Here is a 72,089-nt window from a genome sequence, read left to right as displayed (position 1 = left end):
GTTTGCTGGAAATGTGAAGATTCAGCTGCTGGTGACACTTATTATTGTTCAAGTGTCCAGTGGTACTGTGGAATGGTGGGAAATCTATTAAGAATACCTGATGGCATCCTTTTACAATGCCATTTTCATAGGACTTTAATTTACATTTTATAAATTATGCAATATTTTATAAAGTGAGTGAAATCTTTTAGTATTCTAAAGTGCAACACTGTATTTTTGCCAGCTTAGAGTTTTGAACATATAATTTCTCATTCCCTGATTCAGTAATAAGCTTTCCAAAAGGTGAGACCTGTGGAAATGTTGAAATGAGTTATTCCATCTCCTTGTCAATTTTTTAAAAAGTAATTTCCACATTAAGTACTGTTCACATACAAACCATAATGGGGATGTCTGATATGCCTGCAGTAAATGCCTAAAGTAAGTTAACATTAATCAGGAATGTTTGTTTTAATCCTTATAGAGATATTAAAGGTAAACATTCTAATGGCAATTGAAATGGACTCTATTTGTAAAAAGTGTGTACTTTAAGACTGGGAAGGGGTAGGGGTCTCCTGTAAATACCTCATTAAAGCACACTGAGACTCAGTAGGTGGTACTTCCAAACGAGACCAACAGAGATCTTTTGGGATTTGTACAGGTCTGAAACAGGCCAGTTTGACACAAAGAGTGGAATTTAACTACTTGCACGGCAGCTGACCACTTCCAAGAAGCACTGACGTCATTGTTTTGAAGTATTGAAGCCACTGTGTTGGATCAAATTAGCACAGTTAAGATTCTTTACATAACTGGCACTTCAAAATACCAGGTGCCAAGTGGACAGTGTACCCTGATTTAGCTAGAACAGTCTTCTTCCACACATGTAGACCAGGGATTTACAGCCTTGTTTCTATGATATTTCAGTGCATTTCCATGGATCTCCAGAGAAGCCTGGATGGTTTCAATTCATAATACATTTTGATTCATTTAAAATGTACCATCGCCTTTTTAAAAATTGATATGGAATATGAAATGATAAAGTAGTGCATTTTTAAAAACTTTGCTCTTCATTGCACAGATGCCTTCTTAGATACAGGCATACCTCATTTTCTTGCACTTTGCTTTATTGCACTTTGCAGATATTGTACCTTTTAAAAATGAAGGTTTGTGGCAATCCTGCATCGAGCAAGTCTATTGGCACCTCTTTTCACAAAAGCATTTATTCACTTCATGTCTCTGTGTCACATTTTAGTAATTCTCACTATATTTCGAACTTTTTTCATTATTATTACATTTGTTATGGTGATCCATGATCAGTGATCTTTGATGTTACTATTTTAATTGTTTTGTGGTGTCAGGAATCAAATCATTATAAGACAGTGAACTTAATCAACAGATGCGTGTGTGTCCTGGGTATTCCACTGACTGGCGTAACTCCATCTGTCTCTCTCTCTCCTCAGGCCACCCTATTCCCTAAGACACAACAATACTGAAATTAGGTCACTTAATAAACTTACAACAGCCTCTAAGTGTTCAAGTGAAAGAAAGAGTTGCATTGTCTTTCACTGTTAATAAAAAGCTAGAAATGATTAAGCTTCATGAGGAAGGCATGTCGAAAGTTGAGATAGGTTGAAATGTAGGCCTCGAGCCAAACAGTCCAGTTGCAAATGCAAAGGAAAAGTTCTTGAAGGAAATTAAAAGTGCTACTTCAGTGAACACACAGATGATAAGAAAGTGAAACAGCCTTATTGCTGATATGGAGAAAGTTATCAGTGGTCTGGATAGATCAAACTAGCTACAACATTCCCTTAAGCCAAAGCCAGAGCAGGGCCCTAACTCTCTTCAATTCTAGGAAGGCTGAGAGAGGTGAGGAGGCTGCAGAAGAAAAGTTGGAAGCTAGCAGAGGTTGGTTCATGAGGTTTAAGGAAGAAGCCGTCTCCATAACATAAAAGTATAAGGTGAAGCAGCAGGTGCTGATAGAGAAGCTGCAGCAAGTTATCCAGAAGATCTAGCTCAGATAATTCATGAAGGTGGCTATACTAAACAACAGATTTTCAATATAGACCAAACAGCCATCTATTGGAAGAAGCTGGTATCACAGCTAGAGAAGTCAATGCCTGGCTTCAAACCTTCAAGGGACAGGCTGACTTACTTGTTAGGGGCTAAGGCAGCTGATGACTTGAAGTTGAAGCCAGTGCTCCTTGACCATTCTGACAATCCTACGGCCCTTAAGAATTATGCTAAATCTATTCTGTGTATTTTCTATAAATGGAACAAAAAACTCCAGAGGAGAACACATCTGTTTACAATATGGTTTACTGAATATTTTACGCCTACTGTTGACACCTACTGCTCAGAAAACAAGATTCCTTTCAAAATATTACTGTTTATTGACAATGAACCTGATCATCCAAGAGCTCTGATGGAGATGTAAAATGAGATTAACATTTTCATGTCTGCCAATGTAACATCCATTCTACAGCCCATGGATGGGAGTATTTTCAACTTTCAAGTCTTACTATTTAAGAAATATATTTCCTAAGTCTGTACATGCCATAGACAGTGATCCCTCTGATGATCTGATCAAATTCAACTGTAAACTTTCTGGAGAGGATTCACCATTCTAGATGCCATTAAAAACATTAATGATTTGTAGAAAGAGGTCAAAATAGCAATATTAACAGAAGTTTGGAAGAAGTTGATGCCAGCCCTCATGGATGACTTTGAGGGTTCAAGACTTGAGTGGAGGAAATAACTGTATAAGTTGTGGACAAAGAAAGAGAACTAGAATCAGCAGTGGAGCCTGAAGATGGGACTGAATTGCTGCTATTTCATGATAAAACTTTAATGGATGAGGAGTTGCTTCTTACGGATGAGCAAAAAGTAGTTTCTTGAGATGGAATCTACTCCTGAGGCAGATGTTGTGATGATTGTTGAAATGACAACAAAGGATTTAGAAGAGGACATAAATGTAGTTGATAAGGAGCAGTGCCGTCTGTATTGACAGTGGGTTATTAATTACACATAGAAATTATATTTCATTTACATTGCATTTTATGTGGATTGAGAAGAGAAAGAGAGATGTAATATCTGTATTGGGCAAGATGAAATTTTGGCCAATAGGAACTTCTTTCCCAATTTAATAGTTGAAAGAGACTGCATGAATGAGGTGAGAAGAGATTTTAATTTTAGAATAATTCTGTTTAAAAGAATCTATCAAAAGTCATTATTAAAAATAAGAGAGCATTTTAATTTTTTTTTAGATTTTATTTATTTATTTGAGAGAGAGAGAGAGAGAGAAACAGCATGAGAGGGGAGAGGGTCCGAGGGAGAAGCAGGCTCTCCGTCAAGCAGGGAGCCCGATGTGGGACTCAGTCCCAGGACTCTGGGATCATAACCTGAGCCGAAGGCAGTCGCCCAACCAACTGAGCCACCCAGGTGCCCCAAGAGAGCATTTTTAAATCTGTGGCATGGGTTAGTCATGACAAGGAGTGTCATGATAAAAGACAGCTAATGCAACAGGAGATGGGGAAAAAAAGAATGTATAAAGGTAATGAGTTAGAGAAAAAAAAAAAACCCAAAAAACAGGTTTTTTTTCAAGGCATCTGGGCAAAGGGCTTGTAGGATTTTGGTGGAGCTTACAATTCAGTGAGTCATTGAAGTATTATGGTTGGACAACAGCCATCAGGCCAAAAAGCCATGGAACGAAAAGGTACCCTTCAACTTGGTTTTCTCCTTCACCTCAAATATGTTGAAGAGGCCAGTAAACCTAAGGCCTGATTTCCCTCTTGATGTAATAGTCTTTGCACAGCATTCGAAGAGAGAGGCTCTTAGAATTTAAGGAATGGCAGCAAAACAAACAACATGGAGATAATTTAAAAGGTGGTAGGAGGTGAGGAGCAGCAAAGCCAATCTGATATTAGCTCACCTTCTAATTCATGTTCTTCTCCCCTTTTCAATTTATCAGGTATTCGGCTTTGTCCCACACTTTTTCTATAGCTTCAAAAAGCAGCTTACCAAAATGAATACATACATACATACAACAACAAAAACCCAGACTCTTTGCTAAGGCTCCTCATCCTCCCTCCTCTGCCATCAGAATGTTGTCTGAATACCATCCTAAAGGAAAAGTCACATTTAATGAGAAAGTAGGAAGAAGACAGAGATGAAGCAGGAATCACAGTGGCACAAAACTAGAAAGGGACCTTTCTTTGCTTAATAAATATTTATTGCAAGTATCTGCCAAATTACCTTTTAAAGATTTTTATATGCATCTTGTGTCTTTCATCTTTTTTGTGTCATAGTTTATGTAAGCCATGAGAAGTGCATGTGTCAGGTAAATGTTGATTTACATGTAAATTGTATTTGCTAACCTTGCTTTAAGTGAAAAAAAAAAGATCTAGAAATTTATTATTTTCCTCATTAATTTCTACTTCAAAAAAATCAAATATTCAAAATCAATTTTAAACAGAAAAGAGTACGTTGGGCTTTTGTTTGGTACTTTTGGCCCTCTCTGTGCCTTCCAGAAATCTGTGCTGATTGAAGTCAACAAGATGGGTTTTCACCATCTACTATCTGTTTACAATGGGGTCCTGAAAAGATAAGCACCTAGTCCAAATTCGTGTGTTAGAAATACACGTATCTTAGGAGGGGTCCCTGTAGATAATCCCAAGAGAGCAACAATCCAAGGGGTAGACTGGGACAGGAAGAAGCCAAAGAAAGGAAGTACAGGAGGGAGAAAGGGTCTTAATAACAAAATCAATGATCTTAAAACCCCATGTTTAAATAAGTAGTTTATTTCCAGTTTTTCTTCCACTGGGGCATTTTTAAGTGTCTATGCTTGTATAAGGTGTACATAACCTAAACCAGAGTTGAGAACATTTGCCAAGATCATGTAAGTTGCCTAACCAACAAAATGTAGCATTCATTTAAGATTTTCAACAGGAGGAGAAAACACCATTAATCAGAAATAGGTGCAGACTTGGATTTTCCAGAAAATTCTGGGTTGTGGTTTCTAACCCTTGCTCCCTCTTCAATACTCCTTATCCCACTCCATGTTCTTTCAGAAGCTTTCCTTAGTACTTGGGCAAGAACCAGGCAATTTAGTTGATAACCCATTGTTTTGAAAAGAGAAGGCATCCTTTCTGGCCAGAAAGCAAAATGAAGGGGTCTCTAAGGACACTGTCCAGTAAGAGGTACTGAAATATCCAGAGCTCTGGAACAAAGGAATAATTACCAGAGGACCTTCAACACTATGATACTATGGGACAACTATACATAATTACAACAACACTTAAGGGTTAGCTAGAAAGTAACAATAGTATTTTGGAGTTGTGAGGAACTGTGGAGTTGCCTGTTCTCATTTTACACATCAGCCTCACACCTGCCAACAGGTGCTGAGAGATACCGAAATCTCATTTTCTGATGGATGTATCATAAATCTAATAAAACACCAGCTTCTAGTTCCTCCCTTGTACAGACCCCAATGAGTTCTGAGAGTTGCACAGTGCTTTTAAATGAGCGGAGAGGAGTAGAGAGGCCAAATTGCAAACAGGAGGTTATTTCTTAAGGAGTATTTTGGGGAAAATGCCTATAGAGATTCCAGAAATTAGAGACATGGATCTCCAAGCCTTAAGCAAACTATGGTTATTTGGTTTCTAATTTTCTTTTTTTATTTTTTAAAGATTTTATTTATTTGAGAGAGAGAGATAGCGAGAGAGAGAAGGAACAGGGAGGAGAGGGAGAAGCAGGCTTCCCACAAACAGGGAGCCCAACGTGGGGCTCGATCCCAGAACCCTGGGATTATGACCTGAGCTGAAGACAGACGCTTAAACAACCGAGCCACCCAGGCACCCCTGATTTCTAATTTTAGATAAATATTCCATTTCATAAATAATTTTGTATGTGACATTTTGTATTCTTAAGAGATCTCCCCGGTTATAAACTTCAGGACCCACAAAATCTGGATTACTCCTTCATGTATTTAAAAGTTAATTCTCCCTTATGAGTTTAAACTGATTTAAGATGGTTCACTTTTGATGACTGCTTAAAATATTTTAGATTTATTTATCTCTGTGAAAGAACTATATGTGTGAAGATGTAGAAATACATGGTTACACGGATTAAAAAAAAAAGGTTCAAAGCTTATAATGTGATGTTTCCTTACTACCACCTGGTGGCAGTATCCCGAAAATGTAAAATGTAAAGTGTAAAGTTTTATTTGCTTTGGGTGTCAAAGCAATGCTTATGAAGGGGAGCGGTATATATAAAACACACATACATATATAGATAGCACATATAATAACAATAAATCATGTTTTACTTGTTTATATTGTGACAATCCTCTATCATAACAATCATGAAGTTGATAAATTAGAATCCTGTTGTTTGGTGTTGCTTTTCAGGTAATAGATCTGGCCTTTTTATTTAGTATCTGGATGCCTGTAACAGAGATTAAAATAAGTTCTAGGTAGTGAGAAACAGTATACTTGATGTCCATGAATTCTCCATAACTTGAGGGAGGGGGCAGGGAAGATCTGTGTTCTTTAGGTTGTGCACACTCTTCAGTGCTTCATGCTTTTATTTTAATTTTTTAAAATATTTATTTATGTATTTGAGAGAGAGAGGAAAGAGCACATGTACATGCATGGGCGGGAGGGGCAGAGGGAGAGAGACTCTCAAGCAGACACCCCGCTGAGCACAGAACCTGGTGTGGGGCTCCATCTCATGACCCTGAGATCATGACCTGAGCTGAAACCAAGAGTTGGAGGCTTAACTGACTGAGCCACCCAGGTGCCCCAGTGCTTCATACTTTTAAAGAAAATGTGAAAAATACCACATTTTTTTTTTTTAATTTGAGCGAGGGAACACGAGCAGGGTGGGGGGGCAAAGGGAGAGAGAATCTCAAGCAGACCCCACGCTGAGCATAGAGCCCACTGTGGGGCTTGATCTCACAACAATGAAATCATGACCTGAGCCAAAAACCAAGAGTCGGATGCTCAACTGACTGAGCCACCCAGGCACCCCCTAAAATACTGTATATTCTTATTGATTGCATCATTGCTGAGATTATAATATATTCCTTATACATTGAAAAATCTAGAATTATATTAAAACTTGGATATATTAAAAATCATGCTAATCTTACTCATTATAACAAATTAGGTATTATAATTTGGGAGGAAAAAAACATTGCAGGCCTTTGTCAGTGTGCTGGCAATTTCTGTGTCCTGTTTTGTGGCGGGCTGGACACCTCTGTGGGGCTTTTACATTGATCCACCGGATTTTCTTAAGCAAAAAAGAAACTCACAGATTCTCTATGTACTAAACAGACCGTTGGCAAAAGCTAAACAGCTGTTGGCTGTATGATACATATTTGGCTAAAAACAAACCCATCTGTATTTAATGCATTATTGCCAAAGTGTAGTAACATGCTGTTTCCAGTCTGAAAACACTGGTACCCTCGTGTGAGACGATCAAATTGAAAATCTCACAACATGGCTCTTGCACTTCTTGGCTATGCAAGTGGAAAACCCAGGAGTTTGCCAGAGGAGAGCAGAATTTGTTTCCAGAGGCTTAGTCTAGAAGGCAAGGAGAATGGCGCTGAACAGGCACAGACCAGAAAATTCTTTCCCTTGATAACCTTTAACTATTTTATCTCACTTTTCAAAAGAATCCCTTAGGGTATATTGCCTCTTGGACGATGTATTGTATAATCTTTATTTTTATTGATTAAGAAAGTAGTATCTTCCCAACAGTAAAAAAAAAAAAAAAAAAATTTTAGAAAATGCAAAGAAGAAAAAAAAACCCACACAGTATACCTGGATGTGCCACTGCTGAATAAAGTTATTTATTTAATGACTTAGGTGCTTAGCAGTACTCAGTCAACCTATTCACTAGGATCTTTGCCTTGGATAACAAGTGAAAAAAACAGACTAAGAGAGGCTGGACCACTTGCTAAGGTTATTTCGCTCTTAAGTGCTCAAGCGAGGATTTGAATCTAGGTTTGCTTTATTTAGAGCTGACAGCTGGGGCTTTCACTATGACAGCATACCACCTCTCATTATGAAAATATTACCATTCAAAAAAAAAAAAATGTCCCCAGAGGCCACTGGAATATAGACAACTGTTTTTATGATAATTGAAGATCTGGAAATTTTAAAAATTAGATTATGTAATAACTACAACTGGAAGCAACAACTTCCTTTGGTCACAAGTGAAATACTCACAAATTAATGTACTAAAATGTATCTGTAAACAATTCGGTTTGGGATTTCCTAGGATCTATCATTTAAAGGAAAAAAAATGTGTTAGCTAAAGTATGTTTAAAAGTTAATTAGTGTAATGAAATTTTCCTCTAAATACTAGCACTCATTTTATTTGAGAAAACACCGAACAATTTGGGGGGAATTCTTGTAGTTTTTTTTTTTTTTTTTATGATCTGAATAATGCATAGCTTTTTCTCATAATAGGCAAATGTTCAAATCAACCTCAAAGAAATCTTCACCTGGAAAGCTCTAACTAAATGAGCATTTTTCTCTGCCTACTGCCAGCACCAGCTTCCATAGTAAACAGTCAACAGCTGGAGTGGTAACAAGGAACTCTCTGTGCAGTTAATGAGAGCCCCATGTTTCACAGCTCAGAGACTATAAAATACCTTTCTTTAAAAAAAAAAAAAAGGTATTTGCAAAAATCTCACTTCTTTGTTTGAGTGTAGACCCAGGAAACTTTTGCTTTTAAAGGAATAAACTCTTTACACTAATAATCAAGTTCATAGAACTGTAAAATATAAATGAAGATAGTTTACAAAGTGATTGGTTTTGTGATATACAATGTCACAATCCCATCAAAACAACCAAGATGTGTCTGGAGTATGATTAAATCTAACAGTGACTATTTTTAAAATAATATTTTCCCCATGTCTTAAGTGAAAGAAAGAAGGGATGGAAACATTATCTATGGAAGCGTTCAAATAAATGCTATAAAAATGCAAGATACAGAGAATATATTAGTCCCGATACATAAGAACATCCTTGAATATATATTTTTAAACATGTTGACAAAATGCCACTTTCCCTGGAAGACACTCTAAATAATTTAAATTAACTCTGAAAAAATGTTTGCCAAGTCTTTTGTTTAATTCAAGTTTCTCTCCTGCTTCCAACTGGCATTTGGTTTTGTTCAAAAATGTTTATAAGAAATACTGTAGACCCCTCTCAGACCTACTAGTAAGTAAAATTTGAGGACAACTGGAAAAATTGGGCCCAGACACAAGTCATATTAGAGCAGAATGGGAGTACCCAGGGGAAAGAGCAGAAACAGAGAGAGGCATAAAAGAGGAACCTGAATGAGAGAAAAAGTGAACAGCGAGGAGTTGAGGGAGAAAAGGAAGACCAAACATTTAAAAGAGACACAAAGAGAGGAGGAGAGAACAGAAGAGCACTGGTCATGCTCCAAAGATGGGAAATGAGCAAGGAGAGAATAAGGTGCAATTCTAGATGCTATATATCTCAAGCTTACTTAGTCCTTAAGACAATTATATAGAAGAGGGATCATTGACCTCCAAGGTGTAGCTTTGTGGAAAGAAGATGGACACTGAGTCACACTGAGCACCTATAAATTGCATGACTTTGGCAATTAATCTCAGAGAAGTCACTTCAAAGGTAAACCAGGAAGTTTTGAGCCTTAAGCTACGTGAGCTGGCATATGTAGCAATATCTATTATGCTTTATGTCTTTTGGATTAATAGATATTTGGTTAGTGATAATTTAGGCTTCACTTTACAGATTAAACACTGGCTTTCAAAGAGGTTCAAGGGCTCCAACTTAGAAATCACTCACCGTGTATGTTTTTTTAAATGTGTATAAAACAGCACAATCCTAGCCTAGTGTAGGTTCTCACTGAATAGCTGCTGTTACCCTTATCCCACACTTTGCTCCAGGCTTGACTGTCTCTTCTCACCATTCTGAAGTCACCTTGGCAATGTCTGATGAGGACTATGGAAGTGTCGCTGTGAATATCTACTCTTTGTTGGAACATAAAGAATTTAGTTTGCAAATACCAAGGTGGCCCATCAATAGCCCATACTAGATTTCAAAGCATTTGCAGAACAGCTTAGTTTGGACTAGCCCCATTTCAAGGGCTCAGTAGCCACATGTGTCAGTGGAGATATAAAAGAATTTAAGGAGAGCAATAATAAAAGAAACCACTGTCCACACTACACTTATTTTTCCCCCAAGTAAGCTAACCAGAGAAGCAAACCCTCCAAACTTAAAAAAAACCTCTCCTTCATCAAATATTTACTCTAGCCTGGGGCATTTTGAGGCTTGGCTTTACTGAGAAATCCAAAGTCACAAAATATGAACTTCCTTACTTTCTTCCTCTTTTCCTCAAAATGTCTCGGCAGCCATTTCCTCCTCATAACTTCTCAGGAGCCAAGTTTTGGGGTTTTGTTTGTTTGCTTGTTTGTTCATTTTTACCAATTCTCTCTTTCCTCACTTCTGTCTCCGAGGCCAAAGTGTTTTCCTTCACTCGCCTTCTGCCTGCTTTTCTCATTCCCTCATTCCATCAAACATCATCTTGTACAACTTCAGACTCACCTTCTACAACGTGAAGTACACCTGGCTTCCTTGGGCTCCCTTTTTTAAACAAGCAGGAACTCAGACAATCCCAAAGCTGTTTTAGATTCACAGAAAAATTAAATGGAAGAAGGTACAGAGATTTCCTATATACTCCCTGCCTCTCAAATGCACAGCTATCAACACCATCAACATCCCACACCAAATTGGTACATTTGTTCCAACTGATGAACCTACACTGACATGTCATTATCACCTCAAGTCTACAGTTTAAATTAGGGTTCCCTCCTGATGTGTCACACTGGGTTTGGCAAATGTATAATGCATGTAACCACCATTGTAGTATGACATAGAATAGTTTCACTTCCCTTAAAACCCTCTATGTTCTACCTATTCATGTCTCCCACCTCTTTTAGCCCCTGGAAACCACTAATGTCTTTAATGTCTTCACAGCTTTGCTTTTTCTAGAATGTGATATAGTTGGAAAATCACAGTATGTAGCCTTTTCAGACTGGCTTCTTTCACTTACACATGTGCATCTGCATGTCTTTCTATGGCTTGATAGTTCGTTTCTTTTTAGTGCTAAATAATACTCCATCATCTGGATGTACCAAGTTTATTTATCCATCACACACTGAAGGGCATCTTGATTGCTTCCAGAGTGTTGGCAACTATGAATAATGCTGCTATAAATATCCATGTGCAGGTCTTTGTGTAGATATAAGTGTTCAACTCAATTGAATAAATACCAAGGGACATAATTGTTAGGTTGTATGGTAAGAGTATGTTTACTGTAAGAGTTTTACAAAAAATTACCAAACTGTATTCCAAAGTGGCTATACCATTTTGCATTCCACCAGCAATGAATCAGAGTTCCTGTTGCTCCATATCCTCACCAGTATTTTGTGTTGTCAGTGTTTTGGATTTGTGCCATTCTAATAGGTATGTAGTGGTATCTCATTTTTGCTTTAATCTGCAATTCCCTAATGACATATGATATTGAGCATCTTCTCATATCATTTGACTTATTTGTCATCTGTATATCTTCTTTGGTGAAGTGTCTGTTCAGATATTTTGCCCATTTTTTACTCAGGTTGTTTGTTTTCCTATTGTTGAGTTCTAAGAGTTCTCTGTTTACTTTGGAAAACAGCCTTTTATCAAATGCGTCTTTTGCAGATATATTTTCCCAGTCTGTGGCCTTACTATTTCTTAATTCTTTGATAACTGCCCCACCCCTATTTATTCTCCTAAAACTGCTTTTCCCAAGGTCAGCAGCAACAATCTCACATACAGACTGGCGATGGTTGTACAATGCTCTGAAAGTACTCAAAAACCACTGAATCATGCAGTTTAAATGGGTGAATTTTATGATCTGTGCTATTGATTTATATCTCAAAAAAGCTGATACATATATACACACACACACATAATACATCTATGCATATATACATACACAGAGCCGTAGAGAAAGGGGAGATGAGAGAGAGATAAAAAACATGAAAACAAATGGATTTTCTCATGCATCTGTCCTTGAGCTGGCTGCTGTATTCTGTGAGTCCTTCATCCCTTGTTTGAAACACTCTCTTCTGCAGGCTGTTTTTGTACTCTTACTCTAGTCCTCCTGTCTCTCAGATGGCTCCCACCCTGTCTCTGTACCTGGCTCTTCCCTCTTATCCCCACCAAATGTGGAGCCTTCTATAAATATCTGTATGTGTTTCCTCTTCTGTGTATTCTCTAAGTTACCCATTTCCTCTTTCCACTTCAGTCATTTATTCTCTTTTGATGACATCTATCTACATACATCCTATCATAATCCTACTCCTAAAACTGAGACTTGACATTGCTGGTTGTCTTTGCCTGGATGTCCTTATTCACAGTTAAATTTGACCTCTACATAGAGGCAATTGTTTCATACTACTTGTCTCTAAGTCTCTCCTGGGAGAAGATGTCTGTGGAACTAAGATTTGGGAGGGTGGAGCCGGACTGCTGGAATTTCAGCCTTAGAAAAGAGAAGAAGCAGGGGCACCGGGGTGGCTCTGTCAGTTAAGCATCTGCCTTCGGCTCAGGTCATGATCCCAGGATCCTGGGATGGAGCCCCATATCGGGCTCCCTGATCAGCGAGGAGCCTGCTTCTCCCTCTCCCTCTGCTGCTCTCCCTGCTCATTCTCACTCTCTCTCAAATAAGTAAATAAAATCTTTAAAAAAAAAAAAGAAAGAAAGAAAAGAGAAGAGAAGAAGCAGACCTTTGAGAGAATAATGCCGAATTAAATGCCATATTCACCCACATTATTAAGGCTTTCAAGCTATCTGCTTTTCTCTGTCTTTCTCGGCAGAGCCAGCCCTCTCTACTTCCTAACCTGCTATTCACTCCTTAGCTCACTGAAATCTGGCTTTTGTTTCTACCACTTCTTGAAACCATTTTGGCAAAAATCATCAAGACAACTTCAGCGAAAATCCCATGGACAGTTTAGTCCTTGCCTTACCAGAAAAAGCTTTCAACTTTACATTCCTTTCAGAAATACAGTTCTTTTCTTTCCATGAAACAGGCATGTTGGGTTCCTGTCCTAGCCTACTTTTAAAAAAATCTTATCTTACTTTTTTTCATTGTTTCCTCCTCTACCTTCCCTAGCGTTTTTCTATGATCTTCCCTCAGATCTTTCCTTTAATCTACATGCTTTCTAATGGTGCAGCCTATCTCTTATTCCCGTTTACACATTGATGAATATTTTTTCTATCTTGAGCATATATCTGCTCTTGGGCTCAGATCCCTGAACTCCTCTCTGGCTGGACATACTCAAGTTGCTCTTCAACCGGCAACTCAAACTCAAGTGTCTAAAACTGAGCTCTTTACCACCCATCCCCAACCAATTTGTTCCTACTCTTGTCCAAACAATATTTGTGGAATGCATAGAAGAGGGAAATAAAAGGGGGGATGGGAAAATAAAAAGACAAGAAGCAGAGAAACTGTGAGTTTAGAGAGCACAATATTAACACCCATTAAACTGTTCTGCAGTATTTATTCATGGTCAGAAAGAACTACGGTTTAAGATAATGCTTTAAGTCATATTTCAGGAAAACTATGTCCCCCCACTTTGGCATTTGCCCTTCCTTTTTGGATGTCCTTTCAATCGGGGCATACTTTAAAGAGTATCATTCTAACTTGTTTGCCTAATCGACCCTAATTGCTTGTACTACTGCACAATCTAGTCCTCAGCAATAAGGAAGACAGCTTCAGGTTTATACGTTGTTGCTGATAGAAACACCACAAAGATTCAAGGCCAACCTTACTAGCAACTTTTTTTTTAACCAAATACATACAAAGCACTAACAACGTATGTGGCATTTTCTAAGCGCTCCTCATACACATGGATTTTTACAACCTACAAGGGTACAAGGTAGATTCTATTATCTCCATCCCCTTGTCATAGATGGAGTAACTGAAGCACAGGGAAAAACATGCCAAAAGTCACATAGGGAAGAAAGTGCCTGAGACCAAATTTAAACTCAAGCAGTCTGGCCCCAGAACCTAGGCCCTTAACCACTAGGTCACACTGTTTCTCTGATGGGTGAATAAGTGATTACACAGTTAGTATGATTTCATGGGGACTAGGAAGGCTCAATTTCTTTGAATGGGCACTCTTATCATATCATTTTGCTGATGCCTAAAATTCCAGGTCAGAGCTTAATCCCTTTAGTGAAACACAATGATCTCTATTCAAATGCAAATATAACCTTATCTGTCCTTTATACTTTAGTACAAATTGATTTAGCAAGACTTTTTGTGACAGCAGATTTTGATGGGGAGGGTGTCCAGAGGAGACACTGAGACTGAGATTATAAAGTAGAAGCATTCAGGGGAGAGAACGGGTGGGGGGAAGGGAGATTGCAGTTGTGATTGGCATCTCAGGCTTGCCTGAACTGGCTACATAGATTTGGGGGAAGTTTCACTTTGTGTGGGAGGAGGAGGGATGGAGACATTTCATTTTTCTTTGATGTACTAGAGGTTTCAATATTTCTACATAAGTAAGAATGTTAAAAAAAAACAAAAACAAAAACTAAATTTGCCAGAGATCAGAGAAGGTACGAAGATTTTAACCTACAGGGTAAACACCCTAGGAGGTTGTGGAGTCATTACAAAGCAAACCTTGAATCTGTATGTTCACCAAGCTTCACCTTTTGAAAACAAAAAAATTATTTATTTGAGAGATAGAGAGATTACCAGTGGGGTTGGGGGGGGGGGTTGTGCTGAGAGAGAAGCAGACTCCCCGCTGAGCAGGGCTTGATCTCCTGACCAGGAGATCATGACCTGAGCCCAAACCAAGAGCCAGACACTCAAATGACTGAGCCACCCAGGCATCCCCCAAGCATCATCTTTAAAGTGAGAAAATAGTAAGTCCCACTCCCTAGTTCTCAAAATGTGTAGATGACAAATTATAAATTTATTTGGAAATAAATCCATTTTTTTTTTCATTATGGATTTTTTCCAGCAATTTGGAGTGGGGATGGGTGAAGAGGCTGCACATCATATTTGAGTTATGAACCAACTGGTATAAAGAAGAAATCTGGAGTCAAATTAAACAAGTTTGGTATTCTTCTGTGTGTCTTACTTCAGTAAATGCTGAAACTAAACTCAGGATAACATCTTTTCATCAGTATCATATTTGGAGTAAACAGATAAGAAGTGGCATCGGGTCTGGATCAGTACCCTGAGCAGTGTACGTGCAGCCAGACGGACAGGTGTGTGCTACATGGAACAACACAACCTCTTCTTGCATTCTTTTACTTTTGTCTCTCAATTCAGCAATTAAAATACTTGTGATGCCTAACAAATCAAGCTATAATTTTCTGACAATTATCATATCTAGATAGAGTAACAAGATCAGCGAAGACACGTTCATTGAAATACCTATTGGGCCACAGACATCGGCTGTGTTTGGGATCAAATCAGGCTATTAAACCACCGGCCAGAGCGTATGTGATTTGCATGAGTAATTAGAAATGATTAATAGAATGCCTTGCTTAATTAAACTTATCTCATAAGGGCACCTCTTGAAAACTCATAAGCTTGACAATTCATAATCACCCTCGATATGTTGGGTATAATATTTTGGGGCTGTAATGAAGGGTTTTTTGACTATTTAACACAGATATGATTTAATGGCACAAGCCACACTATCTTAGGAATTCCAGAATTCTATAGAAGAGAGTGGAAAACACAAAATGATGATGTTTCAGGAACACTATAACTAAGAAAGGAATGCAGGTTGTTTCAGTGAGCCCAGCTGCTAGGATGTCTAGCTCTTGAATATTGGAAATCCAAGACTTAAGAACAATATTACTGTTTCAGTCAGTTCTGGTTGCTACAATATAATAGACTGGTCAGCTTAAACAACAAATGCTTATTTCTCACCAGTCTAAAGGCTAAGGGTGAGACTGAGGTGCTGGCAGATTTCACTCTGGTGAGAAATGCTTCCTGATTTGTACGTGGCTTCCTTTTAGGTGTATCCTTACATGGTGGAGAGGGGGAAATCTAGCATCACTTCCTTATTTAGTTTTATTTCAATAGTGGAGATGAAGAATAAGACAAAAAACTTAAGGATCTGCTGGATACCAGTAATAGAGTGAATGTTGCCATAAATACAAAAGAGAATAAAGCTTATGTTTGAATTTAAAGCGTGTATCATAGAATGAGAAAAATGTTTTTAAGAAACACATACTTATTTCAACTAACTTAGCTATGATCTTTGTCAGAGAAGACGAGGTTAGAGCAAAAATTCAAGAGGTAGAAGAGGCACTGACAGACACAGCTTGAAGACTTACAAATGTTCTAGTTTCCAAAAGGCACAATGTCGTACCTATCTTTTTCATATTCACTGGTAGGAGTCTTTCTTACCTTTTAGAGCAACCTTTTCTTAATTCTAATGTTTTCTCTCTTTTTTTTTTAAGATTTTATTTATTTGACAGAGAGAGACACAGCAAGAGAGAGGGAACACAAGAGGGGGAGTGGGAAAGGGAGAAGCAGGCTTCCTGCTGAGCAGGGAGCCCGATGCAGGGCTCGATTCCAGGACCCTGGGATCCTGACCTGAGCTGAAGGCAGACGCTTAACGACTGAGCCACACAGGTGCCCCTAATTCTAATGTTTTCTGAAGCTGACCTCTCTTTGTTCCCTTCTTTCTGTTAGTTGTCTTCTTCTACTGTTTTTAATTATCTTCCCTACTTCTTATCTGATAATTGCCTCAGTATGACCCAATAACCAGACATTTTTGATGGTCCCAATAATTACTAAAATACAAAATATATATTTAATCTTCAGTGTGGAACACATCAGTTTTAAGTTAAAAATAATTTTTTTCAAAGTACTTCCCCAAGACTATTTTTAAATAAATGCTTTTTAGTAGATTGATGGACAGGCCAAGGAGAATGGACTTAAGGAATTGGATGGATGAGCATTGAGAACCATTATCGTCTTCTCCAACAGGCAATGATGAGATTACCCATGAAATTGTTTGCTTATATGTTTAGCAAAATGGTTGATTGCATACCCTGCTCTAAATATATTATTCCATGCTTGTATCAGGATCTGAGTGCTAGAAAACTTCCTTTCGGTAAACAATGAATCGTACCAGCATGTGGCAATTTTGAGTTGAAAAGTAACTTCAAGACAGCCATCTGTGCTGGTAAGTGAGGGAACTCAGCTTCTTAGCAAAGGCAAATGCATTTGTCATATGCAATACAGCAGCTTTTACTTCTGTATCAGAAAAGCACACTACTTCAGAAATTATTTTTGAATAAAAAATAGAATAAAATAGCAAAAAAAAAAAGTCATTTGGATAACAGCAAGGTATTTATTCAGATCTAAGGTTTATATTGTTAATCCAAACAACAAATGTGCTCAGAGTTGTCATTCAAAGGGTCATGAAGTGTGTTTTGAAGAGGAGACACCTACATGGGGTTTAATTAATCCATTTTTCTCATGAATGGTGCCAGTTTTCAGCTTGAAGCCTTCCCTTTCTCCTCTACCCAAGCAAATCTGACTTTAACAATGCACTTGAACTCTATATAATATAAAAAGCAAGTATATCTTAAACCTCTTTATGTGAAGGTGTGTTTAGACAAAGCCCCTAATCTCAAGAAGTGTCTAAAGTCTATTTGAGAAGATAGAGCACAAAAATCAGAGCAAGGAGGCAGAATGTGGTAATTACTGTAAGCAAAGATATTTAGTCTAAAAATTGTAGTATTTTTGTGTATTTTGCTACAGGGCATATTTTCTGGCATTACTTATAGGTATCAATCTCCATCCACATATATACAAGAAATATTCATTTCTTGTTTTTTTTTTTTTTAAGATTTTATTTATTTATTTGACAGAGAGAGACACAGCGAGAGAGGGAACACAAGCAGGGGGAGTGGGAGAGGGAAAAGCAGGCCTCCCGCGGAGCAGGGAGCCCGATGCGGGGCTCGATCCCAGGACCCCGGGATCATGACCTGAGCTGAAGGCAGACGCTTAACGACTGAGCCACCCTGGTGCCCCGAAATATTCATTTCTAAGCCTAACAGTTTTGCTACAGATCACTAAGGAGCTCCAAAAACTACCCGAAGCCTCTGAACTTTTTTTTTTTTTTTTTTGGTTAAACTCTCTTAAGGACTAGATCTTTCTCAGTTTTGTATCTCTTGTAGCACCATTGTATTAACAGGAGCTCAATAAACACTTGCCCAGGGGAGTTGAGATACAATGAATCTAGTTGAATGAACTGGTATTTAAATTAGCCAATTCTCTTCTCAGCATGGGCAAGCCATTGATTCTACATATGCAAATGGAAGGTGGGGGGGGTGGATGGATCATTGGGCTCAAATGTTGAGGATCTCATTAAGGAAGGGTAGAGGATTTATGTGTAGGGGAAAGGATATAGATCATTGTTCCAAAGACCCTTGATGAGTGGTTTATGACGAGCCAAGGGAGAGATAATCTAGATCCATAGCAGATAGTACAGTGAAAAGAGCATTGATCTATTATGATCTTGAGCCTGCCATTAATTAGTGGTAAGAACTTAGATAATTTCCTCAACCTTTGTGAAATCCAACATCCTCATCCATAAAAGAAAACTGAGTGGCGTTTCAACTAGGTAATTTCTATCACCTCTTAAAGTTCTAAGAATCTGTGATAGCATCATCCAAAATATGTTCTGGAAGTAAATGTTCTGTGAGAATGTGTTTATCAAAAAAGAAGTTCGCTAAACACTGGGATAAAAAAGGATTTTGTTTTTTAAAAATCATAGGACTTTTAATGATTTAGCATACTAATGTGCATTTTGTGACTCTACCATAGGATCCCATCAAGCTTATTTGACTATGAAATTCTTTATTTTTATGTAAAGCCTATTAACAACTAAAGGCATGGTCACATTCCACAGAATAGAGTTTGGAAAATTCACCTTTATGATTTTGAAAATTCTCTGATAGCCCTTAGACAGAACTTGTCACAGCAATTATTATTCCAGCTAATTCCATACATCCTTACTAAGTACCTCCCATGTGAAAATTCTTTCAAACATAACCTTGCTCAACTGTCACAACGAAAGGTCTAAGATAGACCTTATTATCTCATATTACAGGTGAAGTAATAAGAGTTCTGAGGGATTACATGACTTGACCAATGTGACAAAATTAAGGAGTAAAGCTAAAATTATAAATTAGTATTCTGACTCTACAGTGCTGTCTACTTTGCCTCCCAGCCTTTTACTACCACCCAAATCACACTTTTACCTTGAGGTGGGTTTCTCTGGATGCAGTAGCATTTCACAGGGGACAATGTCCCTGGGCCTCTCAGAAGAAAACAAGAACTACCATTCATGAACAATATGGTGGGGGGAGGTGGCAGAGCCCTGTAATATTTAACGGTTCAAACACTCAAGGGGGAGTTTTGGGGAAAACTTTTCCTGGAATTACTCCCGGTGAGTCCATACACATCATATTATAAGAAAGGAGGAAAAAATAAGGACATATATTCCCTCTTGAGAAGTTTATTCTTTGAGCAGGAACTTTAATGATATTTATTTGTGTAAAATTTGTGAAACTGATATATTTTTCAATCACTTCCTTGCCATGAACTTACAGTCCTAAAGAGGGCTGAATTGTTTATGACTCTTCTTCAAGAAGAATCTCATTCTTATTTCATAAAGAGGAAAATGATGAGTTATCAAATTAGTGGCTAGAGAATCCTTAACAATCTAGTAATTGCCCAGGATTCAAAGACAGACATCTCAATTCTGTTGTTTCTTAACCTATGGCATGCTACTCTACAACCTGAGTGTTCTATTTCCCTGGCTTTTGAGTGGACAGTAACATGGATCTCAGCAAGCATAGGTTTTCTAATGGATCAAAAATAATCAGAAATAAAGAGTACAGAAAAAGGATAAATAATCAGCCATAGGTGGGTAAGGAACTTTTTGATAAACTTACAGAAGAATTACCCTCAACCAAACATATATTGAATTTACTATTTCATAGTTATAGATACATTCAATCAAGAGACAAGAAAATTCCAAAACTGAGCTTTCCCAAACTGAGGTTTTACTCCCAAATAAATCATTTTAGAGAAGTCACTGAAGTAACAGCTTATTTAGTGTCTTTTCAAAATAAGAAATTAATACATCTTCAAATTTTATAACCAAACGATAGGACCGAGGCCTACATTTTGACAGCAATTAATTTCATCACAGCCTTCATTGACTACACTATATTTTCCACTGAATCAGTGCATTCTGTCTCCCAAAAAGTCACATAACAAGAAGTGATTAGAATAGGAAAGGAAGAAATGACTAGTGGAAGAGTCAGGCAATATTCTATGCCTTACTTTTGCCATTTGCAACCCAGGGCAATCTAGGGCTCATTATTCTTATTTGTTAATGAGTTGCAACCTATATAAACAAAATCCTCTAATATGTTGCAATTAAGTGGTATCTATTTCAGGTAAGGAAGTTCTTAAAGAAGTTTCTGGTTTTTCCTTGTTTCTGAGTTTTCTAGAATTGGCCCTTGATAAAAGAGCTATGAACTTGAAAACAACCAAACCCAGCAAAGAGATCAAATGACCCTATGTGACCATTGACTACAAAGCCCCGTGAGACACAAAGGGGTGGTTCTGACCTCTGCCAGACTTACCCAGAGAGAACATCTTGCAGTTGATAGACTCAAATCCAAAGTCCAGAGTCCTACTATGGACTCTTTCACAGAGGTCATTTGGCTTTGGCAACTAACTTAACCCTTCTAAGCTGACTCTTCATCTGGGGCCATAGCTCTGGCCTTGCCTGCTTCACAGGGTTGTAAAGAAGATCAAATACAACAATATATGAGAGTATTGGAAAGTGTAAAATGCTATAGAAATGGACACATACAGCACCTAGTCTATAGGATAGCTGACCCCATTCTATGTCTGTACAAGTCACCTTCTCTATGGCGACATCTGAGATTCTTTTATTTAAAGAAAGGCCGAATAGAACAAAACCTATGCCAGGAACATGGGCATGCCTGGGAAAGATGATTGCAGCTATTGGTACAAGATACCTGCATCACTTCCTCAGCAGATTTACTAGACTCTATTGTGAAGCAAAATGCATTCTCTATCCCAGAGCTGTCGTCTTCCAGCTTTAGTGCATGGCTGAGACCCACACAGCGTCCCCCATGGTAAAGGCATGGAAGAAACTGACATGACAAGTAGGAGAGGCTAAAGGGCAGGTTTGTCCCTGGGAGTGTGGTGTGATGCCATTAAAAAAAGGATAAACTCCTGTCACAAATCTTCCGGTGCCAGGGCAGCCGGCCATTATGGAACTAAACAGGATTTATATGGGAATAAGAACTTAGTCATTATGCATCGTATCTTAATAACCTGTGCTGCCTCAGGTCCCTTTCAACAGGAGGCTAGAGCCAAATAGTATCTAAGTATCTAAGAAACATTAAAAAGACATTTCAGGTATCATTAAAATATTTCAAGTGCTGACAACAGAAAATCCAAAGTTCACTGCAAAATCCTTTCCTGGGTAAGAAGTCCCATCCAATTTCCCAGAGTCTCCCAAAGAGCTTCTCAAAATAATCAAACTAGCAAACATGTCCCTGTTGCTTCTAACCTCCAGCTCCAGCTGATCACTTTTACTGATCCATCCCTGCTCATCCTAATACTCTAGCTCCTTTTCCAGAGCTCTACAAGCTCTAACTTTTATACCAATCTATCATTTTCTAGCTCTTTTTAATTCTGATGCTAAACCCACTCCCCAGACATAAAAAAAAAAACAACCAAACAAACAAAAAACAAACACCACAAACAAACTTCAGACACCAGTAGGTTGTTCCCCAGCAACACAGTTTCTTTCTGGGGCGCCTGAGTGGCTCAGTTGGTTAAGCGTCTGCCTTTAGCTCTGGTCATGATCTCAGAGTCCTGGGATTGAGTTCCATGCCCTGCTCCTTGCTCAGCAGGAAGTCTGCTTCTCCCTCTGTGGGCTGCTCCCCCTGCTTGTGCTCTCTCTCTCTCTCACTCTGTCAAATAAGTAATAAAATCTTTTAAAAAAAGTTTCTGTTTTAGAAAGTGGTCTGGAGGGGAGGAGAGAAGAAACTCTAAATAAATTTATATCCTTCAATTTCCAGCTACACCTGGGCATGTGGGAAAAGTCTGATCATAGAAAAAAGGCATCTGTTGAAATATAAGCACATTGATACTCATGCGGAGTTGAAATACACTGAACATCAGTGAGTTTCCAGGACAATGTGTTTATTTGAGAAATGCGGAGTACTGGAGAGGTACTGTGGAAGTTCCCAGAGTTGGACAATGGTACTATGATTCTGCTTCCCACACCATTCTTTCTTCCTCTGTGTGTCAGTAATAAGAAACTAACTAAAACAAGCACGTGTATGCAGGTACCCATATGGGCACAAGTTATGAGGCATTATCCATTGTTAGATTTTAATTAAAAATACACAATTAATACAATTTTGATTCCATGATTAAAAAATATTTTCCCTCCAGGTGATTTTAGATAACATTTTATAGTGCCATGCTTTTACTTTTATGTTTTCCTCTGCAACTGAAGTTCCGACTTCTCATTAACTGGGTCAGTAAGCAATCACTAATGAAAATAAACAAAAAACCCTCATTAAAAATAATCTTTCAGCATGAAGTTTGAGAACCCAAGTCTTCCTTCATGTCAGCAGCACATAACTGTCTCTGGGATGTACTTTTCCTGTCCTCTGACTAAAAGTGACATCAACTTGGTTCCTGGGTCATGGCCTCTACTCTGGCTCACTCCAGTTTGTCAGCAGCACAATGCCTAGATGCTCTACTTCAGTGATTTCTGGGAAGCAGGAGAGAAAACAGCCAGGCTCTTATGCAAACTGGAGTGAGACATGGAATTATTATTTAGTAGCATTTTTCCCCTTCCCATTTTACCCTATCTCTCCACCTGCCAAGAGCCTGTTCAGAGTTTTTATAGGATAAGATCATTGAGAACTAGTTTTCCTCCAAGATATGTTATCACTCACAGTCACAAGAAGGATGTTCTGTTCCCAAGACCAGAGAAAGAAGGTTTTAAATAATTTATCTTGCAAGAGTCTGAGAATGATATGTTGGTTTGCTGAGACCAATAGGGCTAAGAAGATGCAACTGGGAATCAGGAGGGGGAAAAAAAAGATCTTGTTTTTTCAGGGATCCATGGCAGGCTTAACCTGGTGTTGTATCTGGCATATAGAAAAGTGTCCAATAACTGCTTGAGGAGTTGAGTATGGCTACCTGGAGGTCCTAAAGGAGGGAAGAAATAAAGGGCAGGAATCTATGCCACAGGCTAAGAAGGAAGCCAGCTGTTGGGCTGATGGGAAGTGAAGACTGCAGAACCAGTTAGGAACAAGCTCAGAAACCACTTTCCTTCCCTTTAACCACATTACTGCCAAGGCACGCCTGGTTCACCACTTTGAGAAACTCGGGAATCCAGAAAGAACAACAATGAATTTGAGGTTACCACTTTGATCCTGTGGATAAACTGGTGCTTGGGAATCTCTGTGGTCAGGGAATTGGGAGCCCCCATGCAGCCTATCTGTCATGATCCCTCAGCCGGCCAGCTGGGTAAGCCACACTCCAGCCCCTGCGGCCTTCACTTCTTATCTGTGAGATGAGTGAGTGGACTACATGGATTCCTGAGACCCTTATGCCTTAAAAATCCTCTTCTCCAACTGCCATGGGAAGTCTGTGAAAGAGCAGGGGGGCCACAGATTGCATGAAACTATTTCATGGGCTTCATGTCACTTAATCCTTGTATCGTCCCTACAAATTACATATTATTCCCCCCACCACCTTTTTTAAATAGGAAATCCAAGGTGTATAATGGTTATAGAACATGTCCAAGGTCACGCCACTAGTAAATGGCAAAGCTGGGAATCTAACTCCGAGCATACTTATCGTTGCAAATTTGATAGACAGATTAACAGGAAGCAGCCTCGGTCTCATTCTGAAAACAACAATAAAAGGATGATCACTTTAGATTGCATCCTGGTGCTTAAAATAGAACTGTGACATGAATTGTCATGAAATGATTATTTTTTCCCTTGTGCCAAGTATAAATAAGTGGGAACTGCCATTGAAACCTGAGAAAAATCTCTGTAGGGTTTTGAAATCATCATTGGATATATAATATAAGGGTACTAAAATTCCATTAACCCCTGCTCTTGCTTCAATCAACAAAACTTTACTGAGACATCAGGTGTGGACTGAATGCTGAATGGAGAACTCTAGTCAGCTTATCTTAAAATCCTGGTAGCATGTAGAGGGAATAACACATGGAGTTCATGTTCATGAAAATAAAAATAGGGAAGAAAGGATTTTAACTTGCCTAAACTAAAACTGAGGGTTATAAACATACATACCTACATATATATCTGGATTTACATGTATGTACATATATCAGAATTTACATATGTGTACACAAACATATTTTAGAATTCATATATATCCACATCCATCTATTTTTAAGATCCAAAAAAATGACTGGATGTTGGATAAAAAATTATATCAGGATCAGTAAACAATCACTTTTTTATGGGCTAAACCTGAGGAAATTGATCCCAGGTTGTCCAAGAAGATGGAGAGGGAATTTCTGTATTGGATCATATAATTTCTAGTTATTACACACACACAGAGTTCAAATTTTAATTAAATTTTTTTTTGTTAGGGCCTACCTGATTTCATTATGTACTAATAGCTTTTTTAACTGTATACTTTAAACCATATACACATACAGATCTTTATGTATACACACATACACTTAGGTGTGTCTATCAATCCCTCTCTTCATCCCTCTACCAAGTGGATTTCCCACTGTAAATGGGCAACTATAAACTAGACAGACTGACATAAGTCCTTCATGTTTTGTAATCATGGAAATATCATCTAGACCTTGGACTTCCAACATGTGAGTAATGTATCTGTCAGACACAGAATTAATCAAAATCATGAATGCGCATGCGTTGCATGCCTGGTGCTATGATGGGCACTCACAGGAAACAGACATGGCTACGCTGCATTCTGAAGCCTTCACCTCAGACTAGGGCAGCATCAGCTCTGTTAGGTGAAATGTCTGAGGAAATGCTGACAAACTGTATACTCTCTGTAGGGACTTTGGGGTCTTGCTCAACAGTAAAACTCAATGACTGTTCCTTTTTTGGGCAAACAACAAGAATATTCTGTCTACTCAATCTTTCTCTTCCTTTTGAGAATAAAAACCACCACTTTCTTGAAGCTGGGCTTCCCCAATGAGGAAAATATGACTCTACATGAAGTTAGGGAATGAAAAGATAGGTATTTTATAGACACAAGATGGTATAGGTTGTCATATTGCTTTGAGAAGTTATACCCAGTTACTCAGCCTTCCTAAAAATCTTATAGAGACTCAGGCTGTGCCAGGGTCAATCACTGTCAGGGGACTTGTTTTGTGTCCTTGGGTGCTATAGTCATTTTTGTTCAGCTTTTTTCTTTCATCTTTTTTTTTTCTTAGTACATTATATGCCTTGATTGTGACAATATTTCCTATTATAACTGAGCATTGAGGTTTTTTTCCTAAGGTGCTGATGAATGTATCCTCATTTGAATAAGTATTTTATAACTGGATAGATAAGCAAGAGTTCTATGCAGAGCATTGTTTTTAGTATTGTCATTCCCCATGTCCCCCCAACACATATCCACCAAGGAGTGGGGGAAGTTTTTTTTTCTTTTTTCCATTTAAGTCTCAGCCATCTGTCTATTGTCATAATATCCCTTTACTAATGGATAGACACATATATAGATGGGTAGATGTCAGAAAATAAGTAAGATTGAGGAAGAGGAGGATCTAGAATTTCTTACCACATTGGCTGTGAGATGGTTAAATAACAACACCCCCCAGATTGCTGAAAAGGGTATCTGTAATGTTGTTACTTTCATCTTAGATGTCATCAAAGCAGTGGCTCTCTTCACCAAAGAGAGTAGAATAAGATCTTTCCTTTTGCTATTATTAACACAAGTCAAGGAAGGAGCCGCAGGACCAGCCAAATAGAAAAATAAACTCATTCTTGGTGTTAATATAAAGCACAGGGCACAGTCTTGCTCTGCAGGGTACAGCCCAGAGTTCAAATCTTGGTTCTACTACTTTTTATTTCCCTGGGAAAACTACTTATCCCTTCCAACTTCATTTTGCTTTATTTCAAAAAAAAATGGGATTAAAAAAATCACTTCTCAGAATTATGAAGGTTGACTAAGAAAATTATGTAAAATACAACAAGGCAGCTGATAGTAAGTGCTCAATGAATGTGAATTCCCTTTTCCCCTACTCTGATCACATTTGGGAGTGACAAAAACCTGTAATTTTGGTAGACTTTGGTGAATGCAAAGACAAGGGCCATCTACAAATAATAAAGATCCCAAATGTCACTCATAATAAAACATGAGTTAGAACTCGGTGGGACACATAGAAAGATGGGTAGAAGTAAGATAGTACAAAGTGATGACAAGTGGTAATCTGGTTAAAGATTATCACCAGGATCTTTGGCAGGAGGAAAAAGAGATTGGTATTTCTCCAGAAAAGGAGTTTGTGAGGTCATATTGTATAAGGGTTAGGAGCATAGACTAGGGAACCTGAGGGCCTGCTTCTGAATACAAGTTCTACCATTTATTAGCTATATTATCTCAAATAAGTTGTTTTACTTCTTTGTTCCCCACTTCAAAATGGAAATAATAGGAATGGAAATTCAAGGTGTGGTTTTTAGGGTCACCTGCATTAATATATGCAAAATGCTTAGATGAGCGCTTGAGACATGGCAAACACCATTCGACAGTGTTACCCTGTCTGTGTGCATGCTCAAGATGTTATAATACAATGCAAATAGTTGCCACTTCAGAGTAGGGACCAGTCATTTCTGAATAAATCAATTTGTCTTTCTCATAAAGCCCATGGCTCTTGCAGATAATTCTATACAGGGGCCAAGGCTGGGGCAGGGGCAATCATACCTAATTCAGAAAAGATATGATGCCCAGAATTGACAAAACAGTACCATTCCTTAAAGTGGTGTTTCTCAGAGCATGGAATTTTTAGGCCACTTGCCTCAGAATGACCTGAAACAGGTGTTTAAAATGAAAATTCCAAGAGCCTATTCCTAAGGTGACTATATACTTTATTGTTCAAACCTGGACATTTTTGAGAGTGAAAGGCTTTGCTGTAAATAATCATGCCAGGTTAACAAGCATAAAATACACTGCCTGGGCAACACAGAACACAGGGTGCTCCTACATATCCCAGATCTGTAGCATTTTTGGGACTGAGTCTCAGAAATTTGCATTTCTATAAGTTTCCAAGATAATTCTTTTGCAGTGTTAAGTTTGAGAAAAGCTGTCTTAAATTGTGCTGTTTTAACAAAATTTAATTAATTCAGGGATTCTGTGAATTATATACCATATTTCCATTTCCTGAGTTTCATATCGTACTCCTACTTCTACTTGTGATGGGGAAGAAAGAAAAAGGGAAGGGGAGGGAAGGACCATTTCTTGACCATCTACTTCTGCTAAAGCTTTTCCTCTCCTTGGCAGGACAGTGTCTCGTGTAGTCTATAAAATAGTTCTACAGGTCTTTGTCTCCTCTTGAAATTGAGTGAACCCCATGTGATTATGGTATAGCCACACCACCCTAGCTATTTTAGCAATCAGCATTTTACCCCTACAAACTCCTTAAGAGACTGATCCTGGGAAGAAAGGAGGCAGTGATCAGCTAACTACCCATAAAAATAGAACAAAGTAGACATTCAATAGGAATGAACCTACCATGCTCTCATCCCTGCTTGCAGTAGTCACCACTGGCAGTATAAGCTTCCCAGTCATCTACCAGGGTATGGACTCAGTCTCATGGAGCTCTATGCCACCCATAATCTGACCTACGCTTCTGCCCCTTTTAGCTCCCTCCCCAAACCTTTCAATTGCCTTCTAACGTAGTCTCTCATCAGCAAACTCTCCTTTACCGTCAACATGCTCTTCTTGTATTTGCCTTAATTGTAATGTAAATATTCCTTGAGGTCACAGATGCCCTTGTAGTTCTCTCAGTAGAGGGCTCTCCCATGGCCTAACTTCAACCCTGAAAACATGTCCTGGAGGTGAGGTCAGCTTCCTTCATGATCTTCATTGCCACACTGGGTCATTTCTCCTTCCTCCTCTCTGAACAACTCAAATAACGTTGAAGTCTGTCACCATTGCACAACATCTACTATTGTTTCTCATTTGAATCATCTCCTGACCCACTGGCTATCCCTTCTTTCATTAAAAATATTTAGAACATGCTGGGCGCCTGGGTGGCTCAGTTGGTTAAGCGACTGCCTTCGGCTCAGGTCATGATCCTGGAGTCCCGGGATCAAGTCCCACATTGGGCTCCCTGCTCAGCCAGGAGTCTGCTTCTCCCTCTGACCCTCTTCCCTCTCGTGCTCTCTATCTCTCATATAAATAAATAAAATCTTTAAAAAAATATTTAGAACATGCTTACTGTTTTTGAATAGACTTGAATTATTGCTTTGTTCACCATACAGGTAGATAATCCAACAGCTTCAGCTATCAATTTCTTGTTCTTTTCACTTCCAGTGATCTTTTCCCCAAACTCAGCCAACCACTCCAGTGATGGTTTACACTACACGTTGTTATCACCAACTCCAAAGTTTTCATGTTAATCCACCCAGTCTCTCTTCCCACTTCCTTTTCTTGAAAGCCACTCATTCTAGTCCCCCAGTTGCTCTAATTCTTTGGCACTAGTGAAATTGCTGATCTATTAATCACCATGTCTTCAGTTTCTCTCTTCTTCCTCATCCTGTTTTCATTTATTTTTCTATGAAGCTTAGATGGAGTGATTCATCACTATAGTAATCCCTTGCAAACACCATCAACTCAACCTGGTTTTCCTTCATTTCAAACCCTAGTTGGTAAAATCTGGCTTTTCTCTTCCAGTACTGTACCTGAGCAGTGTAAATAGGTGAGAAAAACACCAAACTCTGATGACTGGACCTCCCCTAACTTCTGACCATATATTTAAAATGGGACTTCAGCACTGCCAACAAGTCTACACTTTCTCCAAAGTCAGTTTACAATTTCATTTTTTAGGAGGAATATTTCACACCTTTTCCTCTCTCCTGAAATATCCAGTAAGACCTAACCCTACTTCATTATCAACCAATGATCTCAATATTTATTTGAGAAAATAGAAGCATTCTGAATAAAATAATCCTCACTTGTCTTCCATCTAATCTACCAACCTGCTTGCCTTTGGATCAATATACTCTGCCTTTCCTCCCGTTAAAATTGATGAACTGTCGCCACTCTATCTAAGGCCAACCCCTGCACTTGTGCTCTGGAGGCCGTTTCCTTTCACCTACTAATGGATTTTACCTTGCACTTGTCCTCTCTCTCTCCTACATCATCAACTTTCTCCTCTATAGCAGATAATTTCTATCAGCATATTAACATGTAGTAATATCTTCCATGATATAAAAATAAAATTCCCCTTTGACCCAATACTCCCTTCTAGTGTCTGCCCCTTTTCTCTGTTCCTCCTCTCAACAAATCACCTCAAAAGAGTTATGTATATTTGCTGTCTAAACTTCCTTTGCCATTCTCTCCTCAACCTATTGCAATCAAGACTTGGTCCTGAATATTTCAGGGAAACCATTTTTGTCATATTAACAATGATTTCCACTTCACTAAATCCAATAGTCAATTATTTGTGCCTATCTTAGATTCTAAGTCTCGGCAGCATTTGACACAACTGAAATATTTTTACTTGGCTCTCATGTTTCCTAGTTTCCTTCCTACTTCATTGGCATCTCCTTCTTGGTCTTCTTTGCTGGATTCTTTCCCTGACCTCTAAAGTTTGGAATACTGTAAGACTCAAACCTCATCCATCTTCTCATTTCTGTTTTTCCTCCAGTATTGATTGATTGATTAAAATGTATTTAACATACAAAATTTTGCAAATTTAATGTGCACAATATATTAATTTGATATGCTTGTATAGTATAATATGACTGACATTGTAGAGATTAGCACCTCTACCATATTACATAATGATTTTTTTTAGTGGTTGCTGTCATTAAGTTTTTTAGCATATTATGTTAAGTAAGTCAGACAGCGAAAGACAAGTATGGTATGATATCATTTATATGTGAATCTAAAAAAATACAAACTTGTATAAATGGAGATAAAATGGTCACCAGGGAATGGGGCTGGGGAATAGGACAGATGTTGTAATAAGGTATAAACTTGCAGTGAGTAGCAGTGAGTGGTGCACAGTATAGTGAATAGAGGCAACGGTATTATATAAAAATCATCAAACTTGTTGAGAGACTGGAACTTAATGATTCTTCTAATTTCTGTTTACTCCCCTTAGATAATCTTGTCCAGACTCATGGTTTTAAATATCAACTGTATACATACAGAACTATGTATGCATTTACTGATAAAATGATACTCTCTGTAGTTCACTCTGAAATAATATAAAAGAGACAAAAGTGGTGGGGGTAGGGATAAAACAATATTGGCCATGAGTTGATAATTATTAAAGCTAAGTAATGGGAAATCTGGATTCATTATACTCTTCTGTATCACATATTTTTAGATTTTCCCATAAAAATATATTTTTAAATCATCTTGAATTTTCTTCTCTTGTCCCAATACATTCCAAATTATAGATACATATATTCAATTTGTTACTCAACATTTCCACTTGGATTTCTAAGAGACATAACAATTAACATGTCCAAAAAAGAACTCTTGATGTCCCTTTCTGTTAAACTCATTCCTCCCTTGTGTCCTCAATCTTAACAATGGCATTACTATACCACATTGATGTAGGCCCAAAACTTACAAGCCATTCCAGCTTCATCTTTATTCTCTCACAAACTACAGCCTATCTGGCAACAAGCATTGTTGGTTTACCTTTCAAATGACATGGCATTTTTATGACATCTCACCATCTTCATAGCTCTCACTCTTATCAAAAAGTCCATGTAGCTTTTTACTCAAACTACTTAGGAACCCACTAACTCATCTTGTTTTTTTTGTTTTTTTTTTTTTTCCGTTTTTGCCCACAAAGAATCCATACTGAGGTGATCTCAGAAGTCACTTGTTGTTACTTCCTTGGTCATCCAATTAATGGTATTGTTTCCCATTTTAAAAAATAATTGGAATCCATATCATGATCAATATCATGCGGTCTGTCTTCTTACTTCTCCAAACTCATTTGCTGCAAATGTACTTCTCATTTATCTACACCTACAAAAATGGCCTACTACTGTCCTCAAGTACACCAGGCTTATTCTCATCTTAAGGTGCTTGTACATGTTGCTTCTCCTGTCTAGAACATTCTTCTCCCAGACCTTTATGTGGTCCATCCCCTTACTTCCCTCTGCCTGTGTCAACTCATTAAGAGATCTTCCCTGACAAGCCTTTCAGCTATCAGAACCCTTTCTCCTTCTTCATTTTTGTTTCTAGCACTGATTACTACTTAAAATTACATTCTACCTATATCATTTTGCTCGTTAATTTTCTGTTTCCCCAGCTATAATGTAAGTTCCCCGCAGGCCATCTTTTGCTATTATATCTCTGGGACCTATAGCACAGTCTAGAGTCGACTGAACACAAAAAGCACGCGTGTAGATGACATAAGTGAATGCCAGACTCTGCTATATATCTTCACATAAAACTGACATGTATCTGCTTGTGAAGGTAGGAACAAGGTGTTTTGAAAATGGGCTTTCTCTGGGAACCTTCCCTGATTTAGCTTTGAGACTTCAATTCAAGAGGCACTAAAACCCCCACAAAAGCAGCCCAGCACCACAGTGAGATTTTTGGCTTCAGTTTGGCCTGTGAGTTCTCCGGAAGTCAGCCTAGGTTCAACACTCTGCTGCTGTTTCCCTGATAGTTCCTTTTACTTAAAACCACACAATCTTTTAATTCCCAAATTACAAAACATGCAGATTGCCACAGCGGGAAACCAAGCAACAAAGAGACTACCTTTCTTAGTAATTCAGTATTAATGAACCTTTTACTTTGAGTGATATTTCAAGAGTAGGAATCTCTACTTCTCTGACCAACTTTTTTCTATAAATGAAGAGCAACCCCAGGCAACTTGTAGAAACTGGATTTACTCAGTCCTTAAACAGAGTTCTCTTCGGCCAATGGTATGGTAAAATTCATTCACAGTTTGACTCTGCCAAACAGTTTGTGAGTTTCCTATACACTATTCTGAGCTTCTTTTGCCCCAATCTCCTTGGCTATGAAAGTGGAAATTTCTTTCTAACCCTTTCCTAATAGGTGGCTTTTACCCTAGTTCATGAGGTTAATATCATACACATTTAAGCCAATAGAAAATTCTTAGTACAATATGAGTGCCTCATGCACTTGAAATAGTACATATTTGCAGTGAACTTCAAGAAGATCTGTGTTCTCAGTGTGTGCTTACAAATACTTTCACTGGGGTTCTTATTCACTGACCCCTGGCTTGAGTGTAATTCATCTGGGAAAGAATTGGAACAAGGAAAGATATGCTTTTATTTCTACAACATAACAAGGGGGAAAAAAACATTCAAAAGCTAATTTCCTACTGCAGTGTCAGAATCCAGTGAATTTATCTGCACATCTTTTCTTCTCCCTCTTTTCTTTCACTCCCACCTGCCTGAATTGTACCTGTGCTTATTTGATTCACCAATGAAGTATTTTATGGAGCCCAACCATCTGTGCCTTTTTCTTCCTCAAATGCATAAAACCATAATCCATATACATAAATTCATAATCCATGTGCACTGCTTATAACTCTATTAAGACAGTGAATTTTCCAGTGCAATTAAACTATGAGCTAAAGAGATGATTGCAATTTCAGACTCTATCGTAAATACTCAGGCCCTTATAGCTATACACCTGGTGAGAAATTGGGGCTGGTTCGTATTTTGAAATGCCTTAAAGTAAAACTAAAAATATAGCATAAAGCCACAAACACTTTCCCCTCTAGTTATCCAAACTCTTGCTATCCAAAATCAGGAAAGAGAAGAGTTTGATATATTTATAAAATATCCCTTGCTCTTTGAGCTTCCTACATAAAACACACAAACAACCTGAATAGATGCAGATGCAATTGAATCCCTTGCTACCTGAATAGGCTATTGAAATTCTTATTTTCCAGATTCAAGAACTACATAGATTTGGCTAGTGAAAGATACTTACACTTGGAAACTGTGACATCGTCACCTTTTTAAAATGAACCTACATTATGGGAGTAAGGTAGTAAGAATTATTTTGTTTTATAGGATTCATAGTAGGAAGTAAATGCCAAGTTCTGTGGAGCAGTAATGAAGTAATTTAGGGTATACCTGATCCTAATGAGTAAGTTGTTCTGGGCATTCATAACCAGTGCTGCAAGATCTCCTGGTAAATTTGTTATGATCACCATAGCCTGACGGCCCTGATCACTCAGTCATCAGAAATAACAGTGAAGGATACAGTGGAGCTTACTGTTCCCCTCTCCCAGGACCATGTTAGAGCCCCTCTGAAAGTGGACTACTATTGAAACTGATAAGTCAGTTTAATAAAACTTGGATTTCACACAGAAAAGAGCACGGAGTTGTATTGTACAATAGCAATTAAAATACCTCAAATGGTCATAGGATTCTTTTATCTCTTCCTAAGACTTCTATGTCACAGCCTTGGCACTTATACGAAAGGTCAAGGTGGATAGAAAATACCGTGGCAGGAGAAGACAAAGCATTTTTATAGGGCTTAGTACAGTGTCTTTCATAGACCAGAAACTCAGAAACTCATTGAATAAAGTGAATTTATTTATAAAGGCTTATTTTAAATTCTCTTCTGAGCCGTCAAGGAGGGACCTGTGAATTCAAGGCAGGATCAAGCCTGGCATGAAGATCAGCCTAGAAGGAAATCTGTATCTGGGAAGCAGAAATAAACAAGAAACTCGGAACTAAGGACCACACGGAACCATGTTAGTCTTGAACTTTCAAAAAGTCTGCCTGTTACTTACATGTGAACATTTGGACACTTCTGGGCTAGAACTGCAGCATCCACTTTCCTCTCTACGTTGATCATGGTCAAAGTGATTTTGTGTTGGGAGTTTTTAGGTTATAAAAGAAATAGTTTCTCGGGCGCCTGGGTGGCTCAGTTGGTTAAGCAACTGCCTTCGGCTAAGGTCATGATCCTGGAGTCCCGGGATCAAGTCCCACATCGGGCTCCCTGCTGAGCAGGGAGTCTGCTTCTCCCTCTGACCCTCTTCCCTCTCGTGCTCTCTGGTTCTCATTCTCTCTCTCAAATAAATAAATAAAATCTTAAAAAAAAAAAAAGAAATAGTTTCTCAAAGCAAAAATCATGAGTCTGCAGGAAGTTCTTGGGGTTGGAATTTGCTTAGGGCTCACACCTAGATCTTTCACATGGTTTGCCAATAAGATGGAAGGTGTGAAAATCTTATTAGTCAACTGGTCTAATGTAACTTAAGGTGGATGAACATCTAGATATAAAGATCAGAACCCTGTGACAGGAGAGAAAATGACCTTTAAGTATCTGGGTGTATATGCATTTGCTATAATTAATTATAAGTATTTATTTATTTTAGTGGAGGTAAAATTTATATGTAGTGAAGTCTATAGATCTTAAGTGGACAATTTGATGAGTTTTATATAGGCAGACACTTGTATAAATCACACCTCATTGAGATGTAGAATATTTCTATTACCAAAAATCTTTCCTTGTGCTTATTCCCTGTCAATCCCTCTTCTAACTCGGGGACAACCACTGCTCTGCTTTTCCATCACTGACAGGTTGTTTCCTTGTTCTAGGACTTCATTTATATAGATTCCAATAGCACATACTCTTTGGTGTCTGGCTTCTTTTGTTCAAATGTTTCTGAAATTTCTCTATATTGTTGCAGTTTGTTCTTTCTTATGCTGAGTAGTTCTCTGTTGGAGAAATATATCAAAATTTATTCACTCCTCTTCTTGATGGACATTTGGGCTTTCGATTTTGGGGCAATTATGAATAAAGCTGCTGTGAACATTCTTGATCAGAGTTAATATATTATTATAATTAATGTATTTTGATATATTTTCATTTCTTTAGAAAGGGGTCATTGGGTATGTAAATGTTTAATCTTATAAGGAACTGCCAAAAGGTGTTCTTAAATGATAATACCATTTTACAAGCTCCCACCAGCAACAGTGGAATTCTGGTTGCTCCACATTTTTCATCTTTAGTATTTTTTTCCATTCTATTAAGTGGGAAATGGTATCTCATGAATTTAGTTTTAATTTTTCTGATGACTGATGGTAACTGCTTTCTTACGAATTTATTAAATCCATACCTTTTTTTGTGAAGTGTTGTTCAAGGCTTGACTCATTAGTTTTGTTTGGTTGCTTACTTCTATAGAATTCAATTGCAGGAATTCTTTAAATACTTTGGAGATATATATATATAAATATATAATATATATATTATATTTTATATTTTTATTTTATATATTTTTTATATTTTTATATTTTATATGTATACATTTTCCCCTCAGTCTGTGCCTTGCCTATTTATTTTCTCAATGGTGTCATCTGATGAGCAAAAGTTTTAAATTGTGATGAAGCCCAAATATCCATTTTCTTTATGGTTAGTGCTTTCTCTGTCCTATGTAAGAAATCTTTTCATATCCCAAGATCTCACTATATTCTCCTGTGTTTTCTTCTGAGAAACTTTATGGTTTTGACTTTTATACTTAGGTCTATGATCCTTCCTGAATGAATGTTTTTATATTGCGAGGTACGGGTTGAATTTCATTTTTTTTTCACATACAGATATCCACTTGTTCCAGGGTCATTTCATGGAACTGAATTTCTTTTTTTTCCCACGGATAGCTATTGTTTTTAATTGAAAAATTAGCCCCAGTGCATTTAACAGTATGAGAAATGCCACTCTAAATGGAATTGTCCTAGGCAAACACTATTCTATCTCTGATAGTTACAACAAAGCACTGAGGAAGCAATTAATTATCCTTTGAGGTATCTTCTTAAATAGGTTAGAATTTACCTTGAATACTCTTATCTTATCTTAACACATCCACAAATAACAGGTTCATGCTGCTAGGGTCTTGCTTGTGGATGTATGTGCTGCCCTACACAAGAACACCCAGCCAAGGGGGACCAATGGGAGCTGAAATTCTCTACATGCTCCTGCTTGCCAAGCTGCTCATCCTTGGGAATACAGGTGGGAAAGAGTCACAATTGCAATATGAAAATGTCCCCTTTGCCCATGCACAGGAGGCAGTCTGTGTAATTCGTTGAGAGGAAGTATTTTAAGGCTTACCCAGAGGTGACATCTTTTCTAATTTGTATAAAGCAATTTTATGTGCTATCATAGGCTTTGTACTGCTTATCTAACAAAATAAGGTGAGCCAGTTCCTAGGATCTGGAAAATAGAAGGTTGTTATATGATTGAAATAAAGAGTGGTATTGTATGATATAGTCTGATGAGGAGCTGCAGAGGAGCTAAGTGTTTTAAAAGAGGAGGGAAGAAAAGCAAGTACCTTAATTCAACCTTAAGGACCTGTTTTAGATGGGAAGTATAGAGGAAAAAGTTACCATTTAAGACAGATATGGCAGTATCAGGAGTATCCTCATGCAATGGTCAGGTTTCCATTGAAGTGAAGAGGTAGAAGGGGAGTTCAGTGATATAGGGTATTTTAATGATGACAGATTGTTAGAAGGGTATAACAGGACCTTGTGGGAGTGAGCGCTAAATCAAGTCTGATTAGGGAGTGGGCAGATCCATATAGGGAGATGGATGAGTAGACAGCATGAACTTCCAGTAGTGATGGGGATGAGAGAGACATGATGTTGTCATTTCTGTTGATGTTGTCATTTCTGTTGAGGAAGGTGGGTACACAGACACACTCACACAAATGTGAGTTTTACTCAAAATAAAACTACTTAGTAGTTCATGAATTGGGAAAAATCCATACATTTCTGAAATGTATCATATGTTTGTTTTTGTGTCTCTTACAATTTATTTCCATCTAAGAAAAGGATAAGATAGTGAAAGATGAGATGGTTGGAATGAAAGTCACTGTGCAGCTAACTCTAAAAACCAGGGATACAGCTGCAAAAAGGGCTGTCTAAATTGGTTAAGCTTTTTCCCCAAGTGTTGTGATATGTCTTTCTCGGATGCAGTCCCATCCATGAGAATGAAAGAAAGGACAAACACAGCATCAACAAGAACACAGGAATACTACATTTTCAAGAGAAGAAAGCATCAAGAAAACTAAAACAAAGTGCTTCTCATTTCCTCTAGGGACTCCTGTTACATAATTTCCATTTTAAATGAAGCAAAAATACTTGCAATAACCAGAGAAACACTTAAAAATTAAGAAACACTTGTTCTAGTTAATGTGTCTGAATAGTACTAAGAAAAAAGTCTCCCCCAGGAGGTCATTATTATTCAAAAATTACTCTAATTAGGTCATGAATACATTAGGCCTTATTCAGTGCCAACAAGAGAAAAAATAGAATTGGAAATGTGACACACATAACACTCCCAACGTGTTAGGGCGATTTTATTCCAAAATGCCATTAAAAGATGAAAAGGTCACCCTGTAGGGAAGTAATTGGTACAGCACTCTTGTAACTGATTAAAGGGGCTTCTATTTAGGCATATCTCTTTTTTTTTTTCTTTCTTTGAAAAGGGGTCTTTCTAGATAGAAAAGTATGTGTGCATGTATATACGTGTGTATTTATACATGTGTATACATGTGTGTATTCATAAAATTCTGATTGGATGACTGGCTGTTTTAAGACAAAATACAGGAAAAGAGAAGAACAAGAGCTCTTGACATATCAAAACAGACAAGTGTAGATTGAGAACACAGGCATGGAACATCTTAAAATATAAAAAGGCATAGGTATTTCCTTGGGTGATTTTTTTTTTTATTTAATTACTCCATCAGTTTCTCAGAATATCTGCCACACTGAGGAATTCTGCATTTAATTAGAATAGAGTATAAAATTTTAATGAGTTGCTAATACCCAAAGAAAGTGGGTAGGAGGCTGAAAGCCTTTTATTTTTTATTTTTATTTTTTCTTTAAGATTGTAACAGAATCTGATAATGAAATACTTGGTGTAGTTTGATGGCTGAATTTGTGAATCTCTGGTAAGCCCACATCAAACTACATAGAAAGCTGAACTTGGAAAAGCATGCACAGGGTTTATACGTGCATTTGCCCTCTGTTGAAGGCATAGAAATATGAGGACATTGTTTTATCATTTGTAGCATGACTTCTATTTTTCCCATATAATCTCATAATGTAAATGCATTTTTACATAAAAGCAGTTTACAACATTCATCATCAAGACTGCTTTCTTTAAAACCTGGTAAAATCTTCGTCATATGCACAAGATTTCCATTTCAGTCACATGACATCTAAACAGGAGACACCTGAAAACTCATTTCTTCCCCTGTATTATTAGCTTACAAATATGCCATGTCTTAGTGTCCTTAGTGAGCTGCAGAGGGAACCAAGTATACCAGATGTCTAAGTGATTTTATTCTGGTTCCTGATGATACTTGGATTTGTCCATGTTCACATTCCCTCATTTAGCCATTTACTTATCCAACAATTTATTTTTTAAGTGTAACTTTTTATTGTGACATAATAAACTTAACAAACAAGTTGTGAGATTTCTCATACTACCTTTACTCAGATTTCCAAATATGTACAGAAACACATACTCACACAACCAAGGTCCCACATCCTGAACCATCTGAAAGTAAGTTGCTGATATTATGCCCCTTTACCCATAAATAGTGAATGCCCAAGGACATTCTTCTACACAGCTACAATACAATGATCAAAGTCAGAAAAGAAACATTAATACAATAATATCATATAACTTACAGACTTTACTTAGATTTTGCCTACTGTCCCAAGAACCAGTTTTTGAATACCTAAGATCCTGTTGTATGTAGCCCTGTAAGAATAAAGGACTTCTGAGAAAGTAAAAGATCCCAGAGGGTTTGCTTATGAGAATACATTTCTTTTTAGTATATAACACATTCAATACCTTTTAATTCAATAAAAAGTTATTGGGTATCAACTCTTTATATAGGATAAATGATAAAGCTCCCATTTGTTGGGTGCTTACACTGAGTCAGGCACTATGCTGATGTCTTCATATAATGTTCTAATTTCATGCTCACAACAATATTATAAACCAGATATTATTTTATAGAGGAAGAAACTGGGCTTGGAGAGATTCAGAAACTTATTTGGTCACAGAGCAAGGGAGTTGCAGACCTGGAACATGTCCAATGCTTTCTGACTTCAAAACCTAGACTTTAATTCATTTCACCATATTCTTTATAGCATAAAACAAAAGACCCTGATGATACATTCTCTACTGTCCTGGAATTTATAATGTTCCTGAGAGAAATATATAAATACATACATAGAAACTCAGAGTATTAGAGTTGGAAGTTCATCTTCATTTAAAGTTGGAACCCAACTACTGACCTTCCCCCAGTACTCCAATCCCCCTTCCCCTCACCTATTGTCTGCATAGCACTTATCATTTAACTCACTATGTAACATATGTGTATTTACTATGCTAATATTGTGTTCTTGACCCACAGAAATGAAACTGCAAGTGAGTAGCCAATTGCCCTTGTTTTTAATTGTGAGGTCTCCAGCACATACAGAAGGGGCTTGCATAAATTGGGCATTAGTAAAAACTTGTTCAATGAACAGCTGAATTCCTTCAGTGGCTTAATTTTATAGATAAGGAAAGTGAAGCCCAGAGAGATTAAGTTGCTCCGAGGTCAATAATTTAGTGACATGAAATGTCATTGAGTTGAAAGTAAATAGATTCATAATGAGTGACTTCATGGAAGCATGAAGAAGAAAGAGATCAGTATGGTGTAAGTGTGGTAGGAAGCCTTTCATGATTAAAGACGCTGGGAGAAAAATTAAGATGGCACATTAAGAAGGCATATTAGATGACCAGATTATACAGGAAGGTTCATTATGGGGAATGAAAAATCAGGTTTGGAAGGAGTAATCCTGCCAGATGTTGGAAGCTTTTTTTCTTCATGTAGAGAAGTTTGCATTCCTATAAGCAAGGTAAGTTGGATATTTTCTGTCAGTACAACAATTAAATCATCAATGAAATAAAGGCTAACCCCATCTCTACTCCAAGCAAAAAGCATTACAGTTACCAAAATTTAACAGGATTTTCTGGATTTAATTTTATGTTCATCTTTCATTTTCCAAGTTATTCTCTGGTTTTAATGAATTTGATACATCATTGCTCAGAGAATGACAGAATAGATCATACCTACAAATGATGTTCAGAAATTCCAATAAACAGAGATAAATAAAATGTTTTAGCCAGGTAAAATAGTAAATAATAGGAAATGACAGATGCCAAAAAGGACAAGAAAGAGAAGATGTGAATGGTTAACATTTGAGTCATGATACCAGTGAAATGAGAACCTAACCATTCAGATCTCTCTCTCTCTTTCTTTTCCCAGTACATACAATCCTATCCCAGATTTACGGCTGTTGCAAATTCTGGAGTAGCCAATCTTTTTCACCGTAGCTGACTAAGAACCCATGTTGATTAACACTATCTGCTCTAACATAGGTACAGAAAGATCTGAAAATAAAGTAGGATGTATCTCCTCTAAAACCAAACCAAACTTCTATTCATTTTGTAGCATACTGTCTATATATAAAGTCTCATTTTATAACTCTCCTTGATTTGTTAAAGATTATTATCCTCCTTTTACAGATGGGAAAATTGAAGGATTAAATGTCTGTATCAAGCACTCCACTCCCAGTGAATATAAAAACCAGGATCTCCGTTTAGATAGCCTGGCTATGCCCATTATATTCTGCAACAAGGCCCCAAATTAGTTTTCTTTGCCCAAATGCCTCTGTGATAAAAGCAGAGAATATACTTCCTTATTTGATGTATAGTTACTCAATGGTTGAGATCTGATATTGAGCATTATGGGTTCATACTCACTAAAAGTACTGCCTTTATGCTAATATTTGTGAGATACTTTTTGATACCATTATCAAGTCTAAAAGGAGTAAGACATGCCATCTTTGCTGCTGGGTCCTTATTCACAGCTTAAAATATTTATTTGTTTATTTATTATTATTACCATAGCTACTACTAAATTAATACATGTTGATCAAACAAGTCAGAAGTTATAAAAAAGGAGAATAAAAATTTGCCCCCTTCATACTCTGACCCCCATTTCCATTTCCAAAATAAACCCCTGCTTCAGTTTTATTCTGTTCTGTCTTGTTGGTTGGTATATTTTCTTTTAGTAATTCTTATACAAATGGAATCCTAGTTACTTCATTCACTTATCAATATATTATGACCACCTTTTTATATTAGTCTATATAGCATTCCTTCATTCCAGGCCATGAATGTAATAGTGTAGCCAGTTTCTATTCAAGTTTAAGTTTTCAGCGTTCTTGCTATTAAAAACAATTTTTCGATGACCGTTATTGGACTCGTAACTTTGTTCACAGGTACAAGTAAATGTGTGGGAGAAAAATCTTAGAGGTGGAGCTGTTGGCTCAATGAGTATGGAGGCTTACTATTTTGCTAGATATTGCCAACTCTTTCCTTCAAGGTATGTGCCAATTCATATTGTCATCACAAGAATATGTTAGTGCACTCTTCCCAAATCCCCCACCAATTTGGGATATTATAGAAAATTTTAATCTTGCCAATCTTACTGATCTATAATTGTCTAAATTTGCATTTCTTTGATTATAAGTTGAGAACGACCAAATGTTTATAACATCCTTTTTTAGTGTGACTCCTATTTTGGTCACTTTGTATTATAGATATTAGCTATTATTATAGATATTAGATATAGATATAGAGCTTCTTTGTATTATAGATATTAGCTCTTTGTCTTATTTTCTTTATGCTAAACCATACCCAAGGTTATCACTTATCTTTGTCTTTTGACTGTTTTGTGGGTTTCTTTGCCAGTTATTTAATATTCTTATGTTCCAAATAATTTTCTCTTATTTTTTTAAAGATTTTATTTATTTATTTATTTATTTATTTATTTATTTATTTGAGAGAGAGAGAGAGAGAGAGAGAGAGAGTGAGCACAAGAGAGATAGAGAGCACCAGCAGGAGGAGTGGAGGAGGGAGGAGAAGGAGGCTCCCTGCTCAGTGGGGAGCCTGACAATATGGGCTCAATCCCAGGACCCTGGGATCATGACCTGAGCCGAAGGCAGATGCTTAACTGACTGAGCCACCCAGGTCCCCAGATAATTTTCTTTCTTTTTATTTTTTAAAGATTTTATTTATTTATTTGAGAGAGAGAGAATGAGAGGTAGAGAGCACGAGAGGGAAGAGGGTCAGAGGGAGAAGCAGACTCCCTGCTGAGCAGGGAGCCCGATGCGGGACTCGATCCCGGGACTCCAGGATCATGACCTGAGCCGAACCAACTGAGCTTAACCAACTGAGCCACCCAGGCGCCCTAGATAATTTTCTTTTTTATCTGTAACTGCTTTTATATTTTTTTCCTCTTTAGATAGAGCGTCCTCATTTTAAAGTTAAAGAAAAAATACATTCTTAAATATTTTTGGCTTTTTAAGGTTTCATTTAATATCTAAACCTTTGATTTATCTGGAATTTATTATGATACAGGAGTCATAAAATGTGATATATTATGATATATAGGATATAATATGGGATATATACTATATATATTATATGATATAGGAATATGAATCCAGACTTTTTCCATTTGCTAGCCAGTTTTCAACACTATTTACTGAATCCAGTTTCCCCCTCACCTTTAAAATGTAAGTACTCATATAAAAGTTAGTCTATTCATGTCCTCTCTATTCTCTTCCATTACTATTTTTATGTCACTATCAAACTAATTTTTAATACTTTGGTTTAAAAATATGCTTTCACCTTCTAAAATTACTTTAGATTTTTTAAGAGAAACATTAGTTGTGTTCTTTCAAGTTTCCTAAAAATCTTGATTTTCCGAGATTAAAATTATATTTTATTTTAGGTATAATTTGATTTTTTCTACTTTACTATACATTTTTTTAATTTAAAATCAATAGGCCAACATGTAGTGCATCATTAGCTTTTAATACAATGTTCAATGATTCATTAGTTGCGTATAACACCCGGTACTCATCACAACACGTGCCCTTCTCAATACCCATCACCTGGTGACCCCATCCCACCACCCGCCTCCCTTTCTGCAACCTTCAGCTTGTTTCCCAGAGTCGAGTCTCATGTGGTTTGTCTCCCTCTCTTATTTTTTCCCCTTCTGTTTTTCCCTCCCTTCCCCATTGTCCTCTGCACTATTCCTTATGTTCCACATAGGAGTGAAACCATATGATAACTGTCTTTCTCTGACTGACTTATTTCACTTAGCATAATCCCCTCCAGTTCCATTCATGTCGATGTAAATAGTAGATATTTGTCTTTCCTGATGGCTGAGTAATATTCCATTGTATATATGAACCACATCTTTATCCATTCATCTAATGAAGGACATCTCAGCTCCTTCCACAGTTTGACTGTTGTGGACATTGCTGCTATGAACATTGAGGTGCATATGGTTCTTCTTTTCACTACATCTGTATCTTTGGGGTAAATACTCAGTAGTGTAATTGCTGGGTCATAGGGTAGCTCTGTTTTTAACGTCTTGAGGAACCTCCATACTGTTTTCCAGAGTGGCTGTACCAGCTTACATTCCCACCAACAGTGTAGGAGGGTTCCCCTTTCTTCACATCCTCACCAACATTTGTTGTTCTCTGTCTTATAATTTGATTTTTATATAAGTGAATTCTTCCTATTTTAAAACAGCGTGCATTTCCATTCATCCAAGATATTTTTGTTCCTCAGTGGAGTTGTAACATGTTCTTCATATTAGACCCACACATTGCTTATTAAACTTGTTCTAAAATATTATATCTTTTATGACTGGGTCAGTGAATTGAAATTTTCTTCCATTAATTTTCAATTTGTTTCTAATTTTTATGTACATTATTATTTTAATCAATCACTTTTTAGATATACTTATTATTTCTATTTTTTGTTGATTTGTATGGATTACTAGACATATAGTCATATAATTTACAAATATCTTTCCCTTTCCAATACTTATATCATATCTCACTCTTTTGTGAAACTTCAATATCTATGACATCCAGAATAAAGTTTAATAAGATTAATAGTGGTAATCTTGTCTTCTTTCAGGTCTTATGTTTTCTTTCAAAGCAATAATGAGCATGCCTTGAGTGTTTTACCATTAATCAAGGCCCTGGTTATGAATATACGGAAGGTACTTATGTCATGTAAGGAATGTCTCCAAATTTCCATATTGCAAAGGTATTATAAATTCCTTTAAAGTCTGAAATGGAGGTTGAATTTATTCTCCCAATTTTCTTTTGCACTTTATCGAGATAAACATATTTTCTCTTGTTATTTTTTTCATAAATTTGAAATATTTTAACAGATGTCTTGTTATTGAACCATCCTTGGATTTCTGAAATTGATCCCACTTGATCATAGTGTAACATTATATATTTATTTGCTCTTGAATTCATTTTGGTAATTTTTTTTTATTATGGTATTATCAATATTCATATGACATAATGATTTTTTCTTTCTTTTTTGAATGACAATTTTCAGGCTTGTTTTTTTTAAAAAAAGAGGTTGTTTCCTTCTGGTGCATAGTATTAAAAGTATCTCAAGACTTGAAAGAAAGCACCTAAGCAAGTTTCTGGGTCTGCCTCTTTCTTGATATTTGCCTATTTGATAACTTTCTCAATGTTTCTTCTTCATAATTTATCTGATTAGATATAATGCATATACTAACTCAAATTTAGATAATTTCCAATATCCTAAAAAAGTGTTTCCTTTTAATCATGTTTTCACAGTATTTTTGAAGGACGTTTAGAAAAATATTTATTTATTATTATTCTAATTTCTTTTTTTTTCCCATGGTCTATTTCCTCTGTTCTTATTTCTGATTTTGTGCCTTCGTCTTTGTTATAATGATACTTTTTCATCTTCTTTTTTTAAAAAATCAGCACCTAGATCTTTCATTCATTTTTTTTTTAAGATTTTATTTATTTATTTGTCAGAGAGAGAGTAAGCACAAGCAGGGGGAGCGGCAGGCAGAGGGAGAAGCAGTCTCCCCGCCAAACAAGGAGCCCAATATGGGACTTGATCCCAGGACCCTGGGATCATGACCTGAGCTGAAAGCAGATGCTTAACCAACTGAGCCACCCGGGCAACCCTGTCATTCATTTTTAATTAGCTGTTTTAAAAGTTTAATTTTTTTAGATTTTTCTTTTTCATCCTTTTCTATCTTTTCAGGTGAATACTTCTCAAGTACTGTTTAGTAATGTAGTAATTTTAGGCTATTCATTTTCCTCCAAACATATCTTTAATATAAATTACAAACATTTTAATACAATCACTATTTTCTAGGCATTCTATACTTCTACTTAGACAGGAAATGTTTAAAATATACATTTTGCTTATTTTGTTTAATTCCCATGTCATTGGGTATACCAGATTCTTTTGTGTCAATGGTTTGTAATACATAGTTCGGTCAAAAAAAAAAATCTGTGTTATTACTTTTTGGTTTCAAATTCATTAAGGATCTTCTTTGAAACTAATATAGGGTTAATTTTTGTAAATATTATATATTTGATTAAAAATAAGTTCTGTTCTCTGTTTCCAGGAACTACATTTTGATATATACCTATTAGAGCAATTGTATTAATTATATTATTCAAATTCTCTAGGGCTTTATTATAATTATGATTTATTAGAAGCAAATAACTAAATCTGATCAAAGGCATCACTGAGAGGAATGTGACTAAATAAACATGGCATGTAGAGCTACATTTTTTTTAAAAGGGGACAACTTACATATGCATTCAAATTACGTGTCTTCTGAAATATGAACTGTCAAAAGGTCTGTCACTTATATGTGTGTACTGAGAGACCACAGTAGCACATTTTTAATCATTTTTTTTTTCAGGTTTCCAGATACTTTGTCAAAGACAAACCCAGAAATAGTCATCTCTGGAAGCCTCTACAGGTTGGTAACAAATAACCGTAAGTACAAAGAAGAAAAAGCCAGGCCAGCCACTTTTCATATGGCTCTTAATGCTCTCTGCTAGAGGCGGAGTTTGCTAAGCATGGTACTTTTTCTATTGGTTTGCCTGAGGATAATCTGATCATTACAATCTTACCAAATCACCCATTACTCTAAACTTTTAAAGCATGACCTTGCCTCTGAAATCCCCATGAAGAAAAAAAAAAGTAGTTCAAATATAGGTTCAACACTTTCCCCTGATATTATTTTATTTTATTTTTTGACATAGTTAACTTGGATAAAGATAGATGATATAAGTGAGATGTGAACATTGAGTTTCATTAAAGTATCATAACTGTCTGTAATGGAGAACCGCTCTCCAGATGTAGAGATGGAAACATGAAGATCACACAGACAGCTCATTTCCATCAATTTAAAAGCACAGCTTTCTCTCTGGGTCCTTTTGTGTGGATGTGTGTCTCAAATCTTTTCAAAAACTGCCAGCATGTTCTTTGATACAGGATTACAAAGTGGAGCTGAAAAATATGACATGGATCCTGAAATGACAGATGTCTAGGAGTGAACCAAACATCAAGAAAGATAGAGCTCCATTTCTTTTTCTTGTAAGACAAAGACCTTTCCTCCTTTGATGAAGGCTCAAATCTAGGTAGTTTGTTATAATAAACAATATCTTCGTACCATGGCCAGAAGAGGTGCTTACAGCCTAGAGGACACATTTCTTCAAAACATCATGGAAACAAATAAGAAATGCACTGTTTGGGCCATTACTGTCTTTCCCCATCTCACCCATGCCACCTATTGAGTAGTACTCCTATGTTGGCTTTGCTAGAACATGGCATACCAAAAGTTGGAAGTTCTGGAATGTTGCTGAAGACAGTGTTTCTCAAGATGCACTCCTCCATTACCTCTGTCTGAATCACCTGTGTAACACATCTCTACTGAATTGCAGTTTCTGATGTGGTTGACCCAGGAAGCAGTATTTTAAACAAACCATCCAGATGATTCCTAGGCATATGGAAATTTCACAGCCTTTAGATTGTCTTATCAAACTTCCCCTGACTTATAGATGATGACTCTGTTACAAATCAGTTCGTGAGAAGTGTTTGAAAGAAAGTACTAAAATGGCCTCAGGCTTTAGTAAGTATCCTTATATGTGGTAACTGGTAGCCATAAACCTAAAATCATTAACCGCAATTCTGGGAATGTGCTGCATGGAAAAGCTATTATTAAATCTTTTGTCTCTGCTAAAGGCTTTTAAAGCAAGGTTTTTACAAGGCTTCAGATATCCCTGGTTCTGTTCTAGGCACTTGAAATACAAACATTCCAAGATTCCTGCTCTTGTAAAACATACAATCTATCTTATGTTCCTCTTGCAATTACCATCCCTCCCCAAATTATATGTGAAATATTATGCATGTGTGCTTTTATGAGAGTTAAGAATTGGGTCAAAGATCAAAATGGGATCAGTTGGCCTCCAGAATCCATGGAGCTATTCCTGCCCTTCTAGATTGTCTCTGGGATATAAGAGTCCAGAGTTAGAGGTCTCCGGTCTGGTTGTCATCTAGGAAGGCATCAGTGGACATTTATTTCTGTGTCTCCTTCAAAATTCAGATAAAGATTGAGATCTCCTTTCTGCTGAGTTTTGCTGCCTTTTCTAAACTGGGACTCAAGAGAATTAATGTAGATGTTTTAACATAATGGGATTTACACACACACACACACACACACACACAAACACACACACAAATTAGGATCACACCCTCCTATTTTCTACTCACTGCAACTGAGAACAGTCTCTGAATCCTAAATGATAGGCATCCTAAATGACAGTGACCTGCACATACTTATACAGAATATGGTTGAGTGGGGAGCTGTTTTTCTGGGGCTAGTGATGAGGGTGAACACTGCCAGTCTGGCATAGCTGAATATCCATACATTTCTTGCCTTCTTACATTTTATTTATCTTTCACAACAGGCCAGTTTAAGAGGCTGGAGAAAGCTTGATGCTGGTGATTGCTATTAGTAGATTGAATAATGGTCACCCAAAGATCTTATCTCTACAATTTGTAAATTATCTTATTTGGGGGAAAAAAATTCTTTGCAGATATAATTAAGTTAAGGATTTTGACATGAGCAGATTACCGTGGATTATCTGGGTAGGCCTTAAATGCCATTATAAACGCGCTGGTAAGAAAGGTATGCAGTCGCAACACAGTCACACAGAGGAGAAGGCCCTGTGAAAATGGAGGCAGACAGTAGCGATCCAACCACAATCTGGGAATCCTGGGGCAGCCACCAAGAGGCTGGAAGAGGTAAAGCAAGATTCTCTCCTAGACTTCCCAGAGGAAGTATAGCCTTACTGGACTTTGGACTTCTGGCCTCCAGAACTGTGACAGAATGAATATCTGTTGCTTTAAACCACCAAATTTGTAGTAATTTCTTACAGAAGTCTCAGGAAATGAATACAGTTGCCATGCCCCATATCATGCACCGACTATGATGTGCTAATAATACTCCAGGTAGCCTGGCTGGATCTCGGTGGAGAGTTTTCAGTGTTCCTTTACTTGTTCATGTTTCTTTACAATAAGGCTTTATCACCTGAGTAAGGTTACTTTTCTGTTCCTTGGAACATTAAGTGATCTAGGATACTCCATCTATAAGCTTTTGTTTTCTACTCTTTAGCAACTTTTTTTTTTTTACTAAAGATTTTATTTATTTATTTGACAGAGAGAGAGAGAGAGAGAGCACAAACAGGGGGAGCGGCAGGCAGAGGGAGAAGCAGGCTCCCCACTGAGCAGACAGCCAGACGTGGGGCTCGATCCCAGGACCCTAGAATCATGACCTGAGCTGAAGGCAGATGCTTAACCGACTGAGCCACCCAGGCACCCCGTATCTACCAACATTCTAGGTTGTCTCTTTTATCATCTGGCCAGTGTGTGCTTGAAGAATGCAAACTGCTTTCATTAAAGATTTATGCAATAATCAAAATGAGTAAGATTTAAAAATAAAGCAGGAATAAAATGTTTTAAAAAGCTAAATAACGGGAATTTTAAAAAATTATGTTTCAATTTATGTGTGCCACTATTTCCCTCCAAAAGGTAAATATAGAACTAAAAATTATGACACAAAAGACTAATTTTTAACATATATGCCAGAATTTATACCTGTGTCATAGATTAAATATGGACATAATTTATTTGTATTTCCTCCCATTAAGAGGTGAAATCTACTCACAATCCTTTGAATTTGGGCTAGCCTATGACTTGCTCTGACCAAAGAAAAAGATATTTTTCAAAATTGAGGTTTCATTGACATATAACATTCTATTAGTTTCAGGTGTATGACATCATGATCCAATCTTTGTATATACTGTGAACTCATCACCACAATAAATCTAGTTAACATCTATCACCATATGTAGTTACAGCTTTTTTTTCTTATCATGAGAACTTTTAAGATCTACTTTTTTAAGCAACTTTCAAATATGCAATATGGTATTATGAACCATAGTCACCATGCTGTACATTCTATCTCCATGACTTATTTATTTCACTAGAGTAAAAACACATGGGCCTCAAGATACTTTACAGATTTTTCTGTGTCCTCTTAGAGCACTGCTCTGAGACTAGTATGTAAGAAAGTGGGCCTCACCTACAGGAGAACGAGAGTGCCCGCGAAGAGAACTTAGTATCCTGCCTAGATCTAGAACTCACTGCCCCACACGTCAATGAGTCCACGTGTAACTTCCAGTCCAGAAGACTTTCCTTCTGAATTCAACCACATAAGTGAGCCTGGGTGAGCTAGCAAAAGAATCATCTAACCATCCCACAGAACTGTGAGACAGAATAATAATCCGATATTTTTCAAGACACTAAATCTGAGGATAGGTCGCTATGCAGCAAAACACAGCTGGTATAACGTCCAAGGAGTGCTTTCCTTGACAGAAACTTCTCTGTAGGAATTGCCATCAGATCCTATTAAGAAGCCATACCCACTGTTGTGAAATGAATTGTGTCCCTACCACCCCAAATTCATAGGTTGAAGTTCTAACCCCAGAATCTCAAAATGTGACTGTATTTGGAGCTATGGTCTTTCAATAGGTAATTAAGTTAAAAGATGTCATTAAAGTAAGCACTAATCCAAAATGAGTGATGTCCTGATAAGAAGAGGAAATTTAGATGCAGGCATGTACAGCGGGAAGGCTCTGTGAAGACACACAGAGAAAAGAGCCATCAGCAAGCCAAGCACAGAGGCCCGGAATAGATAGTTTTACCATGGCCCTCGGAAGAAACCAACCCTGCCAGTGAGCACCTTGACATAGGACTACGAGCATTCAGAACTGAGAGGAAATCATTTTTGTGTAGTTTAAGCCACCCAGTTTGGGTTATTTTGTTATGGCAGCCCTAGAAAACTGGGATAGCCACCATGCCCCCTCCCTCATGCACACACAAATACAATCTTCATTGTTCTTTAAAAAACGAAAAAACAAACAAACAAACAAACCCACTGAAGTAAAAATGGTTTTGCTAAACTTGAATATCCACCTTTTTAACAGACTTGGCTTACTCTCAATGAATACAGATTTGCTTTTCTTAGGACAATTGAAATAACATGTGGGAGAATCTAGAAGCAATTTCCAGGAGAAGAGTCCCTAAATATTTTGAACAATGACAGCGTAATTAGAAAATATATTGCTTCCTCAGGTTAGTACATTGAAGAGAAAGGCCCTAATTTTTTTTCAAGAAAAAATTATTGTTCTTTTAGAGTCACATTTTTGAAGCATTTTACCTTGTTCCCCATCCATATGGTACATGTTTTGGCAATAGCTCTAGTCTATGTAAACATGGACATGAACCAGGGAAATAGCATGGTATTGGAGTTATACAAATGCTCTAGGACAACAATGCCTCAGATCCATTTCAGGAGTCCATTTAATCTAAAACAGCTCTTCCTTCCCAACCATTTGCCCCCACCCCTCTCCCACTCTGGCAGTATTAGGAAGTAGGAGGAAAAAAAACAAAAACAAACTTTAACAGCAAGGAAGATAATGAAAAAAAAAAAAAAAGAATTTTATTATCTGAATTGAAAAAGAAAGTTCTAGTTAGACAAAAACCCTAATAAAGGAAGGATTAATTTCTGCATTCTCAGGTGGTTTCCATCTCACTGCTTTCCTTGCTGTCTCTCACAAGATACATAAAGTAAATGAAAGAGTTAGGGCGACAGATTTAATAACTGTTGTTTGTTAAAGCATAGAGATACGGTTCCCTGCCACTAGCTTCTCCAATTAAATCTCGGGCAAATTACTCTTCCATTTTGCATAGATCTACAGTGATGACAGTCACTATATTAAAGATGGTTGTCAAAGAAATAAAAAAATATGATTTTCTCTAGTTTTCCAGTTGGTAGCGTACTAGTTAACACACACCATTTGTAGCCTCTTCCCTTTGATCCTGTTTACTTTATCTGTAAAAATCAGAGCTACTCCTTTCCAAGAAAATGGCCTGGAAGGCTCAAAGAGTATCAGCTCCAGGAAAAAATTATAATAGTCATTCCTTCGTCTACTCAGCCAAACACAAATCAACAAGTCTTTCTCTAAGTTAGAAGTGTCTTTCTCTAAATGCCCAGGTTAATATCTAATTGTCTTTACATGGTAGAAAACAGGCAAGGTTGTCATGACAACTGGGTGGAAAGTTTAGCTAGAATAATGTTTTCTTTGAAAAGAATGAAGCAATTTCAAGCTTTTTAGTGCTATCTGGAATTATAAAAATTGCTTTATATCCCCATTTTTAGATTGCAGGAGATGATTGATCATTTTTTAAAAACTGGCTTATGGATTTTCTTAACACCAATTTTGAAAAAATGCTGCTTTTTTTTTTCTCTTTTCTACCCCCTTACCCCACCCCCGCTTTTTTTTTTTGATAGCAGAATTCTACACTTGCAAATGGGGCAAATAGTTCTCTTTTTAATAGTTCACCAGACCTATAGCATCTGAATAAAATGAACATTTAGCTACAACTCATTTGATTGGTATATTGCAACGCTACCCTCAAAATAAATCTATGGTTGCTAAATGAAGAGAAAAAGTACTTTTGTTTTTCTACTTTGTAAGATAGTGAACGAGATGTATATGTTAAAATTTCCAAATGGATGCCCACTAACAAGACATGGAATAGCCCTTATCTTTGGAAACGAACACACACAGTTCTCTCTCTTTATTCCCCTTTTCTCTTTTTAATAAAATTTAATTTCTTCTTTTTCTCAGGAATTCCTTCAAGTATAGTTCCTCATAATTGTGCAATTATTTCTAGAGTGTTGCCTTGGGTTATTATGTTTGACCGTTGTGAGCACATAATGAACCGAGTGCTTTAGATAAACCAGCTGATAGTTCTATAATGCCAGTGGTGCTTGGGGACAGCCAAAGGAGAGGGGCACTTTTCAGAGTATTTTTTCTGGGGACACTGGCCTCAAAGTGAGGGTAAAATTTTTGTAAGAACTTGCTACAGATTTTGGTATCACTGTATTTACCTTTCTTATTTTAAAACTAAGCAGGCAAAGGCTCAATAAATCAGAGTGAAAGAGACTCAAGGTGAAAGGAGCTCGAATCTAAAACAATGCCCACTACAAAAGCAGTGCAAGCACTGGGCACAGGACTGGAACTCGAGTCCCAGTGTAGGGATGAGGGTATCGCGAAGGGAATCACAGGGGTGGTCCTAGTCAATGCAGGTGCTGAAAAGCAATAATATTTCAAGGGCAGAAGTACAGAGAGAAACACAGTACCAGAAATGTCTGTTTCAAGAGTCTGATCACCAAACTGAGTTTTAGGGGCCATGCTCCCACCCTTTGGACAGGAACTAACAAGAGCTGGTCAAGGCCCGTGTTCTACAAAGACCGAACTCTCTGGTGCTTATGTCTACTCAGTGGCTCAAAATCAAAAACCCGGTAGCTATCTTTGATTCCCCCATTTGCCCTTCAATTCCCTCCCCTTCTACCTTCAGTCCTTCAGCAAGGCCTGTCTGGTCTACCTCCAGTATCAGCGTTCCGTCCATCAACACTCCAACCCACTAACTTCACCGACTAGGCCTCTGATCAGCAACGCTGATGCTACTTTTACACCTTGCTCGTCCGTCCGCCATACAATATCCAAAGTATTCTTTTAGAAACAAGTTCAAGTCATATAATCTCTCTATTCAAATGTCTTCATTGGCTTCTCATTGCACTTGCAATACAAGCCAGAGTCCATCATGTGACACTAAGCCCTGTGTGATCTTTTCCAGTTATGAATCTCCAACTCTGCCCTTAACCACTTCCTCCTTGCTCACTATGCTGCTCTCCTGCTTTGTGTACTAGCATCTGGGGTGATGTTGCAGACTCAGCAGATGGGGCCAAGAAGTCCAGCCTTACAAACACAAAAACCTCCCAGGTTGGGAACGAGGCAGAGGCTGACTCCAGTCTGAATATACATGCTAATTCCCCAGCCCCCCCACCAGTTTTGAGTTTGTAATTATTCTGCCAATGCCAGGGAAGCATACGAGCCTATGAAGTAATTTGGATGTCGGGACAGGGTCCTCATCGTCGGAAATCTATACATACACATGTCCCAAGCTAGAATCCCAGGGGCTTTATTGAATCTTGGGCTAGAAAGTTGGCAAGGCAAGTCTCTAACTAAAGGAGTTAGAAAGACTCCCATACGGGATGAGTGGATCCAAAATGAAGGCTCTAGAGATTAAGGCAGTGACTAGAGAAATCAGGAAACAAAAGTAAACATCCCCCCCCCTCCCCGCCCCGCCGCCCAACCTTGGGGCGGATGACAAAAATCAGGAGGGCTCCTGTCTCTGCAGGCTTAAGAAACTTAAGCGTATGACAAAGCAATTAGAAGCAGCACATGGAGAGCGTCGCAAGTGCCCCCCTCGCTACCTTAATCAAAATATTTCCCTTTTACGAGCAGCTCATTTAGAGATGTAACGAGCTGGTGTCACCTCGAATCTCCAGGGTTAGAGTTGTGTCATGTGAGCCCGCCAGCACTTCATGCTCTAGTTTCAGCCTCCTATTTCCTCACTGCCTACAGTAGACAAGGCTGTCACTTAGAAGATGAAATATATTTGCAAATTAATTAACTTTGTCCAGCAACTGGAGAATTAGATTTCTGTTAAGGGTTCTGTCTGAGTGATAGATTCTCAAGACATTGAAGGAATTAAATACCACTTTTTTTTCCCACTTGCTCTGCAATAGGATAGATCATACGGCCGTATCATTGTTCCACTCCTCTTATCTATCTTCCATTTATTACCACATTTCACCTACAAAGCCAGTGGAATTGGCTTCAGTAGACAACGACTCTTGTGAGGATTTTAAATCTCTATAAACTCCTTATCAGTTCAATACAAAACCAAAAAACTAATAAACATTAGGTTGAAGAAGAGTAGGAGACAGCTGTATTAGAACAGCACTTGGTAAGGATTTTCTTTCCTTGACTAGCTCTTTGTTCTGATTTTTGAAATGCACAGGAGGAGGCCAGCAGAATATAAAATGGAGACAAGGGTTTACACGATCTTGGGTATGTAATGTAAACCCATTAAGGGATTTTTTGCAATTAAAATCTCAGGCAAGGGAAAAAGCATTTCTGGTTTTCTCTTAAACAATATAAAAGAACCGTGTACTAATGTTGGATGTGTTTATTCATGCTCACTTTGGATTTAAAAGAATATATACAAAGCAGCATTTTAATGATGCCGGCATATCCAATCTTAGGGAGGTTCTGCCCTAACCAAGACAGAAAAAGTTTGAAGAGAAAATAGTTCAAGGACATGTTTATTCAGATTACGTTTAGAAATGAGATCCTGAAACATCAACCTTACTCTTTTTAAAAAAACACAAATATCACATAGTGATACCAAGGAATCACGACTATGTCTATTATCTTAAATTCTTAATTTATTCCTGGCAAATGAACAAGTAAGTAAAAAATAGAATCACTGGGAGACCATATTCAAAATGATGTATATATGCATGTGACTCATTTATGAACACATAGTACACACCTGTGAGATATCCAAGGTGAAAAAGAACTGGTAATTAAAAATTGTGTGTGTGTTAATTTTAATTTATTATTGTTTTAGGAGCAGAATGAAAAAGATAAAAAGAATCATGAACTCAAACAACTTGCTAAGTAGAGCTAAATTTGAGCTCCCTGAAGATCAGAACAGCATCTTTCTATTTTGTATACCTAGGGCCAATCAAGATGCCTGAATTACTGTGAACATTCAATAAATATTTTAATGAAAGCAGCAAAGTGGGCCATCTTTGGTAGAAGCTTCAGCAGATAACAATTATTTTTTTTTTCTATTCTTATAAAGTCTTTCTCAAACTTAAGGGATATCCAGTGGTAGAATCATTAAGATCAACTTCTTGGTATCAAGTTAGTCAATTATTTCAGGAAAATGTTTCAACTAAACAGTGCAAAGAGTTGTCTACCCATTCTTAATGATTCCCAAAGATAGAACTAGGTAAATCTTACAGCTGCTTCTGAACTAAATAAAATGAGGCCAGTCTAAAACTAAAGCTTTACAGTCCTGAATGGTGATTTACAAGTGTGTGTGTGTGTGTGTGTGTGTGTGTGTGTGTGTGTGTGTGTGTAAATGCCCAAGTGGCAGTAGGAGTGATACATGAGTGAAAATGCCTTCTCTGGGATTGAAATAGGACACCCCTATTCAGATGCTAAACATTTACTATCATCATGGTTTTAAGTGTGTGTGTGTGTGTGTGTGTGTGTGTGTGTGTGTGTGTTTGTGTTTAACCAAGTATTTGATTCTTTCTTTTACTTCCATTTAGCAAAAATGTTTTGCTTCATGGAGAGCCATCTGAGTTTCCCTGGCATTATATTTCAAAAACTTTTCTTATAGAATAAACATATACTGTTTTTGCTAAACACTCCATTCTATCCCAGGCTTCCAATAGTGGCAAGTAATCCTTGAATTTTATACCACTCTGGTAGATTCAAATTTATGATCAGGTGTAAATATAATGAGGATAATAATTTGTAAATATCCCTTGCTACACACTCTCTTGTTGGTAAATAGATTTCTCTCCTTGCTCCCCATTTACCATTATAGCTAAGTCCTGATGTTTAGTGTCCCTGGGAAACTGGAAGATAAGATTTGGGCAAGTTCCTTCCAGGGGGGGGAAAGGAAAAGGAGAGATGATCTCTTTTGGTTAGTGGACTGTGGAAAGAGAAGATAAATTAGGCAAGAATCTAGAATCAGTAGATCCGTTACCCCTTTTCTTTGTTTTGTAGCCTGGAAAAAGAGACTTGTGCTAGATGGCTTCAATCCAATTCAAGGAGGGTGGTAATGGTCTTTTGGAGAAAACTGACCAGAGAGATGATTCTGAGGCAGTCCTCCTGCATCCCTGTCACTTGTATGTGGGATGCAAGGGGTGCAGACATTTGTGTAGGCTCTGTTGCATTGACATGAGGGTGCAGAGAGGCCCAGGGTTGGAATGAAGAAGCAGAGGTTTAGAACCAGGTCCAGGAGTCCCCATCATCACATCATTCCTAAAGGCCAGGCAGGACCAGAGGGTTACACCTCTATAATAGATTCATACTTTGGTCATCAGTCCAAAGCCCAGGCCAGAGCAGCTGCCCCACTGAAGAAATAAGCCCCACTGTTGACATTTAGGACCCATTCCAAAATTATATTTCGTGCATCTCACCTAGCAGCCAGATGCTACCTTAGGCCACCACAGGAGAAAGTAATGTGAATGTGAATGGCACTACAGATGGTCCCTGACTTAACAAAGATTCAATCTAACAGTTGATGATGGTGCGAAAGCAATACACATTCAGCAGAAACTGCACTCAGAATTTTGAACTGTGATCTTTTCCTGGGCTAGAGATATGTGGTACGATACTTCCTCATGAGGCTGGCAGGGCAGCTCCACAATTGCAAGGGTGAAAAACCAACACACTTACAACCATCCTGTTGTTCATGCCAGTATTCAATAAACTACATGAGATATTCAACACTTTATTACAAGATGGGCTTTGAATGAGAGAATTTGCCCAACCATAAGCTAATGGAAGTGTCCTGAGTACATTTAAGGTGGGCTAGGCTAGCTAAGCTATAATGTTCAGTAGGTTAGGTATAATAAATGCATTGTTGACTTATGATATTTTCAACTTATGATGGGTTTATCTGGATATAAACCCACCATAAATTGAAGAAGACTTGTATTTATCTAAAAGATACCTGGATATTCAAAATGGACATTTAAACCTGAGGAGACAAAGAAACTATTAATGGTTAAACATATTGTCTCCATACCTCTTGCCCCATCCCCGTGTGCTGAGCCCAAAGAAGACTGGGAGCAATATTGGAGCAATTGCATGTCTTGTCATCTGAGCAATAGTGTGTAAATTTCCAAACCAATTCAACAGAATGGTACTCCTATAGAAATGACAACTCTCCTCTCAAATAGAACTTTTATCCTTGAGTTCCCTGAGCAGAACCCCGTTCTCCTCACGATTAGAGAAGACTGTCCCATTCCCGCCTCACAACGGAACAAAGCACCAGCTGTCACATCATGTTCAAGTAGCAACAAGCAGAGCCTTTCACGGTCTCCCTGCTCATCCATTCTGGGATGACGGGAAGGGTCAGAGCTCCCAGCATGCATTGGATTCGTAATCACAAGTGCCTTTCTCCCCTCCTAAATTTAACTATCTCCTAGGAACCACATCATGTTATCATATGAGCTGTTAACAATTTCTCCTCCTCCTCTTTTTCCTAATCTTGATTTTTGTTTCTTCTCCCCTCCTCCCAACTAAAAGCATAAACTTTAATGATGAAATTTCATGCTCAGCCAACTTCTTTATGGCCACTTAAGAAGCACCGTGAGGTTATATACCTGTTCTTGGGAGCACGGCTGCCTGTTTCTTATGACATGTGGGTGGTTGAGGGTAAAGGGTGGTCAAGCACTCAGTAGCAGATCCCTTCCACCCTGGTAGGTATTCTCCGTCAAGCATGTAAAATCCTATCCCCGGACACCACGAATAAGAGAGTGACTTCCAAGCTTCTGTATTGGAGACTACAATTTTAAATCACCATATGTTTATACTCATTCACTCCTTCTTTCCATCTATTCATTCAATCTAATTCATAATTTTGCTTCATTCTTTGATGAATCCTTTGTTCTTTGTTTCCCCTATTAATTTTTTTAAATGATTGAGTTTCAACATGTTGACATTATTGACAAAAGTGCATACTTCTCTGCATCTTTCCCTGTCATATCTCTTATATCCAAAACATATCTGTATGTTTTTGTTTTGTTTTGAGAGAGGAAGGGGGATAGGGGCAGAGGGAGAGGGAGAATCTTAAGCAGGCTCCACGCTGACACCCAGTGCAGAGCCTGATGCAGGTTGTGAGATGCAATCTTACAACCCTGAAATCATGACCTGAGTTGAAATCAAGAGTGGGACGCTTATCCAACTTGAGCCACTCAGGCGCCTCAGCTCTGAGATTTTTTAAACATTATCATGGCTCTTTTTTTATTTTCTCTGTAATCCTTGAAGAAAGTATATGCAACAAAGCTCACTTTCAGATGCATAAACATGTACATACCACACTCTAACAACATTTAACTACAGAAAACAATCTTATATCTATCTTAAAATATTTGTATTTTAAGTATCTTTTTGCCTAGATTAAGCTCGCTTATCAACCCCTGCCAGTTGCAGTGTATAAATATTACATTATGCTGCCAGTGTTATTATAGTTTTAAACCAGCGGGTTTAAGAGTAAAGATTGGGATTATGTCTCATCAATGGCTGCATGATCTTGAAAGAGTCACTTAACCTCTTTGAGCCTTGGTTTCCTCTGGAAAATCGACAAGGTATTACTTTTACCAATAAATTCTACATAGGACTCAACTGAGGATTAAATAAGAAAGAGTGTGAGCTCTCGGAGGCAACAACAGAAAAGTACCATAAGGCAGAATACTTTTCTACCATATCATCCTTAAGAAAAGGCAAGAAACCAATGAGCTTGAATTACAAATACAGAGGAGAAGAGCCCCATTTCTTCTGAGTAGCATCAAGTCATAAATGTATTTTTCAGATTTTTATTTTTCGCCTGTGACCAGACCCGGCATCACCTTAATCAGGAGGCCTGGACTACATCTCCTTATTAATAAAAGTAATGAAAGCTATCACATGAAGGAAAGAGCTATAAATTAAGCATATTTTATATATGCTGCAAGTTTTATGTGACATTTCTTGTAAGCTTCTTCTCCCACTAAGTCTTTTCCTTGTTGCCCTATACCTCTTGATATAAAAGGAAACTAGTAAAACAAATACAATCACTTTTGAATTAAGTGGTTCCCGCTACCTGCCTTGTTTTTTAAGATACAGAAGCAGCATAAGGTAAGGTGTCTATTCTCAATGAGTCTACATGCTATTAATATTATAAAATGATATAATCTTGGGGACCTTACAGCTATTTATTTATTTATTTATTTTTAAAGATTTTATTTATTTATTGGAGAGAGAGAGCGCGTGCGCGCGCGCGCGCACACACACACACACACACACACACACACACACACAGGGTGAGGGGAGCAGAGGGAGACGCAGGCTCCCTGCTGAGCAGGCAACCCACAGTAGGACACTGGGATCATGACCTGAGTTGAAGGCAGATGCTTAACCGACTGAGCCACCCAGGAGCCCTGGACCTTACTAGTTATCTAGATAGCACATCTAATAGATGAGTCCCCTCTAGAATGGGATTCCCCAATCCACTGTTCAGCCAACTCTTAGCTACCCGCTGTGATAGGGATGCCATTGCCTCATAAGTCAACCTAGTCTCCCCTTTTGGCTGCTCTAAATGAAAATTTTCCTTACTTTAACTTTCTCAGTAGCACCTATGTCTCCATCTTTAATTCTACTCTTTGTGGCTATACATTCAAGTGCTTTATGGTGAAGCTGATAGGTGAATGCATTAATTGTTCAGAGAAGGGAAAGGGGAAGCTGGGACTATAGCAGGTAAGGAAAGCTTGGTGTGGGCTTGGAAGAATGCCCAGCACCTAAATAACTAAAAGGGAACAATGCATTCTCCAACACAGGGAAGAACATAGCCAAAGCTAAGAGACAAAAATGAAGGCGAGACGTTCATAGATGCCCTCTCGGGACTATTTGCATGTTGGAAGATGCTAACTGCAGAGATTAACAGTTTTATTACAAATGAGGACCCGATCTAATAATGATCAAGATGGCAATACTTGTGCAAATTTTATTTGGCCCCTAAACCTTCCCTCTGAAAAAGAGGGGAGCATTTTACATTTTGGGAAGTCCAGAAATATTTCAGAGAGGGCTTTAAGGCAAATCTGCCACTCACTAAGATTTGCAGCAGCCCTGTATTTTTATACACCAGGGAACAGTTAGGTTGTGCATCTGACCCTATGATTATGATAAGCTTAAGAGAACTAATGAGTGACATGTGTGCTTATGGTGGGCTGAGAAATCCAGATTTGCAGAGCAGAGCTCCTGAGAGCAAGAGGTATGGTAAATCAGTTATCAGTTCTTAAAACAGTTCTTATTCAGTGACTAGTGCTGCACCCCAAAGTGGCAGGAATTTTTAGTAGCAGTGACCAGTAGCTGTGTGTCCAAGACACTTAGGAAGAATTCTTTGTCTAGGGATATGTATGCATTTTCAAATTCAGAGTAAAGCAAACTGCTTACTGACTCATAGAGCAAGGAACAGATTGTCTCAAATAAATACAAAGATAAGAATTACATCCCTATTTTAACCCACACTCTGTCTTCTAAACCATTTTTGAGTTGTTTTGGCAATTTTTTCAATCATCTCAGAAAAGTCTTTCGAATGAAAATATTTTCCTTTCTAGACCGTGAAATTTGCACCTTCTAAAGATACAAACAAATCTTATTAGGTTCAGGAGACTATGAAAAACTTATCTTTTTGCCTAATGTACACTCCACCCCCTCCTAAACCAAAACGTGGGGAGTTGAAAGGTTGACAGCTTGGAAAACCCAATGGTAAAATTGCGGAGAACGGTTTATTCCACAAGACAGATTTAAGAAAACAAATCTTTCTGGATATGCTATGTGCATTGCCATTCTCTAGATCTTCACTAGCCCCAGTATTTTGGCTATAAAATTAATCAATATCCTACTATGATAAGGAGCTTCAAGTTCTGTGTTTGGAGAATTCTAATATTCTGTAGAATGGAGAGATTCACATATTAGAAAACAAAACATGAAATATTTATATTTGCTTATGTGTTTTTCTTAGTATTTTTGTCATTGGCACTAAAATATGTAAATATTATCACACAGCACTTGGTACTAAAAGAATACACTGACAACAGTTGGTATTTGAAATTACTCAGGGTTCTGTTTAGATTTTATAATATGAGGTTGAGTTTGTGAGAGTATCATGAGTAGGTGTGTAGTGAAGAGGACACTGGGTTAGGAGTGTGATGAGCAGCTTTCGAGTGCTTTCTGTGCGCCAAGCACCGCGTAGCTTCCCAACATTGCCTGTTGAAACCTCAAGATAACTCTAAGAGTAGACAACTGATACTTCCCTAATTTACAAAAGAGGAGCTGAGGCTAACTCAGTGATTCAAGGAGACCATGTTTAAGGTCATCCAGCATTAGAGTTGAGGCCAGATTTCAACTCCAGTCTGTCAGACCCAAAAGCACACTTTCTCCTCCTCAATGATCACTGAATCTTGTCATCTGCTCACACTCACTGCTTGACTCTGTTAGTCATACTTCTTGTGTCTCCATTTCTTCATCTGTTATTTGGGGATAATTATGATAGCCGCCCTGCTCAGTCCACAAAATTGCAGGGAAAAGGAAACATCATAGGTATGGAAGTGCTTTGCCAATGGTAGAGTGTAAAAGCATTTTAATACTGTTATGTTTATTGTTATTTCACTAAAGTTAAACAAGGAGCATTCACAAGATACCAACCCATTCTCCTTTGATCAAATCTTAACTTGGAACAATTTTCTAAGGTTTCTCTCATAATCTGTGGGTATGTGGTATTACCCACTCATAAAGCAGGTAGCTGTGCACCTGGAGTGATTACTGAGCACCTCTTTCTGTGTCCTAGAGATGTCCGAAATACCACAGGGGGGCTTAAGGCAAATCTCAGGAAGGCGTAAGGTAAATGGAAGAGTAGCCTCTAAAAACAAATAGCAGAGCTGATATTCAGTGGGTACTAGAGGGGTTTATTAGCTGTGAAAATACAGGTATATATCAATATCAATTGCAATAATCAAGCCACTATCTTGACCATCTAGTGCCTCTGCCCCATCCCCACTCTGCAGCTGTGGCCACCACAGCGACGCCCCTGGGACCTCCTGGACCTCCGGATGTTCCAGCAGCTAAACTGTTAACATAGGCACAGCAAAGGGTCTTGGGGCCCTGAAATATAACTATCCCTACTCTGATTGGTTGGTCCTCAAGCCACTCAGGTTGTTACATGTTTTTAATACAAGTGTGGAAATACACCTGATGGAAGGTAACATTTCCAACCTTATCATTCATATGTTTGCATCTTTTTATGAATAAGTTAGTGGGTTATTTTCATTGGTAAGGAGGGGAGCTGCTCTCCAAGTCTCCAGACTTTCTCCATTAGCACTTTCCCAAGCTTACCTCTCTTGAGGTGCATAATGAGCATGCTGTTTTGTACCTGCCTCTTTGCTTGTTGCCTCTTCCAGAGGACGAGAACTGTTTCTGCCCTAGTGTCTAATGCAGATTCTAATCAGTGGTGACAGCGAGATAAAGCATTAACATTGGGGCAAGAGAATGGGGAGGACAAAGGAGGAAAGGCCAGGGTCAGGGGGAAGTAGCAGGCCTGTTGGTGTCTAAAACTCTAGCTGGCTAACCATTAGCATGAGAGCTAAAACTCCTGATTTTTCGAACACCTTCAGACATCCTACTTTCATTGATGCTCTTTGTTAATACAGATTCTGTTAAACCTCCCTGTGCCATAATATGACTGGGGAGGCCCTGGGATTTGTCTCAGATGTACTGTAGACAGCGTAGGACTCAAAATCAGATAGACAGGAGCTTAAATTCTGTTTCCACTTAGAAGCTTTGTGTTCTCTGGTGAGAAACTGCAACTTAGCGTCATTACCTATACCTAACTGTATGAAAAGTCAGTGAAAACCAAAATGTACAAAGAACTCTGAGTAGTGTCTGGTCCTCAGTGAGTGATGGTTACCTGCCCTATAAAAGGTCGCATATGGCACTTTAAACTTCCACAATCTTTGTTATAAAGGTATGGAAAAATATCATGGAAGCAATCAAGGTTCACAGTTTTTAAAGAGAGGTACCTGAGACTCAGGTATGTACAGTGACTAACTCAAGACCATAAGCAGTAAGCATGACTGCCAGGACTAGAAGAATGTCTATTGATATCTGGTTGAGTGCGTTTCTGAGTCCAGAGAATTCTCAACTTACAAACAGATTTGAAGGTTGCACTTTTCTTGCTACTATTTTGTGATCCTGTGTCTCTTTTTGGGTCTTCACATCCTCATCTGCAAAGTGGATGTTTTATGAAGATTGCTTTAAGTGCCATATGTCCCAGGTGTCTGTAAGCCATGAATAACCACCCAGGTACCTGTGAGGTCACCATCATCACCCTACATGGCATGTTGTGCACTCCTCCAAGACACAGGCTTTTGCTTCTTGGGCATTCAATTTTATAACAAAGACACAGGCCCTCTGTGGACTGTGGCTCTCACTTTCCATTCAATATGGGCAAGATTAAAGGATAGCATGAATTGCTTTTATCTCCCTAAAAACAATTGCTTTAAGAATATTATTATGTCCTTTTGATACCAGAAGTTCAGATGTGACCTAGAGGAGAGTCTGAGATCACAAATATGCGACCTGTTATATGGGAGACACACACCAGTCAGGTTATTCATCTCACATTTTCAGGCTGTTTTATTGCAGCTTCTGCACAGCCTCTCTGCTCTATCCCCATGGCCGCATTCCAGTGGTGGGCAGAGAGGCTTCTAAGTACACTGAATGTGCTATACAGTAATTGCTAATTCTGTGCCTTTGGATCCTCTGGGGTTGGCAGCATTACAAAAATAGACATAGGGAAGCAGGTTACCATTAGCAAATGTCCTGATTTTTGAAGGAAAAAGGGATCTTATGGAGCATCTGTTTTCTAATTTCACTAGAATCGAATGCAGTTCCTTTCAGAAAAGCACTGTGCTGGGTGGTAAAGAAGCAAATAAAGTAAATGCTAGTTCCTGGTCCTGATATAATAGTTATTTTAGTGGAAAAGACAGAAATGCACGGAGGGACACAACTTAAGCACAGGTCCTGGATATAAGTGACCGAAATGAGATAAAATCATATTTTGAGAGAAGTGTTTTTGAACAGAGCCCCTCCCTCTACCCAACTGGTTACATGGAAAGACTCAGACTTTCCCTTTGTAGCAGGCACTGTCGTTGCCCCACCCATGAGCTCCTTAGTCTACCTTGGAAGTCCTCCGTAGCTGCTATGGACAATTCCTCAACCGCTAGCACCTATGTTTCTCTGTTTCTTTAGCCCGGGTCTTTCCTACATGGAGAGCAGAATGGTAGTGCAGGGAAGTTAGTGCTTCCAGAAGTAATCCTCAACCAAGGAAAAATGGGAATTTGTGGATAAATAATTCATTGCCCTTGCCTCTTAGAGGGACAATTCTGAGGTCTATTCTACATAATCACCCAAAGAGTCTCCAGTAGAACTGCTCAAAGTGGTCCCAGGCTTATTAACAGACTCTTTAATGGCCTGCACCCAAATATTTTTCTCAGAGTCTTATTTGGGAACAACCCAAACTAAGACCTCTTTATTATCTTAAGAACAATTTTTGTTTTGAGAATTTAAGCCAATGTATATAAAGCCTTCAGATGCTCAGTAACTTACTGTTCTATATTTTTCATGTTTCCAAATGTTCTCCTGTATACACTATACAGTCTAGAACCAGGCATGGAGTGCTGCGTTTCAGTTCATGCTGCTCCTTTAACCCTGATTACAACCTCTGTGCCACTGGCTTGGGCATTCACTAAAAGGGATCTCCCTAATACCCTTGAATAGTTCAGTTTAACCTTACCACCTTATCTTACTTTGTGTTTGGCCTCCCAACCTGAACATGGTATCTTTGCCACCTTACCTTTCACTAGACTCTTCTAATTATAGATTGCTCTTCAAGCAGAGATTTTTGGTTTATAGCTCCTCTCCTCCACCAAAATAGCAATTTGCCCTTCAGGTTATTTCCAACCCTGGCCTTTATGGGGAACATTCCAGCCCAAACCGGAACTGCCCCCAAATTCTCCAGGCAGATAATATTTTAAAGATCACTGTTGTGTTGTATTCCCAAGACCCCTGCATCTGGGCAAGAATGTTTTGTTCCATATATGCTGGTGAGAATGTAAGGGGAAGCTACATCCAAGTAATTGAAATGCATGCTCTGGAAAAATAAATAGGCAAGCTTGATTTATAGAGAACCAAAGAATTTCTAAAACCAATTTGTGAGGTTGTTTTCTTTTCAAAGCTGCCTAATGAGGGAGATGTTTAGTCAGAGATCAGCCACACTGGACAGAAGTCACCTGGTAGATGACAGAATCAGGAAAACAGGAACGAGAGGTCAAAGGGGCGTAATAAAAGAGAGCGGGCCTTCATCAGAGCCGGGGGAGGGATAATGAGGTCCAGATTAAAGGAGAAGCAGCTATAAGACATGAGGGAAAGAAATAAAGTATCCTAAAAACTGTGATACACAATGATACAAAATCTGATACATTATGATATACAATATGCTCTCTCACGCAATCTGTATTTAGACAGTAGAATCTCCTCTGCAGATGGGGGAAGAACCCCCCAATTAAATCCCTCATGCATATGCAAATAGAGGGTGACAGGCAGTGTCTATGGAACTATTTAATTCTACGGTCAGGCCCCTTTTCCTGAAATCACACTTTAAGCAAAGAGCTCAAACGCCATTGTTTCACGATGCATATGTATATCAAAACATCACACAGTACACTGCAGATATATAGTTTTTATTTGTCAATCATACATCCATAAGGCTGGTGAAAGAAAAAAAGCCAGTCAAAAAGATTAGCAAGGTCAAGGTCCCTGCATTTACAAGCACATATCCATCCTCTGACAGAAGCAAGCTAACCCAAGAATGTAGGCAGCCTAACGCCCACAGATGCAAAAAAAGTAGACCGATGTACCTGAAGAAATGCCTGTTGGCTCTGACAGATGGGGAGGAAAAAAAAAATGAAAGAAAAAAGACCAACTTCTCTGCAACAGGAAGGATCAAAATTGTGCCACAAATCCTCTCTACTGTATCCCACACCCACACCATCCAAGGCATCTGCTCTGAAACCCAATATTACTTAGAATATTTTTGAATGAAGCTAAAAAGGTTATATGCAGTGAAATTCCCACATGCTCACATGACAGTAAGCTCTAGTGGGTAAGGAAATGCTGAGGTGACAAGGATGGTGTTCAGGAGGACTCCTGTGAGTCTGGGTAAGTAGGCATGAAAGTGGCGTATCAGCATATGAGCTTCATTTAGCGAGAGTAGATGTAAGGTAATCAGTTTGGGAGGAAATAATCCAAACTACAAGATTATGGGCTCTAAGCTATCACTGACAATCCAGAAACCTACGAGTGCATTATTCACTGAACACAACGGCTGAAAATGCTGCCTGGGCCAACAGACCCATGAAATGCTGTGCTTCCTCTGGAGTTTTATATAAACAGAACCAAAAGCATTATCCATCCTTGCACTGGAAACAAAGCAAAACAAAACAAAACCTAGTGTAACAACATGTGGGTGCACATCACTCTCCAAGATACAGAATGGAACTGGACAAGATCCAGACTAATTAGTATGGTCAGGATGGAAGGGTCTCCCCTGAAGATGATAAAATTAAGAAATTCTCCATTTGATAGAAAGGCCTCTGTACAGAGGGATGATAGAAGTGTACTCTTTCCCTTAAATTATAGTTAGAACACATCTGGAAGTGAAAATTTTGAGTACCTGAATTCCACATCATCTAAAAGTATTTCAGTTATAGTTCTGCCCAGAGCACCATACATTCTGCCTAGTCTATGCTTTATCCTATATCCACATATCCATATATTTGTTCCTTGATCAAACAACCTTATAATGACTACTGATTATGCATCAGACACTGAATAGTGTAGAGATTAGGTGCGGGGATATAGAGGTAGGCACACGCTTCACATAGAGGGCTCACTGGATATAAGGAGTGTGTATGTATATATATATATATATATATATATATATATATATATATATATATATATATATATAATTATAATACAGCGTGATGATTGCAATTAATTGAAGGTGGTGCCAAAATCATGATAGTTGGTAGGAAGTACATCCTGAATTAATCTGGGGGAGGGTATAATAAAATGTGTTTTCTATTATGTGGCTTTGCATATTCTTTCTTTTTTATATTTCCTTTTCAATTGCACACTGACTTTAAGTAGAATGATAAAAACAGTGAATACGGGATGCAAGCAGCATTAAAACTGAGCATTTAGCATGCCAAAACACTTTTTTCCAATGTTATTAATATGGTGATTTTTCTGTTCTTGCAGACTCCTACATATATAAATTTATATTTTGCATACTCTTTCCCTTTCCTGGTAAATGCTTATCATAATATATGGCATTTATTTTTTAAAAGCATAATGCATTTTGTTTCAGAGCTTATAACACTAAAGTGTTGTTTTTTTTTTTTTTTGGTTTATGAGTGCTGAATTTCTCAACTTTGACCTTGCATCAACATGAGATGTTGAATTTAATAATATATTGCACTTTTAGATGTTCTTCATCACCATGGATCCAATCATGCTTTATTAACTACAGTGAATGCACTAGATAAAAAAATAATAATTTCTTTAAACAGCAGCAGTAGTCATCCTAGAAATAATATCTCAACAACAAAGTTAAAACTTTTCCTTAGGCAGGAAGAATTAATGAAATCTGATGAGGAAAATTCCAAGACTGATCTAAGGAAGCTTACCTTGTAATGTATATGTTACACCAAATGCCTATTTTAGAAAAGTTCAATAAAATCCCCATAATTCTCCATAATTCATATTTGAATTGTACAGATGATCACTTCAATAAATCATAAACACATGTAGTTAGAAGGATACAGGGGGACATACTAACATTTCTTATGATTTCTGCCTTTTATGGTTAACAAATTAGGAAATAAAGGTATTTAAATACCACCTCTATCAAACTATTAGCATCCAGAAAAATATGTCTGGGGATTTTGACAGCCATTTTTGAGAAGAATTTGGACCATTTGATGTAATTTGGATAAAATAATTCAGAGGGATATTTTGTTGCCCTCTTTTCTCGCTGTAAATTTCCCTGCAGCAGGAATAGATATTAGAGATCAAGTTCTTGTCTTCCTCCTGGGTTTGAAAACAGAATGTCTCTCTTTTTTTTATTTCTTGAGCAGCCATCTTATCTGCACCAGCAGCTTCACCCTGCACCCTAATATATTCAAGTCAAACCTGCCTTTAAAATGCATGAGCCAACCTTCACTTGCACAGAATTTTTTACCCTCTGATTTCTCATAAGATTGTTACTTTACAATGTCAAAAACCTTGAAAGGTTTGGCTTGAATATCCAAACCCAAAGGTACCCGGTGCTAAGTTTGATCCTGAAACACAAAACCAAAAACCTTCCCATTTCAGTCACACATTTTGCCTGTTGTCTTACAACGATAGAAGCGGCAATTAGTACAAATAGCTTTATACTTTTCTGGTCAAAATTTTTAGGCTTATAAAAGTAAAGATGCAGATCCATTTTATACTCTTACACATTTAAACATATACATGTTTATGAGACACTTTCACCCTAATGATCGTTGACTCTTAATCTCCTTGGGTGGCTGAACAATGTTTCCTCAGAGTACGCAGCATTTTTGAGCTTCCTGTTGAGAACTGTCTTCAGAGTTGGTTTCTGAACAGATAAGGATATCAATGTGAGGTGATGCACCAAGACACACTCCCTTGCTTTGCTTCCTTTTCTCTTCCTGTGCTTTTTTCTGGCTCTTTCTTCTTTCTCCTGCCCAAACTGAGGGAAGCTGTGCATTTTCAAGGAAGTGCTGACCAGAGGCTGCCTCAAAGCAGAAAGTACCTGGGAACTGGATTTGCATCTAATACAAATCATCAAAATCAAAGATTGCAATTAAATTCCTCAAAAACAGGAAAGAGAGAGTTTGGACTATCTATGAAAAAAGTTGCCTAATTTTAATGAGAGAAATGAGGTCGGGCTAAATCTAATATCTGACTATATCAAAACTGACAGACCATTTGGATTACTGGGGGAAAAAAGAATGTAAGCATGGTGCTTCTTTAGTGACGGGTGTCACAGAATATGCTTCCTGAGTACAATTTTCAGATTGCTCCCTGAAGCCAACATTAAGAAACTCCACAAAATGTACATTTCAAGTAAGTAAATAAACAGTTTTGTCTTTCTAGTTTTGCATTAAATCCACATGATATAATGAACTGCAGGAGAAAACAAACAAACAAGTGATACTCTTACGGGAGCTCCACAAACAGGGAGGTATGTTTGATGTTTTCCTAATACATATTATAGGACTAGCACAGAGGTATAACACAGTAATGATGAAAAATTTCGATTACTTGTACTTCTGCAGAAAATATGGTAATAAAAGTGGAGCATCCGATAAATTTTTGACAAGGCTAGAAGAAGGAAAAGTGTGGAAAGTACCCTGATTGCATTTGATCCTAATGCCCACTGATATCTTTATGTGTTAATAAGTTTAGAACAGACATGAGAATATTCAATCTACTCACAGAATTCACTTAAAATGCATATGGTGGTTGGTTTTAATGATGACCAATAAGAAACTGGATTGGAGTGGAGAAAGTGGCGGGACCCTTAGGAGAAAGTGACATTGTGACTTTGTAATAGGGAGAAGAAGGAATAAGGGACAGTTTATTTTTCTCTTTACCCCATTACAAAAAGAATTTGTGGTGATTCACAAAGATTCAACATAGCAAATGACAGTAGGTATAGGCTCAAAATGAAGTTAATACTAAAATGCAAGGCATGGATTCCTATACTGCACACTTTTCATGAGAGTCACAAATTTGGATCTTAACTTTCTTGAAGAGGAAAGCAGGATCAGTTAAAAGAATCACAGCAAAACTGTAACTCTTCTAGTACACAATACAGAAGTAGCTTATAGTGGGCACACAGAAATATAACAGCCTCAGGAATATCCTGTGAGTAAGCAAAGCAATGAATTCCATAGGGATGTTTCTTGTTTTGTGATATACCTTAGAGGCCATGATATTATATCAAAATGAGATTCAGTTAAAGAAATAATTTGAAGTTCATCCCATTGTGAAATGATTGTTTCTCTCTGTTCAGTCTTTAAAACCATCCAGGGACAATAAGTTTGAATTTATACTCCATAAAAAGTTCTTGGAGGGAAGCATGTTTCTGTTCCCACACGTGTATGTGGTTGCATGGGGTGTCACAAGTAGGAGAGCTGGGAGCTGGATTGACTTTTGGTAAAAATTCAAGAACCTAACAAGGCAGGGTTTCGGATAACTACTTCCATGTCTCCATCAGTGGTAAATAAAGCCAGACCGACAGGAAGTCAAGTGTCCCAAGGGAATAATTTTGTAGACAGATTTAGCATCGAGGTCCTCCTCCAACCAAAATCAAAATAGCTTAAAATAAGGGCATCTAAGGAAGATGATAAATTGTAGAAATGGTTTGCATCCACCATTTTCAGAAAAGGATGTGACTAAGTTAATATAATTGCAAAAGAATCTTTTGTTCATACTTTAAAAGCCATGCAATAAAAAGTGAAAAGAGAGACATAAAAGATAGATAGTCCATGTGTTGTGAACATGTATACACAGTGTCAAGAAGGCTTCTGAGGCCAGAATGAGCATCAGGTTCATGAAACACCCTGAAATCAAAAAGAAAAGTGTCTATATTTGTGAGGTTTATTCGGAAAAGCTTGTGGCTTAAGGAAGACAGCGACCTAGCAACAAATGTGAGAGGGAAGCAGGATTTTCAACTCCTGTGATTCATCCGTCTTCTCTAGCAAGAAACTAAATCTTCCCTGTAGGAGAGGTAGGATAAACATTGTAAAAACGAATTAAAGTTCTGGCAGATGAGGTGGAGGTAAATTATTACCTGGGCAATTTAAATGTCTTCAAATTTCCAGACCTAGAAAGATTTTATTGCAGGAATGTAAAAGAATGGGCACTAAATCATAGAGATTAAAGTGGGACAAAAATCCCAATTTTAAGAAATGGGAAAAATTATGGATTGGTGAACTTTTAATGTTGATTTCTAGCAAAATTCTAGAATGAATTGGGCAACAGGTTGGTTATGAGCACTTGTTACTAGTTATATGGAACTAAACTTATTTCTGTTTTCCATAAAGCAGCAAACAGGAGAAGTCTTTTGATCCTTTTTGCCTATTTGAAGGCAAGTATATGGAAAATATAAAGAAATTATCATCTGGATACTACTCTACTTGACTGACTCATAGATGTCAAATTATTTGAAATATTTAATGGTCTCCTCTTCCCCAAATGTTATATTGATCAATGGTAAACTGTAGACTGCAGGTATGTTTCCCAGGAGGGGCCACAGGGCATGCAAGTCTGTATCATCTACTCTATGTCTATCAGTGGCTTGGATGTAAACAGGCAAAGAATCTTAGGGTATTTATAGGTAACACCAAACTGGAATGGATGACA

This window comes from Zalophus californianus, chromosome 1 (assembly GCF_009762305.2).
Source record: "Zalophus californianus isolate mZalCal1 chromosome 1, mZalCal1.pri.v2, whole genome shotgun sequence".
NCBI lineage: Eukaryota > Metazoa > Chordata > Mammalia > Carnivora > Otariidae > Zalophus > Zalophus californianus.
This window is presented reverse-complemented; position numbering follows the sequence as displayed.